The sequence below is a fragment of the Elaeis guineensis genome, chromosome 12 (assembly GCF_000442705.2).
Source record: "Elaeis guineensis isolate ETL-2024a chromosome 12, EG11, whole genome shotgun sequence".
In the NCBI taxonomy this organism is placed as follows: Eukaryota; Viridiplantae; Streptophyta; class Magnoliopsida; order Arecales; family Arecaceae; genus Elaeis; species Elaeis guineensis.
The window spans coordinates 86,824,293-86,896,381 of NC_026004.2; the positions used below are offsets into that span (position 1 = coordinate 86,824,293).

The following is a 72,089-nucleotide window of genomic DNA, read 5'->3' on the forward strand; positions in this document are numbered from 1 at the left end:
GCATAAGGCTGACAATACTAGTCGGATAAAGTGTCCATATAAGAGATGTGTCAATATGGTATATCATCATATAACACTTGTTGAGGAGCATCTGCTACAATATCGTATGGATAAGAAGTATTCTTGTTGGATATGACATAGAAAGGATAATCTGAATGAAGTGATGCACGATAATGATGATACTGAAGATGATAGTGATGCTGCTGGACCTGTCGAACATAGTAGTATTGAAAAATTATTTGATGATTTACATCAAGCTGCTTGTTCAAATGTATGCATGAATACTGCTGCATCTGAAAGCAATTCTGATCATAAACATAATATCCGACCTGAGGTAGAAGGGATTTCTGAATAGTTTGCAAAGCTTGTAAAAGATTCACGAGAGCCACTCTATCCAAATTATACAAAATTTTTTAAGTTAGAATTTTTGATAAAATTGCTTCATATTAAAATCATGAACCAATAGAGTCAGAAGTCATTGGATCAAATTTTAACATTGATTAAAGCAGCTTTGCCTGATGGAAAGAGACTTCCGAAATCATATTCTGAAGTAAAAATTACATGTGAGAAATAAGACTTGGCTATACTCCTATACATGCCTGCAAAAATGACTGCATATTATTTTATAAAGATAACGAACAAGCAATTGAATATTCGAAATGCAGTGAGCCTAGATTCAAAACCGACATTAGAAAAATAAAGAAGATACCTCAAAAGATTTTGAGATATTTTTTATTGATTTCAAGACTTCAAAGGTTGTACATGTCCATAAAGATAGCTGAAGAAATGAGATGGCATTATAAGCAGTGGGTTCCAGATGAGAACATACTTAGCCACCCGACCGACTCTTTAGTGTGGAAAGACTTCGATGCAAAGCATCCGCACTTTGCGAGTGACCCACACAATATCCGGCTTGGTCTAGCGACAGATGGATTTAATCCCTTTGGCAATCTGAATACCTCTTATAGCATGTGGCCGTGATGCTAGTTGTATGTAATGTGTCATCTTAGAATTATATGAAAGAACCATTTATTTTTATGTCACTATTGATTCTGGGTCCAAAAGCACCAGGTGATGAAATTGATGTATATCTATGACCTTTAATTGATGATCTGAAGGAGTTATGAGAAAACAGAGTACAGACATATGATTCTGTGAGTCGAAGTAATTTTAAGTTGCATGCTTCAATTCTATGGATCATAAATAATTTTTCAACATATGAAATTATCTGGATGGAGCACTAAAGGATATCTTGCATGTCCAATATGCAATAAGAATGCATCCTCCTTACATTTAAAGCACGGATGAAAAATATGTTTCATGGGTCATCGATGGTTTCTTCCTGCTAATCATTCTTGGAGGATCTGTTATAATCAATATTTTGATGGTAAGTCCGATCGATGTCCCCCACCTAAGGAGTTAAGTGGAGCAGAAATTTTAGAACAACTTGAAGTCATTGAAAATGTCTAATTTAGAAAAATATCGAGTACATGCAAGCAGAAGCGTACTGAAGCTGAGCTAAATTGGACGAAGTGAAGTATCTTTTTCGAACTACCGTATTGGAAGCAGCTACTACTTATCATAATCTGGATGTAATGCACATTGAAAGAATATTTATGATAATATCATCGGTACTATATTGAATATTTTAAGAAAAATAAAAGATGGTGCAAAAGCTCATCTTGATTTGTAGGAAATGAAAATTCGACATTTAGTTCGTCGAGGTGAGAGACTTTTTATGCCATCCGCATGTTATTCACTGTTTGGAGAGGAAAAGAAGAATTTTTGTGGATGGTTTAAAACTGTAAAATTTTTTGATGCACATGCTTTAAAAAGTATCACGGTGTGTTGGGAACAACAACGGCAATATCTCCAGTATGAAAAGTCATGACTCCCATGTGATGATGCAACGTTTACTTCGTGTGGTCATGCGTGGCTATTTGGGTGGTGATGGTCAAACTGCATTGATTGAGCTGGGAGTGTTCTTCCGAGAACTATGTTGTCAAAAATTAAAAATTAACTTGCTTGAGAGATCAGAGAAAGATATCATACTCATTCTTTGTAAGTTAGAAAAAAATTTTTCACTATCATTTTTTGATGTTATGATGCATCTGGCTATTCATCTTCCAAAGAAAGCTCTTTTGGTCAGACTGGTATATTATCGATGGATGTATCTATTGAAAGATAAAAAAATTATACATACTTTGTCATATCAATTATAAGATGTAAATATATTTCTAAAATTTAAATTTATTTTTATTTGTAGATTCTTGTGCATCTTAAAAAAGTATGTACGCAATAAAGTAAGGCCTAAAGGATCTATAGCAGAAGCATATGTAGCTACTGAATGTATCATATTCTGCTTGATGTATCTTGACGATATCAAAACAAGATTCAATCATGCAGATTATAACGTAGATCGTGAATGGGGTGATAATGAACCGACGTTGTCTATATTTAAACAAATGGTTCGATCTACTAATGTAAAGAGATATGAATTTATGGATGTGAACGAGCTATCTAAAGCACACCCTTATGTTCTAAATAATGGTGAAGAAATTAAAGATTTTATTGAGTAAGTATCATCTTACCATACTGTTTAATGATTAAAAAAAATTTTTATATCGATATAAAATTAAAAATTGTAACTTCTTGCAGTGAGCACAAGAGTATACTATGTAGAGAAAATAATACGGATACTGATGATCGACATAAGAGAGAATTTATAAAATAGTTTGGTGATCTGGTAAGTTACGTTAGTGATATATTATTTATTTACTAATAAATAATATTATTTAAACCAATATAATTTTTTATCTTATGATGTAGATGAAACATAAGTATTTCAATAAAGAAGTGGGTGCGATCGATAAGTTGCACGATTTAGCATGTAGTTCCGATCGAAGGATTAACCACTATACATCTTGTATCATTGGAGGAATGAGATTCACACAAGGGAGCTTGAGATGAAACGACGGACCCAGAATAGTAAAATTACCACAATAGGATATGAAAGAGAAGAAGAGATTGATTATTATGGTGTACTGGTAGATATCATAGAACTGAAGTATGGGTCCGGTAATTCTGTATTTTTGTTTTAGTGTGAATGGTGGGATATTAGTAATAAAAAGATTGATATTCATATCGATTTATAATTTATCAGTGTAAATCTTGCACGAATATGGTACCAAAATGAGCCGTATATATTAGCAACTCAAACGAAACAAGTAATATATTTGAAGGATCTAAAGTATCGAAGTTGTTGGTGCAAAAATCCGCTTGCGCCGGAGAAGCTGGAGTCGGGGAAGCCGCGGTCGCCGCCGGGACCTGCAAGGGAAGTCTAAACCGGAGGTGGGGTTGCTCCGACAAGACCCTCCGACGCTCAAGTCAGTTCTCTGCCTCAACAAGAATGGAGTGCTCGAACGAAGAATTTAGCAGAGTTTTGAGATAAGGCGAAAGAGCTTAAAAAATAACATATCTGAGTCCCCTCTTTTATAGGCGGGGGAGGCAACGGACTGATGGCGACGTTTATAACCGCCTGGTAGTGGGCCGCCTACGGTCAGGGGAATTGATTGCGAAAGATAATGGAGCAGACACGTGGGCATCACTTCGACTCGCCACGTGGAATCTGTTATGAGAGGTGGAGCAGCGTCCGTCGTCAGGAGAATCGCATGGTATCCGTCGCAGGAGGTGGAGCAGGTTCGTGGCCGTCACCATGGCCTGCCAGGGGATAGTGGAGCTGTGCGGAGTCCGCCACAGGAAGTGGAGCAGGGCGGCTATGGCTACTGCGGCTTGTCAGGGAATGATGATACTGCGCGGAGTCCGCCACGGGAGGTGGAGCAGGGTCGCGGCCGTCTTGAGGGTCTGTCAGAGGGCGTGGGTCTGTCGATTGAAGCTCGGTAACGGCCGGAGCCCAGTTTCTGTCGAGGTCCGGATGAGGCCCTCCGGGCGGTAGGGGTCGTGAGCGGAGCCCGGCCCCCGTGGGAGTCCGGGCGGCGCTGTTCTGATATTGGCGGCAAAGTCTGGCTCCCGTAGGAGTCCGAACGGAGCTGCGCTGATGTCGTTGGCGAAGTCCGGCTCCCGTAGGAGTCCGGACGGAGCTGCGCTGATGCCGTCGGTGGAGTCCGGCTCCCGTAGGAGTCCGGACGGAGCTGCGCTGATGTCGTCGGTGGAGCTCGGCTCCCGTAGGAGTCCGGGCGGAGCTGAGCTTGCTGATGGCGGTGGAGCCCGGCTCCCGTAGGAGTCCGGGCGGAGCTGCACTTGCTGATGGCGGTGGAGCCTGGCTCTCGTAGGAGTCCGGGCGGAGCTGCACTTGCTGATGGCGGTGGAGCCTGGCTCCCGTAGGAGTCCGGGCGGAGCTACACTGCATACAAAGTTAAGGGTGAAATTCGGCTCTGATAGGAGTCCGGATTGAGCTTACCAGTCGTTGATACTGAGAGCGGAGCCCGGCTCCCGTGGGAGTCCGGGCGGAGCTGCGTTGATGTCGACAGTGGAGCTCGGCTCCCGTAGGAGACCGGGCGGAGCTGTACTTGCTGATGGCGGTGGAGCTCGGCTCCCGTAGGAGTCCGGGCGGGGCTGCACTTGCTGACGGCGGTGGAGCCCGGCTCCCGTAGGAGTCCGGGCGGGGCTGCACTTGCTGATGGCGGTGGAGCCCGGCTCCCGTAGGAGTCCGGGCGGGGCTGTACTTGCTGACGGTGGTGGAGCCCGGCTCTCGTAGGAGTCCGGGCGGGGCTGCACTCGCTGACGGTGGTGGAGCCTGGCTCCCGTAGGAGTCCGGGCGGAGCTGCACTGCATACAAAGTTAAGGATGAAATCCGGCTCTGATAAGAGTCCGGATTGAGCTTACCAGCCGTTGATACTGAGAGCGGAGCCCGGCTCCCGTAGGAGTCCGGGCGGAGCTGTACTGATGTCGTCGGTGGAGCCCGGCTCCCGTAGGAGTCCGGGCGGAGCTGTACTGATGTCGTCAGTGGAGCCCGGCTCCCGTAGGAGTCCGGGCGGAGCTGCACTTGCTGATGGCAGTTCCGTCGTGGGTTCCGGCTGTGGGTATTTTATACCCAACACCAGTCCCCCTACATCCGAGTTTTAAATTTCAAACGAAGGAAGTACACCGAAGTACAGCCAGAACCGTCCCTTCGAATCTCGCGCCCCACCGCTCCCAGATATTTTGGCATTAAATGAGCACGTGCCGGAGTCTTTTCGAATTGGGGCGGTACGAGAGGACGCTTCGAAGACCCCGTAGGTACGCTGGCCTAGGTACGATGCAATTATGACCCTGCCAACCGCCAGCCGCCTTCAGCCGTCTGCCACGGGGAGTGGGACACGCGTAGAATGCGGACTGGCCTGGGGGGATTCGAGATCATTATGGCGCCGGATCCCAGGGCCTATTTAAACCCGTCCTCCCCCCTTCAGGCGCCCCACTCCGTCTCTGATTTCTTGCTGGCGTCTGTCATCTCCCCGAGAGTTTGCTCTAGCGAACGCCCTCTCGAGCCGTAGGCGCCTTCCGTTCCTCGCTCCCCAGGTCCCCAGAGCAAGATAGGTTAGTGCCCACCTTCTTCTTCTTACCGCCTAGGGTCCTCTCCTCTTTTTACTTCTTTTGTGTCTTCTCCTGGGTTGACCTCCGGCGTCTCCCTCCCTTCTCGGCTTGCTTTTCTAGGGCCCTTTAGGTTCTCCCCCAAAAAATGTCTTCCGATTCTTCTACCCCCGTAAGCTCTGGGAGTTCTTCTGCTTCGAACCCCCAGGTCCCTATCTCCGCGAACGAACCCGCGTTCGGGGCAGGGCCTCGCCCGGTTTTCGCTCCGGGCGCCATTCCTTGTTCGTCGACTCCGGACGAACTTCTCCTGATAAGGGCTCGGTACGGGGTCCCTTCAGAGTACGATCTGGAGCTTCCTGGCCCTTCTGATCGGGCCAGCGCTCCCCCTCCTGGTCGCTTTTGTTTGTACCAGGAGGCATTCCGTGCCGGACTCCGGCTTCCGCTTCCTGCTTTTGTTGCCGCCTTCTTTCGTTTCTTAGACATTTCTCTCGCCTCTGTCGCCCCGAATTCTTTTAGGTTTCTGATAGGGTTTCTCTCCCTCTGTCATATAGCCGAGGTCCAGCCTTCCCTCTCCCTGTTCAGACATTTCTACACCTTCAAACGCCATCCTTCAGCGAAGGATTGGTGGTACTTCTCCCCCCAGTTCGGCAAGAAGGGGTTGCTGAAGGGCGCCCCTTCTTCGATTCACAACTGGAAGGGAAAATTTCTCTTCATTTACTGCCCGACCCTGGAACTGGGCCTGCCCCCTTGGGGGTCTCTGAGGGATTCCGTCCGCCGGGCTCCCAGCCTGGGAGAGGACGACCTTCAGGCCGCCCAGAAGCTTCTGAGCTACCCCGCTCCTTCCCTTCTAAACCTACTGAGGGAGCAGCTTCTTTTCAACATCGGCCTGAGCCCTCAGGATCCAGCAAGTATATACCTTTCTTTTTCTTGTCTTCTTCTTCTCTTTCTTTCTTTCTCTCCTCTTTTCTCTTTCTCTTTTTCCTTTTTTCTTTTTTCTTTTTTCTTTCTCTTCTTTCTTTCTTTTTTTTTTTTTTTTTTTTTTTGACTCTGGGCTGATCGATGCCACTTTTTCCTTCTTCTTTTCTTTTCTCCTTTTTTTTTTTTTTTTTTTTTAGCAATGGACGCCGAAGCCACACGGATGCTCACCAAGGCCATGAGAGCCCAGAAAAGGAAGGGCGCGACGACTTCTGGCTCGGCAAAGAGGGCCAGGGTGGAGGAGACGAGCTTGGCCACGCCCGCCCAGGCGACCCCGGCAATCGACATTCCTTCGGATGCCGAGCCAGCGGCCCCCCGGGCTCCCCCAAGGAGCCCGCCGACCGGGGTCCCCATTCCGGAAGTCCGCCCTGCGGAGGCGCCCGTCGCGGGGAGGAGGAGAAAGTCGGTGGCCCACAGGCAGAGCAGCCACCGAGCCACCGCAGACGAGTCCATCTGCTCCGAGGGGGGATCGGAGAACCCCTTCAATGACAAGGCTCTGATCCGTCGGCTGCTTGATGGTTGCATTCTGTCTGATGTCGTGGAGAGGATCGACCGTGCCGATCCCGAGCAGCGGGCCTGGGACACCTTGGGGTCCTTTCTTGAGGTAAGCGGATTTTTACCGGCATAGTTGCTCGGTCTTCGTTGTGATTCTCTATCTGTCCTTGCAGATCGGGCACCAGCTCTTCGCCTATGTCGAGGCGTCGGGCCGCATGAGAAGGGATCTTCTGCGGGCGGAGGAGCGCTGTCAAGACGAGATTGCTCGTCTTCAAGCGAAGACGGCCGAGGTGGCCGCCCTCCGGGAGGCCCTGGAGAGGGAGAGACAAGATCGGGAAGAGGAAAGACGAGCCCGGGAGGAGGAGAGGCGAAGCCTGGAGGAGTTGGCAAGGAGGGCGGAGGCCGAGGTCGCCCATCTGGCCGAGCAAACTTCGGTTCTAGTCTCAGAGGCCAGAACCCTTGCGGTGGAGGAGTTCAAGGCCTCCGCGGAGATGAGGGAGCTGAACGTCCAGTTTGGCCTGGAGGCGTTCACTAAGGGGTTCGAGCTTTGCCAAGAGAGGGTGGCCAGCAGATACCCCGACCTTGAACTCGGCTTTCTGGAGGAGTCTGATGACGAGGCCGCCCCTTCGTCCGCTGCTACCGCAGTTGCACCCCTCGCGCCGAGCTCTCCACCCCCTGCCCCCGAGGTCTGAGACCTCCGATCTTGTATCTTTCTTTCGTCACCATATTTCCTTTCCGCTTGTCTTCAAAATTAATCAATAAAGTCGAATTTCTTATTGTGGATGGTCTTTCCTTCCCCCTGCTCCTTCTTTTCTGCCTTTCTTCTCGCAATGAGCTTGGTCTTTGACGTTTGTATCTTCCGATGGCAGCGTCCCACCGAAGCACTCCCCTTGCCCCTGGGGGTTCCGCTGAAGTCAACTATCCAACGGCTCAAAAAGGAGGTCCTCTACCTGACGAAGAAGTTGAAAAAGTCGGAGGACGAGCTCCGTATGTCGAAAAAATGCTATTCTGAGGCCGCCGCTGAGGCCGCCCACTTCAGGAGTCTCCAAGTGAAGGTAATCATGGACTACAGCCGGCGGAAGGCGAATTTCGCAAAGGAGCTCGAGGAATGCACGAAGAGCGCCAGCGACCGAACTTGGGCTCAAGAAGCCAGGATCAGCGCCCTTAAGGTGGAGCTGTCAGCTGCGAAGAGGAGGATCGGCCAGCTGGAAGGGAACTCATCCCGGCTCACAGCGCGGGATGAGCAGATATGGTCACAAAAAGTTTCTGACCTTCAGAAGCAGCTTCAAGATGCTGAGATGAGCCATGATGTGCAGCGTGCCAGCTGGCGCCGGCAGGTAGAAGAGTATAAAGGGAGATTCCGTCAAGCGGCGGACGAGGTCGTTCGTCTCCAGAGGCAGCTGGTTACTAGGGCGCAGCTTACTAACGCCCAAGATACCGAAGAGCTCCACGCCCTGAGAGGCACCGTCGAGGGGATTTCTGTCTCCCTTGGGGAGAAGACAGCCGAGCTGCAACAAGTAAAAATTCAACTAGGGCTTGAGCGGAAGGCCGTCGCGGACGCAGAGGCGGAGTCTGAAGTTTTGCGGAAGTGGCGTCGGGAGGCGGAGGCCGAGAGCCGGCGACTTCGTCAGGCGCTCCAGGATATACTGTAAAAGAAGGAAGAACTAGAGGAAACGATGGAGAGCCTGAGGCAGTCCTGGTTGGGGGATGGAGGTGATCACCCTAGGTTAGAGGGAGCAGGACCTCCTTAGAGTTCTTTTGTAGTCACCTCCTTTTTGCAGCTGCCCCCCCCTTTTTTTTTTTTTTTCTTATCGTTTTGTCCCTCTTTCTCTGGCCGTCCCGGCCCTGTAGTACGCATATCAGAAATGAGGAAAAGGCATTTTGTGTTACCTTGTCCGCGCGTAGTACCAATATTGTCGTTCGTTGACCCTCTCTCCTGTTTGGCTTAGAGGTCGTTGCGGGAAGGGGCTCTTCCCTTCCATCCGATCTCGTCATGTGGCCAAGCCTCGCCACCATTTTTAACCCTCGCTGGCGAAGTAGCGGATGGAGCCCGGCTTTCTTGGCGGTGGTGCCCAGCTCCCGTAGGAGCCCGGGCAAAGCTTTCCTTGGCGGCGGAACCCGGCTCCCGTAGGAGTCCGGGTGAAGCTTTTCTTGGCAGCGGAACCTGGCTCCCGTAGGAGTCTGGGTGAAGCTTTTCTGGGCGGTGGAACCCGGCTCCCGTAGGAGTCCGGGTGAAGTTTACCTTGGCGGCGGAACCCGGCTCCCGTAGGAGTCCGGGCGAAGTTTACCTTGGCGGCGGAACCCGACTCCCGTAGGAGTCCGGGCGAAGTTTACCTTGACGGCGGAACCCGGCTCCCATAGGAGTCCGGGCGAAGTTTACCTTGGCGGCAGAACCCGGCTCCCGTAGGAGTCCGAGCGAAGTTTACCTTGGCGGCGGAACCCGGCTCCCGTAGGAGTCCGGGCGGAGTTTACCTTGGCGGCGGAACCCGGCTCCCGTAGGAGTCCGGGCGAAGTTTACCTTGGCGGTGGAACCCGGCTCCCGTAGGAGTCCGGATCTTCCATTTTGCTTGAGCCGGCGCGAGGTTCTCGTTATCAGCCTGGCTCGTGGGGGCGCGTTAGGGCACTGTAAGGCCTCTCCCCCCTCCGGTCTAAAAGAACCGGGCCTTCGACTTTGCTCATGTCAGGACGAGGTTCTCCTCCTGTTCCTGACATGACTGTGGGGGCACATTAGGGCGTTGCAAGGCCTCTCCCCCCATCCGGTCTAAAAGAACCGGACCTTTGACTTTGCTCAAGTTAGGGCGAGGTTTTTCTCCTGTCCCTAACAGGGCTGTGGGGGCACATTAGGGCGTTGTAAGGCCTCTCCCCCCATCCGGTCTAAAAGAACCGGGCCTTTGACTTTGCTCAAGTTAGGGCGAGGTTTTCCTCCTGTCCCTAACAGGGCTGTGGGGGCACATTAGGGCGTTGTAAGGCCTCTCCCCCCATCCGGTCTAAAAGAACCGGGCCTTTGACTTTGCTCAAGTTAGGGCGAGGTTTTCCTCCTGTCCCTAACAGGGCTGTGGGGGCACATTAGGGCGTTGTAAGGCCTCTCCTCCCATCCGGTCTAAAAGAACCAGACTTTTGACTTTGCTCATGTCAGGACGAGGTTCTCCTCCTGTTCCTGACATGGCAGTGCTTTTGGAGGAATCATATCCGGTCATAATACATCCATGCTAGGTGGGAGGAGCATGTTAGCTAAAAGGAAAGGTAGATTCAAGACGAGATAGTAAGCGATACATTTACAGTATTCCCGCTCCTTCTTGAGGCCCTCCGGCGATGGAGTCGATGGTCCCGATAGGAGGCCGGTCCCCGGGCTGCTCCTCCCTTTTCTGCGGTTCGGGCGGTGGGAGGGCTCTTGGCCGGTCTCCTCTACCCTCAGGCCGGCGGCGGATGAATCTGTCGAGCCGACCTCGCCGGATGAGCTCCTCGATCTCGTCCTGGAGCTGGATGCACTCTTCGATGTCGTGGCCGTGGTCGCGGTGGTAGAGGCAGAACTTGTTGGGGTTGCGCTTCCCGGGGTGCATGCGCATCCTCTCCGACCTAGGGAGCAGCTCCCTGACCTCCATCAGTACCTGGGCCTTCGAGGCGTTGAGGGGGGCGTAGTTGCAGAATTTCTCTGGTGGGGAACCCCGTCGAAACCTGTTGTCCGGACTCCTCAGCCTGCGTGCCCGGGGGGGAGTATGGGCGCGCTTATGTCCAGGAGGGGATCGAGAGCGAGGTCGGGCTTCCTTTGGCCTCTTCTCAACTGCGGGCTTACCAGAATCTCCCGCCTGACGCTCTCTCGCAGTCTCTTCATCCTTCATTTTGAAGGCCTCTTCCGCTCGGGCGTATCCTTCAGCCCGAGCCAGCAGATCAGCAAAATCCCTGGGGTACTTCTTCTCCAGGGAGTATAAGAGATCATTCTTCTGAAGGCCACCTTTCAGGGCGGCCATGGCAACCGACTGGTCCAAGTTTCGGACCTCCAACGCCGTGATGTTGAAGCGGTTGACGTAGGCCCGTATGGACTCCCCCTCCCTCTGCTTGATGTTGATGAGGGACTCCGAACCTTTTCGGGGACGTCGGCTGCTGACAAAATGGGCCACGAATTGGTGGCTCATTTGATCAAAGGAGAATATGGTACCCGACTTCAGAGCTGAGTACCAGTTTCTTGCTGCTCCCTTCAAGGTAGACGGGAAAGCCCGGCACAAGATGGCGTCAGGAGCACCGTGGAGCAGCATCATCGTTCGAAAGGCCTCCAGATGATCGACTGGGTCCGACGTCCCGTCGTAGCTTTCAAACTGAGGAAGCTTGAAATTCGGCGGGATCGGTTCCTGCATAATCATTTGGGAGAAGGGAGGGTCAGTGCAGATATCCTCACCGTAAGCGGGAGGCGCATGGTGGAGTTCTTCGATCCGTCGGTTCATCTCCTGGAGCCTCCGGTCCAGGAAATCCTCTCAACTTCGAGTCTCAAGGGTCCTTTGGCAGAACGGGGGCAGGGATCTCCCAGGGGTGGAGTCGTGGTCCGATTGAGGGCTCTCTACCCTCGGATTCGCCTTCTCGGGAGGGATGGGGCGGCTGGCCCAGGTGGCCCGCCCCACCGCCGGGTTCTGGCATTCCGGAGATGCCCCTTCCGGATGCGTCGACGCCTGCGGCGGCTGCTGCTGCATTGCCTGTACGGCCTCGATGAGGCCCTTGACCTGCTGCGCCAGCAAGTCAAACTGCTCCGCACCGACCGCCGTCGCCGGAGGGGGAGGAGGAGCTGGCTGAGAAACGGGAGGGGAGGCCGGAGCCTGAGATCTGGCCGCAGAGGCCGTGGACCGCCGGGTGGACGCCCTGCGCGGAGGCATCGGGTGTCGATCTCACGGGGGAGGATTAGGAGTAGATGATGGAGAGATGGCCGGAGGCGGCTCCGTTGAGCGCTCCTTCAAGAACAAGGGTGCTGCGAAGACACAGGCCCCTTCCTCTAGCGCCAATCCTGTTGGTGCAAAAATCCGCTTGCGTCGGAGAAGCTGGAGTCGGGGAAGCCGCGGTCGCCACCGGGACCTGCAAGGGAAGTCTAAACCGGAGGTGGGGTTGCTCCGGCAAGACCCTCCGACGCTCAAGTCAGTTCTCTGCCTCAACAAGAATGGAGTGCTCGAACGGAGAATTTAGCAGAGTTTTGAGATAAGGCGAAAGAGCTTAAAAAATAACGTATCTGAGTCCCCCCTTTTATAGGCGGGGGAGGCAACGGACTGATGGCGACGTTTGTAACCGCCTGGTAGTGGGCCGCCTACGGTCAGGAGAATTGATTGCGAAAGATAATGGAGCAGACACGTGGGCATCACTTCGACTCGCCACGTGGAATCTGTTATGAGAGGTGGAGCAGCGTCCGTCGTCAGGAGAATCGCATGGTATCCGTCGCAGGAGGTGGAGCAGGTTCGTGGCCGTCACCGTGGCCTGCCAGGGGATAGTGGAGCTGTGCGGAGTCCGCCACAGGAAGTGGAGCAGGGCGGCTATGGCTACTGCGGCTTGTCAGGGAATGATGATACTGCGCGGAGTCCGCCATGGGAGGTGGAGCAGGGTCGCGGCCGTCTTGAGGGCCTGTCAGAGGGCGTGGGTCTGTCGATTGAAGCTCGGTAACGGCCGGAGCCCAGTTTCTGTCGAGGTCCGGATGAGGCCCTCCGGGCGGTAGGGGTCGTGAGCGGAGCCCGGCCCCCGTGGGAGTCCGGGCGGCGCTGTTCTGATATTGGCGGCGAAGTCTGGCTCCCGTAGGAGTCCGGACGGAGCTGCGCTGATGTCGTTGGCGAAGTCCGGCTCCCGTAGGAGTCCGGACGGAGCTGCGCTGATGCCGTCGGTGGAGTCCGGCTCCCGTAGGAGTCCGGACGGAGCTGCGCTGATGTCGTCGGTGGAGCTCGGCTCCCGTAGGAGTCCGGGCGGAGCTGAGCTTGCTGATGGCGGTGGAGCCCGGCTCCCGTAGGAGTCCGGGCGGAGCTGCACTTGCTGATGGCGGTGGAGCCCGGCTCTCGTAGGAGTCCGGGCGGAGCTGCACTTGCTGATGGCGGTGGAGCCCGGCTCCCGTAGGAGTCCGGGCGGAGCTACACTGCATACAAAGTTAAGGGTGAAATCCGACTCTGATAGGAGTCCGGATTGAGCTTACCAGCCGTTGATACTGAGAGCGGAGCCCGGCTCCCGTGGGAGTCCGGGCGGAGCTACGTTGATGTCGACAGTGGAGCTCGGCTCCCGTAGGAGACCGGGCGGAGCTGTACTTGCTGATGGCGGTGGAGCCCGACTCCCGTAGGAGTCCGGGCGGGGCTGCACTTGCTGACGGCGGTGGAGCCCGGCTCCCGTAGGAGTCCGGGCGGGGCTGCACTTGCTGATGGCGGTGGAGCCCGGCTCCCGTAGGAGTCCGGGCGGGGCTGCACTTGCTGACGGCGGTGGAGCCCGGCTCCCGTAGGAGTCCGGGCGGGGCTGCACTCGCTGACGGCGGTGGAGCCCGGCTCCCGTAGGAGTCCGGGCGGAGCTGCACTGCATACAAAGTTAAGGGTGAAATCCGGCTCTGATAAGAGTCCGGATTGAGCTTACCAGCCATTGATACTGAGAGCGGAGCCCGGCTCCAGTGGGAGTCCGGGCGGAACTGCGTTGATGTCGTCGGTGGAGCCCGACTCCCGTAGGAGTCCGGGCGGAGCTGTACTGATGTCGTCGGTGGAGCCCGGCTCCCGTAGGAGTCCGGGCGGAGCTGTACTGATGTCGTCGGTGGAGCCCGGCTCCCGTAGGAGTCCGGGCGGAGCTGCACTTGCTGATGGCGGTTCCGTCGTGGGTTCCGGCTGTGAGTATTTTATACCCAACAGAGATAATTGACATGTTATTAAAAAAATAACACCTAGAGGCATATATGACATACCAACTCGATTAGAGATGGATGAAAATTTAGATTTACATGAAGAGGAAGCTTTTCAGCAAGAAGAACAAACATTAGCCGAGCTTTTGGTTGATGAAGAACTTGTAACGGTATTTTTGAATAGGACTGATCTCCCGTCCAACAAAGTAGAAACTGATTTTGTATTTAATCTTGATGAGTCAGAGGATGATGATCAGTTCATAAATGATGATGAGATAGAAGATGACACATATATCGATTACTGTAATTTGGATGAGAATCTATACATCGAAGAAGATACGAATATTGATCAGTAGATTTATATTCTTCATTCAACTTTGTCTTTCAATAATGGTATGCGATATAATTATATTCATTAAAATATTATTTAATTTTTATTATTATCATTTAATATTATATTTATTTATATCTCAATTCCTACAGATATGGCATCAGGAGACAGACGATGACGTTCGCATTCACAACTCACTATAGATATCTTCGAGGTTGAGGCACCTCCACCGATCTCCGTTGCCGCATCGGCTCTACTGTCAGAGGTCCTGCACCGGCAGGTCCCAGTGAGTCAGATCCTAGTGAGGCGGGTCCTAGTGGTATTAATTATTACATTTTATATATAATAAAATTTGATTCTTTTATTTGGATCATACTAGTGATTTATTTATTATTGTTTCAGGTGAGTCCTCATCGATGGTGAGGTGAGGGTGAGGTCCATCGAAGAACCTCGCTTTGGAGCATTGAAGACACGAGCATCTGAGATAGCATCTTCGGATCGAGATATCGACCGACTACACCAGACCCATTAGGGGATGGTGTGAGCCATGGCAGACTGAGCTGGACATCATATGCCACAATTATGTCCCCGTGACGTTCTTTGATTAGCATCACATTCTATCAGCTTAGAAAGAGATTTTTTACACCCACTTACAGATAAAATAAATTATATTATGAATATTTAATTTATACAGTATTTTTCTAATATTTATTATTGGCAGGGTGTATTTGACATCGCTGATTTTGAGGAGGATCGTGTGAGGCGAGCCATCGACACTCAGTTATCGTTGCGTTTCAAGGACTATCGCCATCACATGCATCAGTATTGGTATCGAGTGGTGCAGGATCATGGGGAGGAGGCAACGCAGCAGCAGCCCTATGACAGCGTCATTATGGACGATCAGACTATCATATGTCGGTATTACGAGGATCCGACATATCAGGTTACACATCTAAACTATTTTTTTTAGAATTTAATAACTTAATTATTTATTCTTAAATTAAATTTTTTATCTACTAATTTTATTGATAATTTTACAGAGATGATGTGTCCAAAATACGGTGAATCGGATGAGACAGACCGTGCCGCATTGTAGGGGTTCGAGATCGTTTGCTCGTCACATGGAGCATATGGTAGGTAATTTTTAATTTCTAATTAGTATATAATTCTCTAGTTATTTAAAATTTTTTAATTAATTCTCAAATTATAGAGGGATGCTGAGAGTGGCGAGATTCCTGATAGGATCGATATCTACCAGCAGACCCATCAGCGACAGTCGGAGGAGTGGACGACGGAGAGCCAGGAGCTCTTTGTAAGTTTTTTTAATTATTTTTTATTCACAATCTAATTTTTATTATAAAATTAAAATAACTATGATTTTAATTTTCAAGATCGTATGACAGATATGAGATCCCAACCTACCTTTGAGGGTTCGATCGCACCCACAGATGATGAGATCTGTGATCGGATGCTCGGTACAAGATCCTGTTATATTAGGAGTCTAGGATATGGGATCATTGCTCCCTCATTCTCACGCTCATCTAGGACGAACATTCATTCTACGTGTGAGGCTCGACTGACGGAGGTGTAGAGGTAGGCTATCGAGGATTGACAGTAGGCTGTCAAGGATCGACAGCGAGCTCAAGAGTTGGCTGCATGCATCGATGACTATCAGTGCTTTCAGATCTAGATGATGGAGTGCATGGCACAGATGGAGCAGACAATACAGCTGATGAGGTAGCAGTAGGCCGATCCGAGCTCCATCACTGATCCGAGCTCCATCGATCACTCTCCGTCCTTAGCTCATTCTCCAGATGCTGATATTTGATAGCTTATTGATGTATTTTTTTATTTTAAATATTTTATAATTTTAATTTAATATAATAAAATAATAAATTTATTTATCAATTTATTATGTAAATTTTTTATTTTTATTTTTTTAATTTATAAAAAATATTATACACATAAATTTAAAATATATATTCATAAATTTTTTAAAAAAATATGATTAAATTATTAGTGATAGAATTATTTCTAACGAAATATTCATCGCCAAAAAAATTTTACTAACATAATTTAATTTATTAATAAATATATAATTAATAGTGATAAAAAATTATTCATCATAAATAATTATTAGTGGCGTAAATATTCATAAAAAATTATCATATTTGTGATGAAATTTTTTATCACTAATATTATTCAATTTTATTAATTTTTATTAAATTAATAGAGATGAATATTTTCATTGTAAAAAATATTTTTTGTGATGTAAATTTTTTATCGCTAAAACTTTTGATAATAATAGTGATAAAAATATTTTTATCACTATTAATTTTTTATTTATCATCGATGGTTTCTTTCATCGTACATATCTTTTTTTAGATTAAATTTTTTTCATCCTTTTTTTTAATGATGAAAAATATTCATCGTAAATATCTTTTATTAGCGATAAAATTTTTTATTTCATCGTAAAATATTATCAATGATAAAATTATTTACGATGAAAAATTAGAAACTAAAATTTCATCGCTAATATCAACGACGGAATTATTTGCGATGAAAAATTAGCGACCAAAATTTTGTTGCTAATACACATTAGCGACGAAAATCAATTATTAGCGACGAAAAGTTTTCATCACTAATAACTAGTTTTGTTGTAGTGCTTGTCGGTACAGGGATACATAGACTCAGACTTTGTGTCTTATATTAATGATAGAAAGTCTACATAATCAGATTTTGTATTTTTATGTAACGGTAGTGCAGTTAGCTAGAAAAGTTAAGCAATCAATTATTACAGATTGCACCATACATGGAGGTAGAGTATATTACCGCATCAGAGGCTGCTAAGGAAAGTTCTGGTTTAAGAAGTTTGTTGCGAAATTGGGTGTGATGCCATTAGATGCTGTTTCACTCTTCTGCGATAACAATGGTGCCATAGCACTCGCTAAGGAATCGAGATTTCATCAGAAGTTTAAGCACATCGAGCGATGATTTTATTTGATTCACAAATATCTCGAGAAGAAGTTTATCGAGGTGCAGAGAGTCGACTCCATAGAGAATATGACTGACCCACTAACCAAGCTACTGAGCCAACAGAAGATTAAAGCTTACCTTGAGAAGATGGAGTTTAGGTTTATGACTAATTGACTTTAGATCAAGTGGGAGTTTGTTAAATGTATGCCCTAGAAGCTAGATTGGCTGACACGTGGACTTTCTAGGGGCATAACTTTGTAATTAAAATTTTAAAATAAATAAAATTTAGATTATTTTTTATTCATATTGTGTTTAAATTGTGTCCATAAATCGTTCGAGGAATTAATGGATGATGACATATATTCTCAAGAGTTAAAAATTTGGGGTACGTGCCATTAGTGGTTAGTTCCTAAATGCTCTCGATTGATAGATTGTCATGGAGACGGTGACGATCCGGATAGATCAGTGCATGAATTATTTTTTTTTGTGGGTAGACGAGTCTCGAGTCGACAGTGTGAGGATACTGGAGTGAGAGTGTAGGTACTTGATAGAGATTAAGGATACTGAGCGTAACTATACCTAGAGGTTCAATATTTTATTCTATTGAGTTGCCACTATATATTGTTAGGTATCACTGTTAGATCATAAGACTCATCGAGCATCATCTTAATGATCGATGACCCTTGATGGAAAGAGTTGGAATCATTCTAATCCATCGAAAAGAATTTCGATGATATTATGATGAAAATTATAGTATATCTTACTATCAGACAGAATAGAATCTATAGCTAGGGTTACATATAAAAGAGATCATTGTCTGATCAAATGATTGATTAACAATTATGAATTACTATTGGATCTAATCGTCAATATGATGGATGATTAATCCAGTACAAGAGTTGCAATAAAGTAATTTACTAAGAGTTAGTAAGTTGTAGGAGGATTTGTTAGAAATTAAATTACTAATTGGCTCAATTTGATTGAGCAATGGGGCTAGGATCAAGTCTAATTGAATTAGATTCAATTTAACTTAGTTTGGATTTGATGAGATCAAGCCTAATTGAGTAATAAGATAACCCAATTGTAAGAGAAAACAAAAATCTGATTTGATCAAGACTTAGGTTCAATTAATTCTTAATTGGATTAGGATTTTATTAAAGAGATTGGGTTCCTAATTAGATTAGGTTCTCTTCTCTATTTGGGTCTAACCAAATTAGATTTGGATTGGGACAAAATTGGATCAACTTGGAGTCCAAACTAGATTGGACTTCTTCCTTAGGGCCACCTCTTGCACATGCCCTTAAGAAAGCCATGGACTCTCCATGCAAAATCTGATTTTTGCATGAAGAATGTTCATGCCAATAAGGTTTGTCGCCCACTCTCTTTCACACCAAGGATATGGATCAAGATTGGTTTGAATTTGAATTCAAATTTGATTTGAATTCAAGTTTGAAACCTAGTCCCTATCTTGATAGAGTTTGATGTCAACCAAACTCTTTTGGATGCCTCCTACTAAAGCTCTTTATTTTGTGCGACAAAAAAAAGGGGGATTCATGGTGAGAATCAGATTTTTACTTGTGGGATATTTGAGAGGGGGCATGGGTTCCAAGGGAGGCGCACATCTCTTGTTGCATGGGAAAAAAGGGAGAGGCATCTCCTCTCTAGGGTTTCATCCTATTGTGGCATTGGATTTTAAGAGAAGAAAACAAAATAGAGACAAAAGATTTTTCTTATTCTTCTTATTCTTCTTCCTCCTTTACATCTTTCATCCTTCTCCTATTCCTCTTCAGAGATCTAAGAGAGTCTGAGAAATCTGAAGAAGAAAGTAGAATCAACTGTCAGGAGGTATCTTCTATAAGGAAGTAAGCATCTCGGTGAAGATGTAGGCCTTTGATTAGATCGAGAGCTTCGTGTGGATATCCATAGAGACTGGATGCATCTATAGCTTGTCAAGGACCTCATCAGATTATCATGATCATCAAATTATGGTGAAAGGCTACCCGTGCAAAGGTATGGAGATCTGATCTCCAATTTTTATTTTTGATTTAAATCTAATTTTAATTTCCACATCTTAAAAGCTCAATCTTATTACATGCAGATTAGATCTACTTCATATATGTTAAATAGATTAAAATATTTAATCTAGATCAGAGTTATATTCTGCTGCGTTCATATTTTTAAAAGTTAAAAATCTGCATATTTTAATTTCTGCATGCATGTTCTCGGATGTGCAACATCCTTCATTCGATTGCATCAGAAAGGTGCAATCACTCTATTAGTATTAGATGCTCCGAGATAGAGATGGAGTTAAGCCCAATAATTATTAGGTGATGGATCCAATGATGACTTTACATCTGCTGGTGAACGATGGGTCTAACTTAACTAAGAAATATATCAATAATTATTAGGTGAGGCCACAAGACTTAGAGATCGATGTCGCTGCATCTTGCTTAGTAAATCAATGAAAAAAGAGTTATCCACTCATTGGTCTATATATCACCAATAACTGTTAGGTAAGATGCGTGTAGATCAGTGAAAGTGTAGTACCTACTTGAAATCCTAATCATATAGAGATTTTTATTTCTCGATCCGAGAAGTGTGAGAGACTCGAAGAAATAGTAGTGGTAGTTTTTACTTTTAAAATTTCTAAAATAAATCAAAATTAAGTACAAATATCTAATTAGAAAATTTTATTTTCTATAGTTAGTCATATCAACTTCCAACCCACTAGCTTGTATCCTAGAACCAACAGGTTGATTGGAACCAATTATAAGGATTGGCTCAGGAACTTGAGCACAGTTCTCAATTATGAGAAATTGACCCATGTTCTTGATCAGAAAATTTCTATGTTATTGATTCATCCTTCCCCTGATCAACGAACTGCACTTGAGAAGTGGATGGATGATGATAATCGGATTAGGTGCTGCATCTTGGCATCCATGTCTAACGATATTCAATGTCAACATAAAGATATCAAGATTGTCAAGGATATACTGACTCACTTGCAAGAGTTGTGTGGTGATCAAAGTCGCATAGCTTACTTTGAAGTCTTCAAAAGACTCTTTAGAGTGAAGATGCATGATGAGCAGTTGATCCATGATCATTATTTGAAAATGATCGAGGACATCGAAGAGTTTCAGAAGCTCAGTATGACTATGGATAAGGATTTATTGATGAATTTGATCCTGCAATCTCTTTCCAATTCATATAGGTAGTTTATTGTAAACTACCATATGAATAAGATTGATAGTACCCTGTCCGAATTACTTAACATGTTGGTGATAGTTAAAGGGACCTTGAAGAGTTCAAGGGGCTCTATTCTGACAAGTCTGAAGGACAAGGAGAAGGACATATGTTTTGAAGGTATGTCTAACTCGCTCATTATAGAAACTAATATTATCGGTTCCTCTTCTTCCATTTGGATTTTAGATTCTGATTCTAGTGCGCATTTGTGCACTTCAATACAGGATCTCAAAAAAAGTAGAGGGGTGAGGGAAGGTGAAGTCACTCTTAGAGTTGTCGGACCGTTGTGGTCATAGGCATCTATCCTCTGTGATTACTGTTAGAATTTAGTTTAATTTTAAGAGTATATTTTTATGTACTTGTAGCTAGTAGAGATTTGATTTCTATGTCTATACTAGTATAGGATGATTACATATTCAATTTTAATAAGGATCAGTGCTCAATTTCTTTTAAAAATAAAATTATTGTACATGCCTTTATGATTGACGGTCTCTACTATTTGTATGTTGATGCATTGGTGAATGTTAATGAGCAAGTAGTGAATGCTATAGGGTCTAAGAGATTAAGAAATAGACTAAACTAAAGATATCTATGGCATCTTAGGCGAGGCTATATAGGAGAGGACAGAATTAATAAATTGAAGAAAGATGGCCTTCTCGGGCCATTGACTTTCGAATCTTATCCAATTTATGAGTCTTGTATTTAAGGAAAGATGGCCAAGTTGCTCTTTATGGGATATGGGGAAACGACCATTGAGATATTAACTATGGTATACATTGATGTGTGTGGCCCATTAGATATACAGGCCTAAGATGGCTATCTCTACTTCATAATCTTTACTGATGATTATTCATGATATAGATTTGTGTACTTGATGTGACATAAGTCTGAAGTCTTTAAAATATTCAAAGAGTTCAGATGTGAAGTGGAGAAGCAAATAGGAAAACCTATAAGGATTCTTTGATCAGATCTAGGAGTTGAATATCTTAGTGGAGAATTTTGAAGCTATCTCAAGGATAATGGCATAGTCTCATAGTGGACACCTCCTGAAATATCTCAGCTTAATAGGATATTCGAGAGGAGAAATAGGATCCTATTGGATATAGTCCGATCCATGATGAGCTTTACAGATCTTTCAATATTTCTTTAGGAACATATGTTACTTTCTACAATTTATCTCCTAAATAGAGTTCTCTCTAAATCCATTCCTACCATACCATATGAGTTATGGCATGGTAAGAAATCAAATCTTAGTTACCTTAAGATTTGAGGATATTCGGTCCATATCAAGCAATAGTAGGCGGACAAGTTAGAGGCTAGGTCAATTAGGACTCGTTTCATAGGATATCCTAAGGAATCTATGGGATATTATTTTTATCTTTCAGAGGATCACAATGAGATTGTGAGCTGTCATACTATCTTCTTAGAAAAATAGTTAATCTATGATAGAAATAGTGAGAGAAAAATTAAGCTCAAAGAGAAGGTCTTTGAAGAGCCAGGAGTCCTAGAGCTTGAACCTATTTATAGTGAGCCAGTAGATGTGGTACCTCCTCCACCTCATAGATCTAGCAGGATCTTCTGTCCTCTTAAAAGATATTTAGATATACTTATGGGAGATGTAGAGAAAGCATTCCTTATAGAAGATAGGGACCATAGAGATGATCCTAAAACTTATAATAAGACGATGTTAGATATTGACTCTAAGAAATAGAAAAAAATAATGAAGTCAAAAATTGACTCCATGCATTCCAACCATATCTAGACTTTAGTAGATCCATCTAAAGATATAGTACCTATTGGGTGTAAATAGATTTACAAAAGAAAAATAAGTTCAGATGGTAAGATAGAGTCCTATAAGGCAAGACTGGTAGCGAAAGATTATAGTTAACGTGAAGGCATTGACTATCAAAAAATCTTCTTATCGATAGCCATGCTGAAATGCATCCGGATACTGCTCACTATTACAGTATACTACGATTATGAAATCTAATAGATGGATATGAAAATTACTTTTCTAAATGGATATCATCAGAAAGATATCTATATGGAGTAGCCTATAAGTTCACCTTCAGTGATAGTGATCACAAAGTTTGCAAGCTGCAAAGGTCCATCTACAAACTTAAGCAAGCATCTCAAAGTTGGAACACTCGCTTTAATGATGTGATCGAATTATTTGATTTCATCAAAAATGAGGAGGAGCCATGTGTGTACAAAAATATTAGTAGAAGTGCTGTCACATTTCTCATATGGTACATGGATGACATCCTTCTCCTGATTGAGAATGACATTCTCATGCTAACCTCGATCAAGGTATGGTTGTCAAAAGAATTCTCTATAAAAGATTTAAGAGAAGCATCCTACATTCTTGAAATTAAGATCTATAGGGATAGATCTAAAAAAATATTAGGCCTCTCATGGAAAATATATGTAGAGGAGGTATTGAAAAGATTCAGCATGAAAAACTCTAAGAAGAAACTTTTATCCCTTAAGCATGGGATTTATATCTCCAAGAAGATGTGCCCTAATACATCTGAGGAGATCCAATGCATGAGCAAAATCTCTTATGGTTCGGCTATAAGGAGCCTCATGTATCTCATACTATGTACTCGATCAGATATAGCCCTTGCTGTGAGTATCATAAACAAATATCAGTCAAATCTAAATGAAGAGCACTAGATAGCTATAAAAAATATCTTTAAGTACTTGAGAAGGACTAAGGATTTGTTCTTGATCTTTCAAGGAGGATCTGAGCTGAAAGTGAAAGGATACACCAATTCAGACTTCATATCTGATGTCGATGATAGAAGATTTACATCGAGGTGTGTATTCCTATATAATGGAGGTTCGATTAGTTGGAAGAATTTCAAAAAATCGATCATCGTGGATTCAACCATGGAAGCTGAATATATTGCCACCTCTGAAGCTGTTAAGAAAGTATTCTAGTTTAAGAAGTTCGTTGCAGAGTTGGGTATCATGATATCGAATGTCATTACACTACACTGCAACAACAATGGCGCTATAGCCCTAGCTTAGGAGCCAAGATCTCATCAAAAATCCAAACATATAGAGCGATGATTCCACATCATACATGAATACTTCGAAAAGAAGTTCATCGAGATCCAGAGAGTTGACTCTACAGAGAATATGATGGACCCACTGATGAAGTCTCTTAGCCAGCAGAAGATCAAAGCTCACCTTGAGAAGATGGCACTTAGGTTTATGGCCAATTGGCTTTAGTAAAAGTGAGAGTTTGTTAGATGTGTGCCCTAAAAGTCAATTATTGGCTGACATATATTATAAATTCCTAAGAAAAAATTTATACTTATAAATTTTATTTATTAATAAAAAAATAATTTTTATTCCAATCATATTTTATGTATCCATGATTCGTCCAAGGGAATAACAAATGATAATATGTATTTTAAAGATGTTGAGAATTTGGGATATATATTGTTAATGGTTAATTTTTAAAAGCTCCCAATCGAGGGATCATCACGTAAGATGGTGATGATCTAATTAGATTGACGCACAGATCGTTTTCTTTCCAGACAGATGAGTCTCAAATCTGAAGTGTGAAGATACTGGGATGAGAGTATAGGTGGTTGTTAGAGAACAACTTGCATTGAGTATGACCAATATGAGAAATCATTTAGATGTCTACTCACTCATCAATAATTTTTTTGATGCTATAGTGGTGTAAGTGGTTCTTTGATCTGCGGTGCCTCGACTATTCGAAGTGAGGCTACTATAATTTGATTGTACATAAACTTGAACTTTTAACCATTTGAGTCCTTGTGGTGCATGTTAGCTATAGTGAGTTCAGGTTTACTATTAGGAATAGGATGCACCTAGATAGAATCTATCAATCTTAGTAGAAAAGGAGTAATCCTATGCGATTCGCAGGACTGAGTTTAGAAAGTCTTTGACCAAAACAAATATGAATACTGAAAAAATTTTTTCACAAGATTCATAAATGAACTCAAGTCGAGCCAATCATGCATATGACTGATGTTGGAGTTTAACGAGTTTTTTATGACTTCCATCAAGTCGGAACTCACGATAGAAGGACTGAATCATACGATAACTACATCTAGAGATTCAATACTTCTATGCTGCTGGGTTGCCACTACATACTGCTAGATGTCATTGGTGGATTGTGAAATTCATCGAGAATCATCTTGATGATTGATGACTCTTTATAGGCAGAGTTAGAATCATTCCAATCTATTGAAAGGAGTTTCAATGATATCGTGATAGAGATTATAATATATCTCACTACTAGACAGAATAGAACCTATGGGATCATACATAATAGAGGTTCTGGACTGATTAGATAGTTGATTTACGATTATGAATTGCAATTAGGTCTAATATGATTGATGATTGATCCAATACAAAAGTTATAAAATAAAATAATTTATTAAGAGTTAGTGAGTTGTAAGAGGATTAATTAGCAATTGGATTGCTATTTAGCTCTATCTAATTAAGCAATGGTGTTAAGATCAAGTCTAATTGAATTAGATTCAATTTAGCTAAGTTTGGATTTAATTAGATCAGGCCTAATTGAGTTATGAGATAACCCAAGTGCAAGAGAGACTAATTCCTGATTTGATTAGAAAATGGGTTCAACTAATTTCTTAATTAGATTAGGATCTTATTGGGGAGATTGAATTTTTAATTGGATTAGAATTTTTTCTTTCTTGAGTGCAATCAAATTTCTAATTAGTTAGGAATTAATTAACCACCTAAAATGAGAGTCCCGATGGACTGGCATCTCATGACCATGCCAAAGTTTCTCATGCAAACTTTGTTTTTGCGTGAGAAAATTTGCGCCCAACCCTCTCCACGCCCTCTTTTCTCTACGCCCACGAGGGATAAGGTTTGGTTCATTTGAATCCTTATCTTGGATAAGGATAAGGTTTCATTTGAACTTCAAAGTTTTATTTTGAATTTGGAAACCTTATCAAAATATGTTTTGATCCTATTTATCCATCTATGGAGGCCAATTAAAAGGAGAGAAATAAAAGGGCGCCACAAATGAAAAAAATCAAATATTCTACCGCAAAAAATAGGAGAGAAAGGGGTTAAGGCATGAGCTTTCTGTGTGGTGCCTCTCCTCTCTCGATGTTGGGGTTTTAGGGAGAGTGAAAAGAAAAAGGTTTTCTTCCTCCTCTTTCTAATCATCTTCCTCCTATTTTTCTTTATCTTTGAGAGGGTCTGAGAGATAGGGAGAAAGACCTACATCAACTATCAGAAAGTGGTCCCTGCAAGGGAGCTAGCACCCCAGGGAGATCAAGGAGCCTTTGATCAGATCAAAATCTTATGTAGATACCTATAGAGACTGGATGCGTATGTGGCTTAAAGAATCAAGACATCCACGATCATCGATTGCGGTGTAGATCGATCATGTAAAGGTATGGAGATCGAATCTCCTCTTCGTAGATTAAATGTTAGATCAAATTTTAAATACATGATTATATTTGTATCATAGATCCGTTATTAAATAGTTTATAGATCAGATCTAATGTATGTTTAGATTAAAATATTTAATCTATATTTACTTTCGCTACTTAATTCAGAAATAATTTGAAATTACATATATGAAACCACCTAATTCAATAAGAAGTACCTCTTAGGAATTGGATAAAAAAATACAAGAACGTATTATCAAGTCGGGTTTAATCCAACATGAATAATGGTTGAAAATGATGGGGCCAAAATTGATCAAGGAGCCTTTGATCAGATCAAAATCTTATGTAGATACCTATAGAGAGTAGATGCGTATGTGGCTTAAGGAACCAAGACATCCACGATCATCGGTTGTGGTGTAGATCGATCATGCAAAGGTATGGAGATCGGATCTTCTCTTCGTAGATTAAATGTTATATCAAATTTTAAATATATAATTATATTTATATCATAGATCCGTTATTAAATAGTTTATAGATCAGATCTAATGCATGTTTAGATTAAAATATTTAATCTATATTTACTTTCGCTACTTAATTTAAAAATAATTTGAAATTACATATATGAAACCATCTAATTCAATAAGAAGTACCTCTTAGGAATTGGATAAAAAATACAAGAATGTATTATCAAGTCAAGTTTAATCCAACGTGAATAATGGTTGAAAATGATGGGGCCAAAATTGAATAATGCCTGAAACTTCTACACCACAAGATCTACAAATCTAAGTCTATCTTGAATTGACCAAGTCCAAACTCCTTGATTCTAGAATTGACTTCAATTGAAGTCCTCTTCCTTGCAAAAGAACAAGGGACATTTATTATTATTAGCCTTATCGTTGTTATTGTTGTTAATTATTCCAAGAGAACCATGGAATTAAACTGCGAGGAAGGAAAGCACTAATCAGTAATTTTGGAAAGGAAAGAGGGGTTTATGTGTCAGTTTGTCAATAAATAGGTTAATGGAAGATTTTGTGTGGGAACGCTAGCCTGCGTGTGAGGAAAACGGGAAGAGGAATCGGCGAGCTTGTCCATTTTCTCTTTTTTTTCTAATTATAATTATTATTACTACTGTTGCTATTATTATTATTATTATTATTATTATTATTATTATTATTATTATTATTATTATTATTATATTTTTAAACAAGCGGCACGAGCTCGTCCTCCGTTCCGCTTTCCCTCCTATCTCTCCCCGCCGCTGGAAACTCTTTTTGCTGGCCGGAGTACTGGCGGTTCGCGGACGGTATGGACCATTCTCCGGTGTCCTCCGGCCGTGGTTCGGTTTCTTCATGGGAGGAATCTCGGACGTCTCGTTTGGATTCGGAGGGGGAGCTCCGAATCTTGGCTTGATTCGTTGTTGAATGGGGAATGTGGCCTTCCTCTCTCTCCCAGAAGAGCGACCATTGCTTCGCCTCTGAAGGTAGGAATCGATTTCTAGGGTTCTTTTGCTTCGCCGGAGGGCTCAGTTTTGGAACTGGGCGGGTGGAGCGGCACGAGATCGGCGATCGGCACGGGATGGTACGCGCTTGAGGTCTCCAATGAATTTGTTAACCGTTATAAATTTTTCCTTTTTCCTTTTAGATTACTCAAAAAGGAAGGAAATTTTCTTCTTTCCTTTTTTTCATAAAATTTCTACTTTGCAACGATTTATATTTTAAGTAGGAGAGGCACGTATCCTTGTTCGAGTGGGAGTGTGTCAAGGAGGGGCTCTATAAAGGACGCAGTTCAGAGATCTTAATGGCTGCAAGAGAGTTTTGAGTTAAGAAGGTTTTGAGTCTTAGGTCTGCCTAGATTGTGTGTGTACGTGATCTGGATTGAGGCCTAAGGCATAAAGAGCTGCAAGAACTTCCTCTGGTTGAGAACATTATGACCACAGGGAGGATGCGGACCAGACGTCAATCGAGAGAGGTGAGCTTTGTCAATCCAACTGAAATATCAGTCATTGCATGATTATTTCTTCTGGTCAGAGGATATCATTCCATGATTGCAATGGTTTTTCTTTCGCTGGAAGATGGTTGGTTGAGCGATGTTCATGATGAACATTGAAGGAAGGGGGGATTGATGAATTCTATGAGAGGTTGCTACCAAAAAGATCTTATACATGTGCTATATCTGGATCTCCATCCTCTTACACAATTTGTTTCAAGTGTTGATCAAGTCAAAAGCAGGCTCTGTCCTTGCTAATTCTTGAAAAATCTTAAATTCTGGCCGGTTATGTTGATAAAAGAATTCAATGTGAAAGTGATGAACATTAATGTAATTATTTATTAGGGAAAGGTAAGATCAAACGGTAATTGCCATCAATTACCTGTTTCCGTGCAAGAACTCCAATTTAGGACTGACCTTTATCTTTCTTCCTTCTGGTGTGAGAGATTGGTGCTGCGGCTATTCCAATTTTGTATTACAAGCCTTATGTTGATGGACTTCTCCAGGATAAGCACACAACCTACTGCATAGGAACGGTGGTACACCTTAAAAAGACCAGGGTTCCCCACTTAATGATTTTCAGCAATCATCACATGCAAAACAAGATGTCTAATATGAGCCATGTGATAGGTCTCACCAAGATTCCAATTAAGATCAACTTTCTGTTTGATAAATTTAATGGGTTATTTTAAAGATGGATCTTGTGTTTGAACCATGCAATTACTAGGTCCAGGTCAATGATGATGATGATGATGATGATCGTAAACTGCCTTACAAACTTATGATTGACTCTTAGTCAAGTCTTTTAGTTTGATGGTGCTCTATAACTTCTTAGATACCCATGAATCGCATTTTTGGCCTGTGTCTTTCTTGCACCACTTTGTGCTAATCTTTAGGTAGAGCATCTGTATCATGTTCTCTTCTAGGACTGTTTTATAAATTAATGATGCGTAAACTTTTGTTATACCATCACAGTGTTTCATTGGAGAAGCTCTTGTGCGATATGTTGGATACTTTACCAAGCCCTAAAATTCTACTGCACTAAGAAAATTATTGATGTGGATTTTCCTATAAATTATTTGCCAAAGACTGGATATTGCACCATTTGCAATTCTCCTCAAGACTTGGGAATGTAATTGGACTGGACCTCTTGTACTATCATGCTGCGGCTAAAAGTTTTGGTGATGACATTACACCTCAAGATTGGCACTAAACTAGCTTTTGTGCATCATTTTTGGCTATTGTCCCTCATCACCTGGGGCTGTATATGTGAAAGGATTGGTAGTTATTGACATGTGAAAGCGTATCTCTTAGAAAGCAAGCAATCTATAGGTGAAAGTTCTAGATCCCATCGAGTGAAGATCTTCCCCCTTCCTGACCTTCAGGTGTTAGAGCCACATATGCTTGATTTCCCCTCATCAGAAGCTGCATTTGTTTTGTTACTTTATGCCAATATAGTTCATATAAGTGGAACCACAAAAGCTGCAAAATTTTAATTCAATTATTCATTTTCATGAATTGTTCTTACAGAAGAAACATAAGGTGATATTGGTAATTTATTTGACTCATTTGACTTTGATCTCATTTAGTCCCTCCTTTTTTGACAGGTTGAAGGAAGGGCTTGTTTGTCGAGAGAGTTTAAAAATGGATTAGAAATTCTGAAATGCAAACAGCTCCAGCGTTTGAAGTTGTCTATAGCCCCTAAAGGGGAAAATGTCACTACTATGGTGACTAGAAGTACAGCGGATGCTTTGAAAACCTCCACATCATGTTGTACAAGAATGCAAAGAAATGCTGATGAATTTTCTCATTTAGGTGCTCCTTTGAAGGATGCTTTTTCGAAGCATAAGGTAGAAAATTTTGGCATGTCAAATTTTGACTGGATTGATGATATTCCGGAATGTCCTGCGTTCTATCCTACGAAGGAGGAGTTTGAGGATCCCTTAATTTATCTCCAGAAGATAGCTCCTGTAGCATCTAAATTCGGTATGTCATATGTTTTCTGTTTCTCTTGTTTGTAATTATGTGCTGAGCTGACGCTGTGCTTACTAGTGGTATATAATCACATTCCAGTTTCCATTTAGCCTTATGTGATAAAATTATTATCATTATGAAGTGATTGGAAAATATGTAGTAGAAACCATCTTTGATATTTATTTTATTAAATATATTGTTCTTTCTTCCTAATCAGACATGATGGCATATGGGTTGACTTCTCACGTCATGTTTCCTTGACAAAAACCTCACTTCTATTTAAAAGTTTATCATTTTTAAATAAGGCCATTTTCTTGCCCTTATGATTATTGAGATGGGCGCATTTGTGCAATATTTCCTTACTATATTACTGATAATATCAGCAGAGACCCAAATCATTTTATTTATTTTTTATTTGTTTATTTATTATTGAATTGAATGATACACGGTGCTATCATTGCCGAAAATGCTGCATACCAGTTACAAGTAATGGAAGCTCACGCATTTGATATTAAAGACAACCCTTTTCTTGAAATAGTATAACACTTTTGGTGTTTTCTTAAAGAGATCAACTATTTGACTGATGTTGTTGGTCCGAAATGGTGGCCTATTGCACTAGACTCCCACCACTATACGATCTGGGGAGGGTCAGGTTGTATGCAGCTTTACCCTCTGCATGCGGACAGGCTGCTTCCATGTTTCGCACCCATGATATTTAGGTCACAATGGAGCAACCTTAGCAATATGCCAAGGCTCACTCTCATTGATATCATTGGTCTCAACTACAAAATTAAATGTGCATAATTTATGGCTAACAAAAATGAAGATACCCATGCATTTATAGTGAAATTTGATTCATAATATTTAGATGATTAAACAAAAGATAAGCCTCGTCAACTTACAAGGTTGCCCTTAGTAAATTTTGAAATATGCATAGGAAGGTTAACCAAAAACTCCAAATTTGGTCTAATCTTGTAGTAATTCAACCTTCTGATATGACTTTAAGTAGTTTAATCATTGTCAAGTTAGAGTTATGACAGCTGGTGGAGAATAGTTCGGTAAATTGTCACCTGTTTCTTCTTCCCTCTGCTCCTTTAAGTTCACATAATGATTGTTTTTCCTTTATCTGTTTGGAAACTCCAGGAGCTGATATAATGCTATCATGTTTCAGGCATATGCAAGATCATTTCCCCATTAAATGCTTCTGTGCCTGCTGGTGTTGTGTTGATGAAGGAAAATGCTGGATTTAAGTTCACTACTAGAGTACAACCTCTGCGCCTCGCTAAGTGGGATGAAAAGGACAAAGTCACCTTTTCCATGAGTGGAATGTAAGTAGCTAAGTGTAAGCATGATTGTTGATCTTCTAATGTTTACATTGTATGACTTCTTGCATTTCCTTCAGAAATTATACATTCAGGGAGTTTGAGAAGATGGCAAACAATGTGTTTGCTCGACGTTATTTTAGTGCTGGAGGCCTACCAGCGAAGTACTTGGAAGAGGACTTCTGGCATGAAATTGCTAATGGCAAGACACAGTCTGTGGAGTATGCATGCGACATAGATGGTAGCGCCTTCTCATCTTCTCCAAGCGACCAACTTGGAAAAAGCAAGTGGAACTTGAAGGTGTTGATTTTCTTCTTTTCTTAAGAGTCTTGTATTTCATGGGGAATAATTTGGGTTCTTGTTTGACTAATGGTGAGTTGAAATGGATATATGTCAACCTTCACCGGATATGACAAAATGGGAAAGCTGAAATGGGTATATACTCATTTTGCTTTGTTCTAGCATGTTGTGCTGGAAATCAAAGCGCTCTAATCTGAGACACATTATGTCATCTAAAAATTGTTTAGATAGACAGTGAAGCTTTGAAAACCAATTTGCTATAAATTGCCTTAGCTATAGTTATTCGCTGATCATGATAAAGTACTTTGTCTTTTGTTTGTTTTTCAATAAGATGAATTGTGATGCATTTAATCGAAACACTAATTTATGATGTTTATAGAGTGTAGACTATACATGTGGTGTACACCTTAAAATATTGTTATTTTCTTTCCAAATTTGTCTGGTTTGATATTTTAAATTTTTTCTGCATTATTGAACGTTGAGATCATGATTCATAGTGCCAGGCTGCAAACAGAATATTTCATGGCAAGGTTTGCATCGATGCCTTTCGGGTACACGAGTGCATTACTGATTGTTTGCTAGCGCTTGGCACGCAGCCATGCCAGTACATACCAAGAAATGTTTGGCAAGATATGGAATGCACCATTGAGTGATATTCCATCAAGCTACTGGGCATGTGATACCTCAATCCATGATTAAGACAAGCATTTCTGTTTCAGCTGAAATAAAATGGAACAAAGTACCAACAAACTGTGGCCTAATTTCTGAGTAGATTGTTTCAGGATGTCCCAACATGGTAGTTTTTTGCACATTGACAAAGAGGTTGTTTTGCTACTTAATGATTATTATTTTTTATTATTGTTTTCAGAGGTTCTCTCGACTTCCCAACTCTGTATTGCGACTGCTGGGGGAAGCTATCCCGGTAGGCATATGATCATTTTAACTTTTTGAAGACAGACTCGATGAAAATAATCACTCCATGTTCTAAGTCTCTTCTTTAATTTTTGTGATTCATTACAGGGTGTAACAGATCCCATGTTGTACATTGGCATGCTCTTTAGTATGTTTGCTTGGCATGTGGAAGATCACTACCTGTATAGGTATGAAGAATTACCTATAGAATCTTTGTCATCATTTCTTATCTGCCCTTTATGTTGTGAGATGAATGACTTTTTTTTTAACCATTCTTTGGCAGCATCAGCTACCACCATTGTGGAGCATCTAAAACTTGGTATGGGGTTCCAGGTCATGCTGCTTCTAACTTTGAAAAAGTGGTTCAGGAACATGTATATGCTCGTGAGATCTTATCTACTAATGGAGATGTTGCAGTATTTGACACACTTTTTGGAAAGACAACCATGTTTCCACCCAATATATTGTTAAAGCATCATGTTCCTGTTTATAGAGCTGTACAGAGACCTGGAGAGTTTATTATAACCTTTCCTCGAGCATATCATGCTGGTTTTAGTCATGGTGGGATGTTATTTTCATCTTCATTATTGTTTCATGCAACAAATCAAAGTTATGCAAATGCATCAAGCGATCATATCAGTACTTGCAAATTGTTCTAACTTACTATTCTTTTGGTTAAACTTTAGGCTTCAATTGCGCGGAGGCAGTGAACTTTGCTGTTGGTGATTGGTTTCCATTTGGGTCTGTGGCTAGCCAGCGATATGCACTTCTTAACAGGACACCATTACTTCCATATGAGGAGCTCCTATGCAAGGAAGCAATGCTTCTTTATAAGAGATCGTCCAATCTTGATGCCCCAAATCCTGCTCCATTAGTTAAAGATTTTCCCTCTCAACACTGTGTCAAGGTTTCCTTTGTGCAATTAATGCGAACCCAGCACTTTGCTCACTGGTTGCTGATGAAATTAGGAGCTTGCATACGCTATTCTCCAGATGTTCCTGGGACAGTACCCTGCAGTCTTTGCCAACGTGACTGCTATGTATCTTATGTCAAGTGCAACTGTAATTCACAGCCTATCTGCATTCATCATGGTATAGATTAGAATAATCCTCTTTTTTGGAGTTCTGTTTGTATGTAAATGATTTTATGAGTGATTTGATTATTTCATATTTTTAAATGACAGAGAAAGAGATAAAAAGCTGTTCTTGCGGTCACAATCGTGTTGTCTTTTTGAGGATGGACCTTTTGGAATTGGAGACTGTATCTCAGAAGTTTGAGCAGGAAGATGGAATATTAGGAGAGTTTCAGAAACAACTAAAAGATGACCAGTGTGTGCGACCAAACTTTTTCCTTTCTACTGAAGGAGATGGATATGAGCCATATTGCAACATAAAATTCAAAGCAAGTAATGTAAATAAGGAACAACCAGAGATCCATTCACAAGGTTTAGATTGTTCTTTACAAAGGGAATGCCTCAATTATGATGCAGTGGATTCTATGCCTTCCTCTGCAGTATCAAACTTGTCATCATCTCAAGAAGTACTTCATGGCTCCCTGCACAATAATGTAAGAAGATGGTAGTTGATCGTTCATTTGCATTTTCTTCAGTTTTTTTTACAAGATATTAGACTTTTTTATTCTTTTGGAGAAACGATATGTTAATATCTTGATAATCTTGATTTTTCTGAAACATAATTTTTCATCTTTATGCAGGGATGCACTAATTCTAACAGAGATAAGTTAGTCCCAACTAAGCGTTCCAGAGATGTCTCACACAGTGCTTCTGGACCCATCCAACTAATTCCACCTCCCAATAAATGTAGAGCTGCCTATCAGTCTGATTCCAGTGTTACTTTAGTCCATCATGACAGTGATGATTCTGATTCGGAAATCTTCCGAGTCAAACGTAGGTCAACTGTGAGCTTAGTGAGGAAAACAGAAAGTGACGTGATGAGCCCAAGACTTCCTGAAAAGCAGGTATATTATAGTCACTATGTATTTTGGCTGATTAGTGCAATTATGTGCTTATAATATTCCCTAGCATTGCCTTCTTCTGGACTGCTTTCACACCTTATGGTTATTTTTACATGGTAAACAAGAGCTGGTAAGCAGCATTACAATTTACAAGGGCAATAATTCTCAATATCTGAATAACAATGATAAGGTCACATGGTTGTAACTATCATACTATACAAGATTGTGAAAGAATTCTGGGGAAATCTTAAGTACAATTTTTCTGAGCACTTATGCTATCACAAAATATCTTCCTCTCACCAAATTATGTTTTCTAGGAAAAGCTAAATCTTGATAGCTCATGACTTGAGGAAACAAGCAACTTAAAAACTAAGGGAAACATATGACAGAGGGAGCATCTTGGCGAAATAATGATGTTGAATTAGTATAGATTGACCTTGTTGTATGCTTAGCAAGCACATGGGATATTTCACATGACCATCTAAAATAAGGTTTGTAGTCTCAATATCAGACTCCATATCCATACCATCCTATTACTGTGTCGGTACATGGTTCAGTACGGTACAAGATAGTATATCAAGTATTAGTACGATATGAGATAGCATATGGGTACAAGACCAATACGATACACCCCATATAGAGCAGTACGGGTGGTACAACAAACAAGTCTAAAATTTTGACTGTTCTGATATATGGGGGCAACTGTAGCTTCTATTTGCAGTGGATATTCACTGACACCACAGAAAAGTATATGAATGTTGTGTGGGTAAGTAATGCATCCTTTCCATAATGAGAGTGGTAGTCCAATTGTACATGTGCATGGTGGGTTCTGTCACCTTGGTGATGTGTACACAATTCTGCATAGTGCGATGTTAGGTTCAAATTTTCTTTTTATATTTCTATTTAGGTGAAGTACAACTAATCTAATAGATCATATGTTCTGGAGCAGATGACTGACTTGTTACCATCAGCTGGATTTGATTTAGATTTTACTTTATTGAAAAACAGAGCATGTTGCATAGCTATTGTGTTTGAGTTTTGCATAGCTATTGTTTCTCAAGTTGTAGCTTGTTAAGTTTATTATAGTTCTTTATCTTATGCTGATCCTCAAGTTCTTACTTTCACTAATTTAACCAAAGTTTCTTTAGACGTTGTAAATAGCTGGGTGAATTGTGTCAGTAGCTTCATGCGGGATTTATGATTGCGAAATTAACATGGGTCATTAGAAAGACATAGATTGAGGTCATTGTTTAGATCTTATGTTTCAGTGTTTTTTCCTGCACCTCCAGTTCTCTATATCAGCCTACTTTTATGGTGAGTTCTCAAGAGTTACAAGCTATTCTTGGATATATCCTAGTTTGTGCAAATGTTCTATTTATAGGAATTCTTTACAGATTGGAGATCAGTTGTTTGGGGTAATAAATGATGCATTGAAGGAGGCTAACATCGACACTTTCTCTTTGTTTTAGGCAAGGTTTTAAACCCCATGGGATGGAGCTATCCCGATTTACCTATGAAATGGGATGCACCATTGTCCTGCCCTGTCCCAGCACTTGGGACATAGGGTCTCCCAGGATGTGCCAACTGGGATGCTAGGATTATAGCGAGACAGTCTTGTTACGACACTTGAGACAGTAGCTCATTTAGGTGTCCTATGAGATGTCCCACTGGGATTTCAGACCATGGTTTTAGGTGTTGTTTGTGTAAATCAAAGATTGAATTTTGGACTTGAAAGATTGTTTGTTTGTTTTAGATACCTGAAGTTCCCCAGTCTTCTCTCTTGTTCGTCTGCCCCACATTTTCACCCTCAACTATATGCGCGTCTGACTATTTTTGCCCAGCCAACCTTTATCCCTATACCTGCATTTTGCAGGCTGTCATTTACCCCTTCACCAGTCCCTAGTTCCAATTGGCATGCGACTACTTCTAAGAGTTAACCTAGAGTGGTGTCAGCAGCAGGAGTGAGGACTGCAGAAGGTTAGGAAGAAAGGTTCATGGGATTAAGAGGGGTGATCGATCCATGGTTCAGATTGCAAGCACAAGATAAAGCTGAACACTTATGGAATGGTTATGTAGGTGGTTGCCAAGGAGGGTTGGTTGTATGGGTGGAACAGATGGGGGTGTGGCAATGACAGCGAAGGACAAGGTGTGCAGGTTGAATGAGCGGCTTGTATGGGAGTGCTTGTGTATGTAGGTGTGTGTGTGCTTGTGTTTATGCATCTTTGTCAGTATACAGTGCAATCTATATTGTTTTTTCAACCATCGTGTTTTGTGGTGTTGATTGATATTGCAGTTATCCCTTTTCTTTTTAGAGTAAACTGAAGACATGATTATCAACTTGGTTTTTCTTCTCTTGCTATGAAATTAAAACATGCCTTACTACTTCCAGGTGTTTAAACAATTGCGAAGGCACCATTCAGATGAAACAACTATGCATTTGCCATCATTAAACGATAGGCGACCTCCACGGGATGCAAAGCTGGTAATGGATGATGATGCCATGAAATTGAAACTGAAAGTGCAAAACAGAGAAGTTCACCATTCTAACCTGGGTGACACCATCAGGGAATCAGCATTAACAGATTCTGGACCAAAAGTTCTCAAGGTTACAGGTAGTGTTGAGCCAGGCAGATTCTCAGAATGTGAAGGGTCTTAAAAGCATGAGCCAGGCTGCTGCTAAACTAGAACTTCCAACTGTGTTCTAACTACAGAAATTAGAAAAGCATGGACTTAGGGTGGCCAATCAGTTAACAGAGATCTAGGGCTGAGAAATCAGTAATTGATTCTTTGTGCAGAGGCCTCTAATAGAGGTGCTGGCAAGACTGAATTGTCTGGGTTCTCGGCCATAGTAAATTTTTTTTTTTTGTGAGTCAGGGGACCTTGCCAAAGATGATAGCGGAGTTCTGATAATTCAATCTTATATTTTTGATTGATCAATTTTGAAGGTGGGAATTCCACTTTGTTGGAGGTCAGTCTACCCTTTAGATTCCTTCAATTCTTTAACACGATTGTTCTTATCCCTTGAATACTGAATAAAATACGATATCATTTACTGTTTCTGCTTTTTCTGCATAGTTTTTTTTAAAAAAAAAAAAATTAAACATTTCTTATGCTTTAGAACTCAAATGGAATGCAAAAGATTGCTGCAGTTCATTTGCATTTTGACCCTGAAATAATATCCTGAAAGGAGGGATGTCATACTCCTGAGTCTTGCTCTCTTATCGTGAATATTTCAGATATCATGTTTGACAGGATGTGCATGTGATCAACTGTTTGTGTGGACAATGAGGAAGATGCTACCTATTAGTCTTTTCTTTTTCTCCCAGATATAATGTTTTTAATCCTGTGCAAAAATGGTGCAACAATCTTCCCAGTTTATCCAGGCAGAAGACTGAGAAAGAGATTGTTGTATGACCATCTTAATTATTAGGTTGAGGCTTAGGGTCCTTGGTGTATCTGCTATTGTGTAGAATTTTCAGTCCCAGCACTTCTACCAATGTTGAAAACATCTTCACCATCTAGTTCATGTGCAGCTGGTTTTGCAGTCAATGCCAATCTCATGTTACAGAATACGAAGAAGATTTTTATTTTAAAAGATTGTGTGCAAGGTTTACAGCGGTTCATTCTATGATGATTCAAATTGAGTGGTATATATGCTGATTTCCCTTTCAGTTAAGATTAATTAAATGTGATTTGCTGTTCTTCATGTATGATCGATTTGGCAAACTCGATTGTCAATCAGCGGTTGAGCCCTCCTCTGTCCATGGGAGGTTTTGTGTTTGAATCTTTGCAGGTGTTATGCCAAGTGCTTTTTTTGATGTAGGGTATGCCAAATGCTTGACATGGGTATTCCTGCCACTTCCATGAATCACCGGTGGCTCGCCCACTGTTATTCTCGCTGGTGCATTTGGACTTTGATACATTTGTTAGGTTGGCATGTAGGTTTTGATGCGAATAACTAGTTTACTCAAGGGCCATTTTTTGGGCAGAAAAAAAAAAAAAACTTATCCAAAAATTTATTTTTTTTAATAAATATTTTCCTAACATCATTTATATAGAAAAATATTTTATGCACGTTCGTTTATGCTATTAAAAATAGCATCAAAATTTGTTATCCATATTTTTTTATATTAATATTTTCCTGCATAAATTGCTAAAAACTATTCATATTTTATGCAATAATATTATGATATATGACATTATATTATATTAATATTATAATATATATTAGATTATTATTATATTATTGGAGTGGTTTTCTTAGAAATAAAATTAAAATGTTATTTTATTGACTAATAGAAAAATAATTTATCTATCTCTCAGGTGGGTAAGTCTGTCCCTCATCTCATTGATAATTTAGGAAAATAAGTTAGCAATGCAGAAAAGCACAAAAATATGGGGAAGTTTGCTCCATGAGAAAGTTGACGAACCTGGACCAACTTTCCCATCATATTAACCCACTAAAAAACAGGCACAGAGGGTTTCAATAATATAAAAGATGCAGGCTTCTAATTATTTCCTGTTGAAGTAAATTGGTATACTATTTATTAGGTGTCTTGGTTTGCCAACATAAGCACTCGAAGACTGGAATCATGGTTTCTGCAACCTTTCTATTTGTCCACTCAAAGACTGTTGTACCCCACAGGAATACGGGTTTATGTCATTCTCTTATCAAGTAGAATCACATTTTTAATTGATCTGTTCGTGAATTCAATACTCATAGGACATAACTAACACAGTTTCTGTAGTCTTAAAAAGCATGGTTGCTCATGCTTCTATCCACTCTGATACACTCCATTATGATGTTTGGTTGCTTGACATGAATGCTGATTATTGTTTCTGGTTTGCTGGCGGTGGCTGAGAGTGATGTGGCTCACGAGCCAATCCACAACTGCAAACCTATCGTCGATGTTCTGAACTAACTAGGATGTGAAAACCAAGACTAAAACCCCAAATTTATGTGGCCGCTACCGTGCTTCCTAGTTCACTAATCTGTGATCAATGCCAATTTAAGGTGATCGGGAGAAAGAATTTTTACCATCCTTCGGTGATTGGAAAACCAAGGAACAACCGATGGGGAATGGAAACTGATCTTTGTTGTTTAATGCTAAAAGGCTAGAAGTGACTTATTTTGTGGATGAAAACCATCACTCCCTAATTAGAGATCGCGAGCCAAGGGACATGACAACTGCCGCATATCCATAAAGGACTCTCTCTACAAGTATACAAAGCATCTCATCATGATATTATTAAGCCACAATAGAATGGATGTTCCACAAGATTACATTCAAATTTGATTTAAATATCTGTATCAAATATCTTACAAATAATATTTCATAGTCTTACATTAAACTTCAATGAATCCTCATTTAAAATAAAGATTTCTAATTCTGCTAATCGCTCTCCCATTATAAATTTCTAATGCTATTTTTTTGAAATCTGTAAAAATAATAAAATATAGAGTAATAAGCTAGACAGTCCAATAAGTGAGTAAATATTCGTTGCAATGGTGATACCATGTCAAACTTCTAACAACCAATCAAAAATCGGAAATCGGTGGGGCAGTGTGGGGTATTATTACAGGAATCGGTGAAATAAGCGGCAATCGATGAAATGCAAGCATTTTTATTAGCTTGTTACAAGTTTGATCTGGTATCAATGTTGCAATGATTTACTCTCAATAAGCAATGAACATTTTAACTAAATAAATTCAATAATAATAATTACTAAAAACAAGTATGTAAGGTGTATCAATTCAAAATATACAGTAAGATCTATGCAAATTCAATTTTATTAAAATTCTTTTTCGTTTATAAATCGATTTATTTAAAACATTATGATTGTCTCAATAGCATTAAACTTAATCAAAGTGTCACTGCATAATCCTCAATGGCAGGATATTAAAGTATCAGCGTACAGCTCTCACTGATACAGTATCGAGGTACCAGCACACAATCCCTACTAGCAAGATATCAAAATACCAATGAGCAATCCCCACTAATAGGAAATCAAAATATTAGCGAATAGTCCCCACTGTAGAGTATCAAAATACGAGCACATAATCTCCACTGACAGGATATCAAAATATCAGTACATAATCCCACTATCAAGGTATCAAAGTACCACTGAACAACCCCCATGGAAGGATATCAAAAATAGAGTCCGACTACAAGTCAAAATCTATCTAAAATCAAAATATCTTTCTCGAAAACATATTTTATATTCTGAATCGAAAAATTCATAAACCATACGATATTGAAATCAATCGGACAATTCATATCAAATTCAATATATTCGATAATAAATCATTTAATATTTTGAAAAAGGACATATTCGGTAAGTCAAACTATGCATCAAATCCATAAATAATGAATAATTTAGTATAAAAAATATTTAATAATTTATTGATAAATTTAAAAAAATGAAGCATTACTTATCTCATATGTACTCCCATAAATCCAAATAATTTTAATTTTTTTTTTTAAATTTTTTATTAATAAATCATGTCACAGTATCTCCAATGCTAGAATCTTGGTATGAAAAGATAAGATTTTTGAGTTACCATATCTAACGGTCTGGATCGATTTGGTCATCTAATTTCATTCGATCAAAATCAAATTAGAATATAGATGGTTCGAAGTCTCTCTACCAGGTCAACTTAGATTCATAATAGTAGGGCTTAGAATACTTCATTGGATTCATAAATCAAGTGAAGCAAATGTCAAAGAAGAGAAATTAATAAGGTGGGACAAGACTGATCAAGCAATATTGCCCAACATCCCGATCAATCCGATCAAAATAATTTCATCCAATTATGATTAAACTAGTATACAAATAGCCCAATAAAAATGATAGATGATCGAATCTACTAGTATCCGATTTAATCAAAGTGGGTGCTAGCATGCTACCCACCGACCATGGATTAGGACTCTCTTCACTAATATCAAATTAAAATCATTGAAAAAAAATCTCTTTATTGGATTAGTCTCAAAGAAAAAAAACTTCATAGAGAAAGTAGAGAGAGAAATAATTCTAGAGAGAGAAAATAGGAGAAGCAAGTGAAGAGAGAGAAGGGAGAGAAGGAAGAGAGAGACTCTCTCCTATTTTTTTCTTCTTCTTTTCTTTCTTTCTCTCTCTTTTTTTTTCTTTTAGCAAAATAGGGGACTCATGTTCCTCTGTTTTTCCAAACTATAAGACCTCCCATCAATCATGGCTATGGCCGATGCTGGTTAGGCCATGGTGGTGTGGTTGAAGTCTCCCTAATTGATGGTCGATGGTGACAATTGATATCAAAAAAATCAACAAAAGTTGATGAAGAAAAGGAGAAAATGAAGTTGGAACAGGGCCTTTCTTTCCAACCCAAAATCTGGTGATAGCCAGCTGAAATCGAAGCTTTAAGTGTTGAGGAAGATGGGATAAAAGTTCTACTAAAAGATCTTGGCCTTCTACTGGCTTCCTGATAGTGCTTGAGTGCAATTTTAGATGAGCATGGTCTTAATTAAGGTTCTACAAAAAAAAAAAGAGAGAAGGGAAAGTTGTCGATGATCTCCAGCATCATAGGTATGATATCCAAGGGTGGAGGGCGAGAGCTCATTAAATAGAGTGGACAGAGACTGATTCCCATTTAAAATCGGCTTTCCTTTGATGAAATTGAGAGGGAGAAGGAGACTCCCAATAGGAGTCTTCTTCTTCTTTGTTTTGTTTCTTTTTTTTGCCTACTTTAAAATTCATGTGAAGTTTCTTTGGGCTCCTTTCTAGCAGCCAAGCTGGCTGAATGGATCGAGCCCAATTCCAATTTAGCCCAATTGCGGCTAGGATATTACATTCTTTCCTCTAAAAAAAATTTTTTTCTTAAATTTTTTCTTACCGAAGTCTTTAAAAATTTAGAATTACTTCTACCTTAAGTCATCCTCTAATTCTAAAAATAAGTCTTTCATCGTAATACTTTTCAAATGAAATTATTATTTTGATCAGTTGAAAAATAATTCAGACCACAATACTTTCACTGTGTACTCTAATTCAAATCTATTAACATATTGATATCAAATTTAGGTTTTTAAGTCATATCACAATCAACATAAGTTACTATCCAAATATCTCTAGTATCTACCCACCTACACTCATCATATATCTAATTCTATATGTAATTATTCATCCAGTTATGCTGTGATACTATATTAATAGTCACGCTCCCAACCTGAGATTGCGAGCCAGGGGTCATAGTAACCACCATATATTCATGGAGAACTATCCCCAAAAACATACAAAACATCTCATCATGATATCATAAAGTTATAGTAGGATGAATAATCAATAAGCTAATGTTCAAACTTAATTTAAATGACTATATCAAATATCTTACAAATGATATTTTATAGTCTTACATCAAACTTTCATGAATCTTAATATAAAATAAAGATTTTTAATTTTGTTTCTAATCACTCTTCTATTATAAATCTCCAAATCATGCTAGATCTCTAAATCTATAAAAATAGTAAAATATGAAGTAATAAGCTAGACAGCCCAGTAGGTAATAAATACTTTAGTTAAATAAGTTTGTAATAATAATATACCAAAAATTAGCATACAAGATGTATCAATTCAAAATATACTATAAGATCCATATGAATTTAGTTTATCAAATTTTTTTTGCTTATAAATCGATTTTTCAAAATATCACAATCATCTCAATGGCAATGAACTCAATCGAAGTACCACTATATAATCTCCAATGACAAGATATAAAATATCAGCACACAACCATCAGTGGCAGAGTATTGAAATATCAGCCCAAAATCTCCATTGACAACATATCAAAGTACCAACAAATAATCTTTACTAGCAGGGTATAAAAATATCAGTGCATAATTTTTACTAATAGGATATCAAAGTACTAATGCATAACCCTTATTAGCAAGATATTAAAATACTAGTGCACAACTTTCGTAGCAAAATATCAAAGTATCAACACATAATCTTCACCGACAGAGTATCAAAAATAAAGTCCAATTGTGAGTCAATCCATCTCAAATCAAAACACCTTAATTTCTTAAAAATATATTTCATATTTTAAAAATCAATAGATTCATAAATCATACGATATTAAAATCAATCGAACAATTTATATCAAACATTCACTAATAGATCATTTAATATTATGTAAAATGATATATTCGATAATTCAAAATACCATGCATCAAATCATAAATCATGAATAACTCAATATAAAAAATATTTTATAATATACTGATAAATCTAAAAAAAAGTGAAGCATTTCTTACCTCATACATATTATGATAAATTTAAATAATTCTAGAATTTCTTTTCAACATCTTAAGTTAATAGATCATGTCGCATTATTACATTATTAAATATCTTCTTATCGAGATGACAACACCACTACATAAAATTGAATCTAATAATTAGAAATGGTATGGATAATTATGGAAAGATAGAATTTATAGGTTGTTGCATCTAATAGTTCAGGTTGATCTGGTCATCTAAATTCATCCGATCAAGATCTGACTAAAATATAGATGGTTTAAAGTCTTTCTACTAAGTCCATTTAGATTCAAAGTAATAGGGCTCAAAATATTTCATTGGATTTATAAATCAAGTAGAAAGAGGATGCTAGAGAAGAAAGAAATTAACAAGATAGAACAAGGTTGATCAAGCAATACTATCCCATATCTCGATTGATCTGATCAATATGATTTTATCAAATTGTTAAACATATGCCCTAAAAGCCAATTAAGCCGGTACTTGTAAACATTCTAGGGATATATTTTTGTAATTATACTTTTAAAATTAATAAAATTAGATTATTTTTTCATTCATATTGTAATTTTATGTCCATAAATCATCTAAAGAATTAACAGGATAATAACACATATATTCTCAAGAGTTGAAAATTTGATGCATGTATCATTGATAATTAATTCTTAAATATTTTCGATCAAAAGATAATCATGAGAGCGGTGATTGATCTGATCACTATACTAATTACTTTTTTTAGGATAGATGAGTCTCAAGTCTATAGTATCGAGACACTGAAGAGAGTATAGGTATTTGTTAGAGAACAAAGATATCGAGCATGACCATTACAAGAAGCTATTTGAATGACTACCCACTCGTCAAAAACTTATTCGATACTACAATAGTGTGACTAGTCCTTAGACCTGAGATACCTCGACTGTTCATAGTGAGATTGCTATAGTTTGACTGCATATAAACTCGATCCCTATCTATATAGATCCATACACTGTATGTTGGCTATAGTAGGTTCAATATAGCAGTAGGTATGCATCAAGATGAAATCTATCATCCTTGGTAGATAAGAAAGATGGTCCTTTGTAGTTTGTGAGATTGACTTCAGAAGATCTTGTTTAGGATAGAGTGAATAATGAAAAAAAATTTCACATACTTCACATCGAGAACTCACGTCAAGTAAATTTTACATATGATAGATATTATAGTTTGACAAGTTATTTATAACCTCTATGTAGTCAAAACCCTGATAAAAGGACTGTATCGCACAATAACTATACCTAGAGGTTCTTCCTATTTCATTTTGCTAGCTTATCACCATATACTATCAGTGTTAGTAGTGGATTGTGGGGCCCATAAAGAATCAGATAGATGATCGAATGATTCTTAAATGGAAAGAATTAGAAGGATTTTAATCCATTGAAAAGAGTTTCAATAATATTGTGATAGAGATCATAATATGACTCATTACCAGACAGAATAAAACTTATGGGATCATACACATAAGAAGTATGATACTGATCAGATGGTTGAAATCTAAATTATCAATGTTATTGATAATTGGACTAACTTGTAATTATTACAAAAAGTAATGACTTAATTGCTAAAGATTAGCAAAAGAATTAAGGACTAATGTGCAAATATTACATATCTTAATTTGATTGGATCAAATTAATTATGGCTAAATTCAAGTTAAATTCAAATAGAGATTCAGTTTAATTGAATTTGGATCAAGGCTTAGATCAAATTAGGCTTAGGTCACATGCAACCAAGTGGGTTTGGATGCATCTAGCGTGTGACATCTGGGCCTAGCCTAATTGATTTTTGACTTAGTCTTTGACCAGTCTATATGATCCATACCCTAGGATTTCTTGAATGAAATCCTAGGCACCACACTATAGAGCAACTAAAGCAGGTTATGGGTGCAACCTCTAGGGTTTGTGAAACCCTAGCCACCCAAGCCAATTTTGGCAAATTGTTGGCTGATTTAGGTGGGACAGTAAGAATGATTTATTTCTAAAGTTTCTTGGATGTCTTCTTAGGGTTTTATGCCTATAAATAAGTGGCTAAACCCCTTAATCTCATAGAGTTCCACGCCCCACAGGGTCTCCTTGCTTCTAGGTGCCACCCCCCTCCTCTTCCTCCTCTCTTCTTCAGGCCCTGGGAGTCTCTCTCTTCCTAGTTATTGCTAAAATTAGATTTCAACAAAAAGAGATCTCAAAGAAGCCCAAGTCCTACTGCTATTCTCAAGGTGTTGAAAAGATTCTTCCATCAAGCAAAGATTCTGCAAAAAAGCTAGCACCCCGAGGAATCAAGAAGGTTGCTGATCAGCCCTTATCTTCATGTGGATGCCTGTAGAGGTCAGACACTTGTGTGGCTGTAAAAAAAAGAACAAATCCATGATTATCAGTTGTGGTATTCTTCTACCCATGCAAAGGTATCAAAGAAAATCATTTTCTTTTCATTCTATTTCTTTTCTCATATGTACATAAAGATCTTGATTTTTTTTTTCACATGAAGGTTAGGTAGATTATTTTATTCTGCTATGCTTACATGATTAGATCAGATCTTTTCATCTCTACCTTTGCTATTAATATAATTAATTAGATCATATAAAATAGATTTTAATCAATGAGATTAATTAAAATACATGTGAAGAATCTAAGAGATCCTTCAAGTGATATCAAAGTCAGGTTGAAGATTTAGGGTTAGTCTTTAATTATCCTGATATAAGATTGCTCTAGCATAATGGATGTTATGCTAAAAGGTTATCTTAGGATGAGAAAAGATGAGACCCTCATATCAAGATTTTCTTTGTGCATGAAAAAAAAAGTTGATTTTAGATTTCATAAGTTGATTAATTAATCAAGTCATTAATTAAAATGATCAATCTAGACACCTAAATCATAAAGGAGCTTAATTTTTCATATGAGATGTGAAATAAAAACCCCTAATAAATAAAAATTATTTTAGTTGAATATGAGATATATATGGAACCTAATAAAATTTATTTTATCAAAATCTAGATTAATCTAAAATCATTCGGACATAAGATTGTCCTGGTATAATGGATATTATGCTGAAAGGTTGTCCTAGGATGAGAAGCGATGAGACCCTCAAATCAAAAGATTATGAGATAATCATGTGGTATTTTCATTGATACATGTGATGACCACCATCGATTATCACAGCCCTTTATGTAGGGTTGTATCATGAATACACATGAAGATGGTTGCAATCTTACTATTTGTTGTAAAGGAAATCCATAGTCAAGCCAATTTAGAATACATTGACCAATTAGTATCTAAGACAAGTGTTTTAAAGAAAGGAGGTCACTTAATTAGGACTGTTGCTCATATACGGAATGCCTCCCATCAATCTTGTACTTATCTGACCAATCTGGTTGATCAAATTCTATTTTGGTGAGCTTTGTGTTAGGTTCACTACATTTGCACTGCACCATAAGTCCAATCTTGGTCAACCAAGCAAGGATCTCTAAAGTAGATCCATTAATTGTGGATTTACATTGGATGTAAATAAATAATTAAAATAAAAAAAATTAAATTAAATCTCTTCATAGATATTAAGTCGAGCAGTCTTCCATCGTTGTAGATGTGCAAGTCTTTTCTGGTATTGATTGATCTCGACTGGATACAGTGGTTCGGTTGCATTGAAAAAATACAACCACTCTATTAACATGAGATGTTGTGGAGTGAAGTATTGAAATTCGAGGTTTGGGGCATGCATGTGTGTTTCAAAATTTTATTTTCTAAATACCATAGCGGAATACAAGATTAAAATACTTTTAATCTGAATCATGTATGCATAAAAATATAAAACCACAAGGATCTAGTTTATATGCTGAAATTGACATATGCTAAAATTCAGGTTGTGATCAAATCGCATACATGTTTCATAATCTTTTTCTTCAAATCTAGATCTGGAAGAGAAGAGATTTTTTTTTAACCGCATAAATGTCCGACCTCTACAGGTATCCACTCGGGATCAGCCTGAAATAGCCCTCTTCAAGTTAAATTTTTTTTTCTAAAAAAATTTAGCCTGTTGAATCTGAATGAAGCCTGGATCACGATCAACACTTGACTCCCATATTAATGTGTCAGTCAAACTTCAGCAGCCTCACTGCGAGCAGTCATACCATCTCAGATCAAAGGACCAGTCACACAACTACAGCATCGAGACAATCACTGACGATCGAATAAAAATTCAAGTGATCTCTCATATGGTCACGCTCAGTACTAGTTATTCTCTAACAACTATCTACACTCATCGTCCAGTGTCTCTATACTGTAGATCAGAGACTCATCTATTCCGAAAGAAGTGATCTATGCGTCAGTCTATCCGGATCGATCACCGTCCTCATGATGATTCTATGATTGAGAGCATTTAAGAATTAAATACATGTCTCTAATTCTCAACTCTTTGAGAATTTATATCAAAAATTAATTCCATGGGTGATTCAAGGATACATCACACTTGAATGAAAAATAAACTTGCCTTTTTATTGATCATATCAATGTATTAAGTACAAAATTATGTTCTAAATTTACTACAATGTGTCAGCCATATTGACTTTCAGGACATATATCTAACAATCCCTCACTTGGACTAAAGCCAATTGACTACATATCTATATCCCATCTTCTCAAAGTAGACTTCCATTTTTGGTTGGGTCAACTGCTTTATTAGTAGGTCAACCACGTTATCCATGGAGTTTACTCTTCGTACCTCGACATGAGTAGTCACGTATGTTGGTGCTCTATGTGTTTCGACTTCTGGTGATAATCTTGGCTCTTTAGCAAGGACTATGGTACCATTATCTTTACAGTACTATGTCATAGCATCTAATGGTATAACATTCAATTCCACAACTAACATTATAACCAAAATTCATCCTACACATTTACAGCATATTCAGCCTCCATTGATCTATTACTGAGAATCCTTCCAATATATCGAACAAGAATACATCCTGATGTAGATATTCTATCATCAGCATCAGATATGAAGTCTGAATCAATATACCCCTCGATTTGTAACTCAGAACCTCCTCCAAAGATCAAGAATAGATCCTTAGTTCTTCTCAAGTACTTAAGGATATTCTTCACAGCTATTCAGTGTTTCTTGCCTAGATTCGATTGAAACTTGCTCGTGACACTCACAGCAAGGATAATATCAGGTCAAGTATACAGCATAGTATACATGAGATTTTTTATAGCCGAGGCATAAGAAATCCTACTCATGCGCTGAACTTCCTCAGATGTAGTCGGACACATTATCTTGGAAAGATTAATACCATGCCTAAGAGGTAAAAGTCCTATTTTAGAGTTTTTCATGCTGAACCTCTTCAGCACCTTCTCTATGTACAGCTTTTGTGATGGGCCTAGCATCCATTTAGGTCTATCCCTAAAGATTTTTATTTCGAGAATATAGGATGCTTTCTCTAGGTCTTTCATGAAGAATTTCTTAGACAACCATCTTTTGACCGTGGTCAACATGGAAATATCATTCCCAATGAATATCATCCACATACAATACGAGAAATATTATAGCTCTCTCACTGATCCTTTTATATACACATGGTTCTTCTTCATTTTTGATGAAATCAAATGATTTGATTATCTCATCAAAATGATAATTCTAACTCCGAGAAGCTTGCTTTAATCCGTATATAAATTTATGCAGCTTGCAGACTCTGTGATCACCATCACTAGATGTGAAACTCATAGGCTGCTTCATATAGATATCTTCTTCAAGATATCCATTCAGAAAAGCAATTTTTACATCCATCTGTCAGATTTCATGATCATAGTAAGTTGCAATAGCAAGCAGAGTATGGATGGATTTTAGTATGGCTATGGACGAGAAGATTTTTTGATAGTCAATACCCTCGCGCTGACTATAACCTTTAGCCACAAGCTTAACTTTATAAGTCTCTACCTTATCATCGGCATCTATTTTTTTTTTGTAGATCTATGTACACCCAATAGGTACAATACCCTCAGGTGGATCCACTAAGGTCCATACTTAGTTCGAGTGTATTGAGTCAATTTTTGACTTCATAGCATCTAACTATTTCTCGAAATCGATGTCAGATATCATCTCGTCAAAGGTATTAGAATCATCACTATGACCCCTATCTCCCATAAGGAATATTTTCTTTACTTCTTCCGTAAGCATATCCATATATCTTTCAAGAGGTCAGGAGACCCTGCTAGATCTACGAGATGGTAGAGGAACGTCAACTACTAACTCATGGATAACGAGTTTTTGAGAATCTATACCTCTTGGCTCTTTAGAGACCTTCTCTTCGAGCTCAACAAACCTCCCACTGCCACCATCCTAGATAAACTATTTTTCTAAGATATGATGTTCTGACTCACAATCACATTGTGATCTTGTGGAAAGTAGAAGTAGTATCCCATGGATTCTTTAGGATATCCTATAAAATGAGCTATAATAGATCTATCCTCTAGTTTATCAGCCATCTGTCTCTTTAAATAAACCAGATATCCCCAAGTCTTAAGATAACCTAGACTCGACTTCTTATCAGACCATATCTCATACGGCATGGTAGGAACAGACTTTGATGGAACCCTATTCAATTAGTGAATGATGGTTAATAAGGCATGTCTCTAAAGATATAAGGATAGATCAATGAAGTTTATCATAGACTTGACCATATCCAATAGAATCATATTCCTCCTTTCGGATACTCCGTTGAACTGAGATGTTCCGGGAGGAGTCCATTGAGAGACTATGCCGCTGTCCTTAAGATATCTCAAAAATTTTCGACTAAGATATTTATCTCCTCGATCAGATCGAAAAACCTTAATAGGCTTGCCTATTTATTTTTCTACTTTACTTCTGAATTTTTTGAACTTTTCAAAGGCTTCAGACTTGTGTTTCATCAGATACACATATCCGTATCTCGACAGATCATCGATAAAGGTAATGAAGTAGCTGTAACTATCTCTGACCTGCACATCAAATGGCCCATACACGTTGGTGTGTACCAAAGTAAGTAACTCAGTGGCCCTTTTCCCATGTCCTATAAAGGATAATTTGGTTATTTTTCTTCGAAGGAAAGATTCACAAGCTGGACACGACTCTGGATTAAGAGAGCCAAGAATCCCATCCTTTTCTTGTTTGTTTATTTTATCTTCTTCAATATGGCCTAGTCTATGGTGCCACAAGTACTTCTGGTTAATTTCATTTCTGAGTCTCTTTTGGCCTACGATACTCACTATTTGCTCGTTTAAATTCACATTCGCATCAATATGCAAGTGATAAAGACTGTCAATTAAAAAATCTCATGCAATCAATTTATTTCATAAATAAATAAAATAAAAATTTTTATTGAAACTAATTTCAAAATCTTTCTGTGCTAGTACATACACGAAAATCAAATTCCGACTAGTTACAGAAACATAATAATAGTTTTTTAAATCTAATCTAAAACTAGATGATAATCGAAGAGGATAAGTACTAACGGCCTCTATAGTAATTTTTGCTCTATTACCGACCTTCAAGATCATGTCACCTTTCCTTAACCTCCTACTTTCTATTAGACCCTGTATTGATGTACATATATGAGCACTCAAGTCAGAGTCCAACACCTAACTAGAAGTAGAAGAAATTGTAAGGTTAGATTCAATTACAAGCATACCTTTCGAAGATTTATCATCCTTTTTGGTCTTTAGACTCTCTAGATAAAGTGGACAGTGAGGTGAAATTTCAGTACAGGGATAAAATGATAATTTTAAAATTTTTTCAAAATTATAATTTTACAGTGAAAATTATTAATTAATCTAATTAATTAACATATATTAACCCAACACAAGGATCTAAATATGATATATATAGCATGTATTTAAATTTAAAATTTTAAATTCTCTACAGTAAATATTTTACTGTTATGTGTTCAGAACACATTACCTTCGTGCAGGTAGTCGATCATTGCAGTCTGATCACCGTCGAAAAGATCTGATCATTGTAATGTAGCCACACAGTATGTCTAGCCTCTGTAGATCATCCACACGAAGCTTCCGATCTGATCGGCTCCTCACGAATGCTAGTTCATCGCAGAACCCTTTCAACGGCCGATGTTGATCGAACTCCTTCGATCGATGTCTGCCGACTCCTCAGATACTCTGAATCTTTAACAAAGGTGCTTGAGAGGTTGATGAAGCTCTCTCTAAATTTTGGTGGGCTCACAATACTCGTAGCTCACCTTCTCACTTCTCGAACCCCAGGCAGAAACCCTAGGGTACTCACTGAAAACCCTGTGCCCACTTTTGTTTCTTTTCTTTTCTTTTCTCTTGAAAGTTTTTGAACTTCTAACTCATGCACAAGGCTTCCTCATGCCCTCTATTCTCTCTCAGAAAATTTTACGCATGCTCCACTTTCTCTTCTCTTTTAAAACAGTGCAAGACGCATCTTATCCGTGTGAGAGGATAAAGATAGGTGGTTGCTCACTTGAATTCAAATCAAATTTGAATTCAAATGCAAACCAACCCATCCTTATCCACTCTGGGTGAGAGAAGAGAGGAGGTGTGGGTTTTTTGTACATGGAGAATTTACATGAGAAACTTTTTCTCATGTAGATTAAATGGCGCACAAGATAAGGTGGGTGGCACATGGATTAGTTGCCCATTCAAATTCAAACATCCTTTGAATTTGAATGGCCAACAAACCAATCTTTATCCAGATAATTGATGCACAAGGAAGGGCATGGGAAGGCTTCTATGTGGGAGAAAATTTATGAGAAATTATTTCTCATGAATTCAAATGGGCGCAGATAAGTAAGGTGGCACAGGGAGATGAGGTCAAAGTGGTTTCAACCTAATTGAGCCAACCTAATCAAAATAGGTTAGGCACAATTAGACTAAGTTAAATCTAACTTAATTAAGTTTAATTAGGCTCAATAAAATTCTAATCAAATCAGAAATTGACTAAGCCCAACTCCTGATCAGATCAGAGACCAAACCACCTTGGCGATTAGGTCAATACTTAACCTAATCGGGTCAAACCCAACTGAATCCAATTCAATTGGACTTGATCCAAAAATAATTACTCAATCAAATTGAGTTAATTAGCAATCAAATCACTAATTAAACCTTTCATAAATACTAAGTATAAATCTGATGGGTAATCGGGCATCAGAGTCCATCGATATGAAACTCTGATCAAAAAGTCCCAAACCAGTGGGACTCTTGACCCCAGTACCCAAAATGTATGGAACTCATGATTAGAGAATCCTGATTCTCGATCACAGAATTTCAGACATGTAGGACTCAAAGTCCACGAGCATTAGGACTCTTCACCCGCCATCAGATCAGATAAGAACCTTTAATGTGTGTGACCCCACAGGTTCGAACCTATGTCGGTAGCACAGGAACCAATTCCTGTACTAATCGAAGTGACAATCTAGCAATGGTACCCGACGTTCGGATAGATCAAATAGTCACAATCGCAACACTCAGAATGAACGTGAATATGGTTATTGTATAATTCATCCTTTTGACCCCTGTGTTTAGGATGACTCAGGATTAAACTGTCAACCCTGATTAGATTATCCGAATCATGCTCAACTCAAACAGTCCTGTTACTAGGACTACCCTGGTCAAGATTTTGCTAAATTGAAACATGACTATACACAGTTCCTGAACTGAAGTGGTCAATCCCATCTTGACACACGCACCGACAAGTCAAGTACTTGACTATACCTAACAGCCTTCCGTCACTGAATTAGAAATTCAGGTAGTCCAGTGCCTAAGTGCAGTGAGTTGCTTGCAAGTCACCGTGGCAGACTCAGGTCGGAGGGACAGTTATACCCATATCCCATCGGAGCAAATCTTGACAGTAGAAAAAGCTCCGGAGTCGGTCACATTCAGTGCAGATGTACCCTTATATCTCACCTATATGCCATACCAGTGTCTCCACACTTCTTGGTTAAGAGGACAACTAACCCATATGGCACACAATGACCTGTACTTGATAAACGTTGTTGTTCTTGGTAACAACATATCATTTGGTTGCGAACAGGTTTAAGGACTAAACGACAAATCCTCCTTTGTCGAGTCTAAATAGTCCTAAGGACTTTACCACAATACAGGAGTTCATTAGAAGATGAAATAATTTATGATGAAAAATATCAAAATAACTTTTATTTATTTATAATTCATATACTAATACAAGAAAGAGCACAATCGTCAACAGGCTGACGATTGGCTTTGGGACACTATTCCCAACAATCTCCCACTTGACCTAAAGCCAATCGGTGCAGTATCTAATACCCATATTCGACTTGAAGTCATCGAACTCCTTCATCGTAATGGCTTTAGTGAATGGGTCGGCTAGGTTCTCCTTTCCGTTGATCTTCTAAAGATCGACGTCACCTCGATCCATGATTTTTCAGATGAGATGGTAGCGGTGCAAAATATGCTTCGTCCGCTGGTGTGCCTTCGGTTCCTTCGCTTGAGCAATGGCTCCAGAGCTGTCACAGTAAAGCAGAACTGGACCAACAAGGGAGGGTGCTACTCCGAGCTCGGTGATGAATTTTCTCAGCCACACCACTTCTTTGACAGCATCTGATGCAGCGACATTGTTGCCCATTGGATTGATTTTGATGATTACAAAGCATTTGAAGGGGTACTAATGATTTTTGCTTGAAAAAGACTTATTGCTCTTCAGGGGCAAAATCATAATTTTACCAAAACTCTGATTTGAAAGCATCAAATGATAGAACAAAAGATTTATGATCCATTGATGAAAATTTTATTATTTTTGGACTTGTATTTTAAAAGATATTCATGTTTGAAAAATATGAGTCGACCCATGAGTCGACTCATGGCATATGAGATGATTGGCACGCTGAATTTTTGGATGGCACAGACTTGGCACACCCTGTGAGTCGACCCATGAGTCGACCCCCAAGGCATGAGTCGACCCATGAGTCGACCTCTGCGGGTTTTAGGCCAATTTTACAGAACATTGCTTCCCGTTTGATTTTCTGGTGTTCTTCCACAGAGGTCGACCCATGAGTCGACCCCCAGGCATGAGTCGACCCATGAGTCGACCCCTGTGACGGGATTGTTCTGCAACGGCTAATTTTTAACCCATTTTAAGTACTTTTAATGCTCATTTAATGTGGTCTAACGGCTCTATTTCAGCCCAGAATATTTTTCACCATTTTTTAAAGCTATAAAAGGGACAAAAAGGTGGGAATCAAAAAGAAGAATTAAAAAGAGAGATTTTGAAAAAAGAATTTCAAGCAAACTTTTTAGCCCTAAGCAAGAGCTCACTCAAAGCATTCAAGAAGCCTTTAATCCAAGCTCACCAACTCCTCAAGTGCACATTCAAGTCACCAACCACCTTGAGGAAATCAAAAAGAGTCTTCTCTTTGAGTAAAGTGTATTTAAAGTCTCATTCGCTCATTAAAGGAGCTTTCTTTGTACTTACTTGTGCTATTCGTTGTTATACTTTGTTTAAGTTATTGTTTTTATTTTGGAAGGGTTTCAAAATAAGGGAAGGTTGATCCGAACCTTGAATCAGAGTGTATTGGGTTGGCTTGTACCCGAAAAATAAGTGAACTAGCTTGGGATAGCTAGAGTCGGAGTTTTCGACGTTTGTATTCAGGTTGAATACAAGTTAGTGGATTGAAATTCTCAAGTAGGAGCTTGAGAAGTGGATGTAGGTGCAAGGTTGGCACCGAACCACTATAAATCTTTTTGTTTGTAGTGTGCCTAATTGCTCTTCTTTAACTCTTCATTATTCTCTTGCATTCTTGCTTTTAGCCTTTAACCGTGAATTAACTTTACTCTCCCTATTTATTTAGCTTTTATCAAATATTTTTCATAAGTCATAAGTTAAGCTTAAATTTTTTAAAAACCCAATTCACCCCTCCTCTTGGGTTGCATAGCTAGGCAACAAGTGGTATCAAAGCCCGGTGCTCTAGTCCTACTTTGATCTAACCAATCAAAGAGCTAAAGATCTATGGCAACTCAAGTCGGCACTTCTCTAGCCAAGGGGCAGTCCACTAACCGTCCTCCTCTTTTCAATGGGTCTAATTACACCTATTGGAAAGCTCGGATGAAAATATTCATTCAAGCACTAGACTATGATATGTGGAGTATCATAATGAACGGCCCTCACACACCCACTAAGATTATTGATGGTATGGAATCAGCCAAACCCGAAAAAGAGTGGGATGAGGTTGAAAAGAAAATGGCCCAATTAAATGCTAAAGCTATGAATGTTCTATATTGTGCTCTTGATGCTAACGAATTTAATCGCATTTCTATTTGCTTGTCTGCTAAAGAAATATGGGATAGGTTAGAAGTAACCCATGAAGGAACCAATCAAGTAAAGGAGTCCAAAATCAACATGCTTGTGCATAGATATGAATTGTTTAAAATGGAGCATGATGAGTCCATAACTGATATGTTTACTCACTTTACTAATATTATAAATGGTTTAAAGAGTCTTGGTAAGTCCTATACTAACAGTGAGCTTATAAGAAAGATTCTCAGGTCTTTACCAAGAACTTGGGAAGCCAAAGTGACCGCCATCCAAGAAGCCAAGGACTTGAACATTCTACCCTTGGAAGAGCTTCTTGGATCATTGATGACTCATGAGCTGAGCATGAAGCAACATCAAGAGGAAGAAGTCAAAAAGAAGAGAACAATCGCCCTCAAATCCACAGCTCCACCAGATGAAGAAACTGATGACACCGAAAATGAAGAGCAGGATGAAGAGATGGCACTCATTACCCGAAGATTCAAAAAATTTTTGAGAAAAAGGAAACAAAGGATGAGGAAGAGGCCATTCACAAAAAGAAAACAGAGCAAAGAAAAGGATAAAGACCAACCCCTTATCTGCTATGAGTGTAAGAAATCGAGACACTTCAAGTTCGAATGCCCACAACTGAAGAAGAGTCCCAAGAAGTACAAGAAGAAGGCCATGATGGCCACTGGAAGTGCGAGTGATGACTCAAGCTCCGAAGAAGAAGACTCGACTGAACAAGCCAACTTGTGCCTTATGGCACATGAAAATGAGGTAATTTTTGAAACTCCTAGTGACTTTATATTTGAAGAACTGTATGAAGCTTTTTGTGATTTAGTTGATGAACTAAAGAAACTAGGGATAAAGAACAAAGATCTAAAATCAAAAAATCAATCTTTATTAAAACAAAATGAAAGCATTTCAATTGAAAAATCCATCCTGCTTCAAGAAAATCAAAGTTTAAAGAATAAAATTGCCAAGTTAAAATCATTAGTTGAAAAATTCACCTTGAGTTCAAATAAACTTAATATGATTCTTGAAAATCAAAAGGCCGTGTATGATAAGGCTGGACTTGGCTATAACCCCTTGAAGAAACAAAAGTATCTGAAAAATATCTATGTAAACTCTTTAAGTAACAAGTCTTCTAATATTACTTGTTTCAAATATGGTAGAGTAGGACATAAGTCATACACTTGCTTCTCTAACAAATCTGCAAACTCAAATATAAAGAAAATATGGGTTCCAAAAGGAACCATTATGACTAACCAAAAAGGATCCAAGAAAGCTTGGGTACCTAAAACAAAAACTTGACTTTTGCTTGCAGGTGTGTCTAGCATCCCAAGAAAAAATAGAAAATGGTATTTTGACAGCGGATGCTCGAGACACATGACTGGTGATGAATCCCAATTCATCACTCTTGATGCTAAGAATGGAGGGATGGTCACCTTTGGAGACAATGGCAAAGGAAAGATCATCGGTATAGGTAACATTGGTATCACTCGCTCCAAATACATTGAAAATATTTTGTTAGTAGATGGTTTAAAGCATAATTTACTAAGTATTAGTCAATTTTGTGATAAAGGATATAAAGTTATTTTTGAATCTTCTGTTTGCATTGTAACTAGTCCTATTAATGATGGCATTAAATTTATGGGACATAGACATGGTAATGTTTATATGGTAGATTTAAATGATCTATCCAAAATAAACATGCAATACCTAGTATCCTTGAATGCCAAAATTAATGAGACTAGTTGGCTTTGGCATCGTAGGCTTGCACATATTAGCATGCATTCACTTTCAAAATTAATTAAGAAAGAATTGATTCTTGATTTGCCAAAATTGAATTTTGAAAAGGATAGAATTTGTGATGCATGCCAACTAGGTAAACAAACAAGAGTTTCATTTAAATCCAAAAATATTGTTTCAACCTCTAGACCTTTAGAGTTTTTGTATATGGACTTATTTGGACCTACTAGAACTACTAGTCTAGGAGGAAAATGATATAGTTTTGTAATTATAGATGATTACTCTCATTTTACTTGGATTTTCTTTCTGGCACACAAGGATGAAACTTTTCAAGTTTTCACTAAATTTTATCGAAAAGTCACTAATGAGAAAGGATTTTCAATTCAAAATATTCGAAGTGATCATGAAACTGAATTTAAAAATCAAGACTTTGAAAAATTTTATGATGAAAAAGGAATAGGTCATAATTTTTCTGCACCTAGGACACCTCAACAAAATGGGATAGTAGAAAAGAAAAATAGAATCTTAGAAGAAATGGCCCGTACCATGCTATGTGAAAGCAACCTTCCAAGATATTTTTGGGCAGAAGCAATTAACACAGTATGTTACATCTTAAATCATACTTTGATTAGACAAATTTTAAAGAAAACCCCCTATGAGCTTTGGAAAGGAAGAAAACCTAATATTACTTATTTTCATATTTTTGATTGCCGATGTTTTGTATTAAATAATGGTAAAGAAAGACTTGAAAAATTTGATGCAAAATCAGATTAAGCAATTTTTCTTGGTTACTCCTCCACTAGTAAAGCTTTTAGAGTTTTTAACAAAAGAAGCTTAGTAGTAGAGGAGTCTATACATATTGTCTTTGATGAATCTAACGATTTTCCTTCAAGGAAGAATGAAGGTGTTGATGATGCAGATCCTCTTATAGAAGGAATGAAGGAGATCACTCTGAAGGATTCAATAATTCAAGATGATGAGGAACATGAAGACAAACAGGATGAGGAAGGTGAGGAACATCAAGAATAACCTCGAGGTACAAATGATCTACCTAAAGAATGGAGGTATGTTCACAATTACCCTGAGGAGCTAATTATAAGTGATCCTGAGCATGGGGTAAGAACTCGTTCTTCACTTAAAGATATATTTAATCATTGTGCTTTTATCTCTCATCTTGAACCTAAAACTATTAAAGTAGCTGGAAATGATTATAATTGGATTAATGCAATGCAAGAGGAACTTAATCAATTTGAAAGAAATAACGTATGGACTTTAGTATCAAGACCTAAAAATTATTCAATAATTGGCACAAAATGGGTCTTTAGGAATAAATTAGATGAACATAGAAATGTAATAAGAAATAAAGCAAGATTGGTTGCTAAAAGTTATAATCAAGAAGAAGAAATTAATTTTGATGAGACCTTTGCACCTGTTGCTAGATTAGAGGCCATTAGACTTCTACTTGCATATGCTTGCTTTATGAAATTTAAATTATTTCAGATGGATGTCAAAAGTATATTTTTGAATGGATATATTGCTGAAGAAGTCTACGTAGAACAACCTTCAGGTTTTGAAAATCATGCTTTTCCTAATCATGTTTTTAAATTAAATAAAGCTCTATATGGTTTGAAACAAGCACTCAGGGCTTGGTATGATAGGCTAAGCAAATTTTTACTAAATAATAGTTTTTCAAGAGGTAATGTAGACACAACCTTTTTCATTAAAAGAAATCAAAATGATATATTAATTATACAAATATATGTTGATGACATTATTTTTGGATCTACTAATGAATCTCTTTGTCAAGACTTTGCTAAGCTCATGCAGGGGGAGTTCGAGATGAGCATGATGGGAGAACTTACATTCTTCCTCGGACTCCAAATCAAACAAACAAAGGAAGAAATCTCCATCATCCAAAGCAAGTACACCAAGGAATTACTCAAAAGATTGGGAATGGAGAACTCCAAAGCAATTGGCACACCCATGAGCCCTTCATGTAAGCTTGACAAGGATGAAGAAGGTAAAAGTGTAGACTTAAAATATTATAGAGGTATGATTGGCTCTCTATTATATTTAACTGCAAGTAGGCCTGATATCATATTTAGTGTTTGTCTGTGTGCTAGATTTCAATCTAATCCTAAAGAATCTCACTTGAATGCTGTTAAAAGAATCTTTAGATATTTAAATGGTACTCAAACTCTAGGATTATGGTACTCTAAGGACTCACTAATTGATTTATTAGGATATTCAAATGCTGATTTTGCTGGATGTAGATTAGATAGAAAAAGCACTAGTGAAACTTGCCAATTTCTTGGAGTTAACCTAATCTTCTGGTTTAGCAAGAAATAAAATTCTGTAGCACTGTCTACGGCCGAGGTCGAATACATTGCAGTCGGAAGTTGTTGTGCTCAAATCTTATGGATTAAGCAACAACTCGAAGATTTTGATATCAAACTTAATGAAACATCCATAAGATGTGATAACACTAGTGCCATAAATCTTACTAAAAATCCAATTCAACATTCTAGATCTAAACATATTGAAATCAGACATCATTTTATAAGAGAACATGTTCAAAACAAAGATATAATTCTTGATTATGTTTGTACTGAAAAATAATTAGTCGATATCTTTACAAAGGTCCTAAGTGAAGATAGATTCTGTGAAATTAGGAGAGATCTAGGAATTCTTGATCCATCTGCTTAAATATCTCTCTAATTCCAAGGAATCAATGTCAAAATTTCTTTGAGCTCAATTTTTATCATTTTTCTTGGACCTAAAAGCTCAAGATTATCATTCTCACAACTTTTCATAGAGCAAAAATTCTTCTCCCAGAGTTCTGAATTTTTTTTTTAGAATTTATTCATGATTTTCTTGAAATTTTGTGAATCATGAGTCGACCCCCTAGGGTCGACCCAATGGCATACTTATAATTTTCGGCCAAAATCCCATGGATTCCTCTCTTTTTTTGGTTAAAACCCCGTTCATGAGCCGACCCTCTCCATCTTCGTCTTCCTTCCTCCAAAACCCATAGTCCTCTTCTTCTTTCTCTCCAAATCCAAGGTCTAAGCCTAAGATTCTTCTCCCATCACCTCTCCACCTCAAATCGCCCCTTGGGAAAGGAGTTATTCCCATTTTTCTCCTTTGATTGGAGCGGTTGGAGCGTGCTCTAGCTTCCACCATTCTCCTCCAAATCGGGGTTTCTCTCCTCCAAAAATCTTTTTTCCATCCCCTAATAACCCTCTATCTCCTCACACATTTGATCTTCCAAGTCTCCTTGCTTGTTCTGGTGGTGAGTATGGCTCCAAAAATGAAACTCCCTCAAAGAAGAAAATCGGTCCGTGAGTTGGAAGAGGGTGTGCGCAGGAAAAGACAAGCTTCTCAGACCTCTTCTGCTTCTATTCCTACTTCAGCATCTGCTCCAGGTTCCTCTCAGTCTCCTCTAAGCCCTAGTAAAATTTCTCTATCTGTCAGAAAGGTAGAACCTGGGAAAAATGTTGACTTCAGATTTTTTGAAAAAGAGGGGTTCTCCATTGGTTCAAAGATCAAAAACCAAGGTTGAAAATTTTACTGTTCACTTAAAGAAGTTACATATGTAGATTTGGTTAGAGAGTTTTATCTGAATCTGTGCTATGGCAATGGAACAGTAACATCCACTGTTAAGGGTATTGATATCTGTTTAGATCCTGTTATTTTGGAAGAGATTCTTCATTTGCCCTGTGAGGGATATTCAAACATGGAACTCCCAGTGAAGGAAGAAGAAATTAATGTGATTTTAGAAGGAACCTACTCGGGAAGCCTAAATAAATTAGAAGCCAAGATCCTGTCCATTGAAATGAGGATTCTATATCAATTGGTAACAAAGCTTTTCTTCCAAAGAAGTGGTAGACATGACCTCCTTTCAGGCCGAGACATCTGCATCATGTTTCATGTGATTACCCAAACCCCCCTAAACCTCCCAGCATTAATGATAGAAGCTATGAGAGAAACCCTGAATAGATCCAAGGCACATCTGCCTTTCGGTATGGCCCTCACATTGGTATTCAGGAGGTTTGGAGTTAGTGTTGAGGGGGAGGCATCAGCTAGGCTCTCTCACTCTGACACCATCAACCAACATACTTTGCACCGCATGAGATTTACTAGGACTGATGGTGGTTGGATTAAAGGTGTAGAAGAAAGAGTTGAGGACAGAGCTGAGGAAGAAGGTCCTTCATCACCTCTCCATGACATCAGGGCAGCATCTCCAGACATCCAGTTTGTTTTAGATCCAGAGGCTGGTCCTTCAGAGTCTACCAGGAGGCACACTCCAGTTCAGCAGCCAGACAGCAGAGCACCTCCCTCAGAGATCAGATTGGCTGATGACCAGATTAAGATGATCTCTCAGCGTGTGGCTTCCTTGCTTTCTCGATAGTGGGGTACTTCAGCTTTTGCACCGGGATCCACATCATTAGATGCATCTGATCAGACTTTGATCCCCCACATCATCACTGTATTTCAGATGATCTCAGATCAGTCTGTTCGGATTCAGCAGCTCGAGGGTTACATTTTGAGACTGACTGGGAGGGTACTTGACTTGCAGGGGCAAGTGTTAGCTCTGGCACATCCACAGCCACAGGAATGCACTACTGAGGTCTCAGACCTATCTATGGAGGCAGCCAGACTTAGAGGAGTATTGGAGAGTGGATTTGATTTCCTGAGGAGAGAGATCAGAGGCTCTAGTGAGCATGCATCCACCCAGTTCACTGCACTGCTACAGTCTGTTTAGAGAGCTCTGAACCTTTTAGACACTATTAGGCTCTCTCTTGCAGTTCAGTCTATTGCTTCTCAGCCTTCAGGATCATCTCGCCCACCTACTCGTGCCAGCACCTCCACTCGTGGCAGAGGCAGACGGGGTAGAGGATGAGTCCTTGGTCGTGATCCTTCATCTCCCCACCCCATCTCTGATACATCTGACTCTGATCCATCCAGTCATGAGCTCTACTAGATCCGTGTTGTTAGTCTTGACTTTTATTTCTTTCTAGGATCTATCTTTTGGGCCATGTAATGATGTTGACTAATTGACTTTTATATTTTGGTATATGTATTGGAATAACTATGGTATCAGTCACTTTTTGATTATATATCTACTCCTTGACTTTTCATGTATGACCTTCAAATTGAGTTACTTTCAATTTTGTGCATGCTTAAAATACTATGAATTGCTATTTCATATCTATGATATCCAATGGTATGTTTGTTTTATGATTGCTGTATTCAGGGGGAGTAAACATTAATGTTAGTAAAATTAATGTTAATACAAGAAGCTCAAGAAGTAACATTAGCAAAATTATTTCCATCAAAAGAAAGAAAAAGAGAAAATGTATTCAAAGAAAAAGGGGGAGTAAACAATTTTTGTTGATGATGTCAAAAAGGGGGAGAAAAATTAAAGAATCAAAAGCAAATTGATAAAAGAATCAAAAGCAAATTAAGTAAATTGTTAAGTAAAAGCAAATGAACAAACTTTAAAATTAATTCTTAGACATGCTCTGGTACCAAAATTAAATAATCAAATGAGAATGAGCAAATTTTCAAGATGCTAAGCAATTTGAAAAACAAGCAAATGAGCAAATGAGATATTTTCAAATGAGCAATTTTCAAAATCCTTAGGTAAATTCTGTTTTGCTCTGATAACAAAAATAAATTTTACTCTGATACCAAAATCACATAATCAAATGAGTAAATTTTTAAATTATTAAGTAATAGACAAATTATTTATGCAAATGAACAACACAAGCAAATGGGCACATGTATCACATGCCAAAAGAATCAATCTTCTTTTCAAGCAAATACATTTATAAGTAATTTTCAAGTTGGTAGTAAATTTTCTATTTATCTTCAAACTACCTATAATGCATTTCATTCCTTTGAAATTCATGCTCATTGTTTCATATATATGCTTTTGCTCAAGTATTTTATCATCATCAAAAAGAGAGAGATTGTTGCCCCTTGGATTGATTTTGATGATTACAAAGCATTTGAAGGGGTACTAATGATTTTCGCTTGAAAAAGACTTATTGCTCTTCAGGGGCAAAATCATAATTTTACCAAAACCCTGATTTGAAAGCATCAAATGATAGAACAAAAGATTTATGATCCATTGATAAAAATTTTATTATTTTTAGACATATATTTTAAAAGATATTCATGTTTGAAAAATATGAGTCGACCCATGAGTCGACTCATGGCATATGAGATGATTGGTACGCTGAATTTTTGGATGGCACAGACTTGGCACACCCTGTGAGTCGACCCATGAGTCGACCCCCAAGGCATGAGTCGACCCATGAGTCGACCTCGTGGGTTTTAGGCCAATTTTACAGAACCTTGCTTCCCGTTTGATTTTCTGGTGTTCTTCCACAGAGGTCGACCCATGAGTCGACCCCCAGGCATGAGTCGACCCATGAGTCGACCCTTGTGATGGGATTGTTCCATAACGGCTAGTTTTTAATCCATTTTAAGTACTTTTAATGCTCATTTAATGTGGTCTAACGGCTCTATTTCAGCCCAAAATATTTTTCACCATTTCTTAAAGCTATAAAAGGGACAAAAAGGTGGGAATCAAAAAGAAGAATCAAGAAGAGAGATTTTGAAAAAGGAATTTCAAGCAAACTTTTCAGCCCTAAGCAAGAGCTCACTCAAAGCATTCAAGAAGCCTTTAATCCAAGCTCACCAACTCCTCAAGTGCACATTCAAGTCACAAACCACCTTGAGAAAATCAAAAAGAGTCTTCTTCTCTTTGAGTAAAGTGTATTTAAAGCCTCATTCACTCATTAAAGGAGCTTTCTTTGTACTTACTTGTGCTATTCATTGTTATACTTTGTTTAAGTTATTATTTTTGTTTTGGAAGGGTTCCAAAATAAGGGAAGGTTGATCCAAACTTTGAATCGAAGTGTATTGGATTGGCTTGTACCCGAAAAATAAGTGGACTAGCTTGGGATAGCTAGAGTCAGAGTTTTCGACGTTTGTATTCGGGTTGAATACAAGTTAGTGGATTGAAATTCTCAAGTAGGAGCTTGGAGAGTGGATGTAGGTGTAAGGTTGGCACCGAACCACTATAAATCTTTTTGTTTGTGGTGTGCCTAATTGCTCTTCTTTAACTCTTCATTATTCTCTTGCATTCTTGCTTTTAGCCTTTAGCCATGAATTAACTTTACTCTCCCTATTTATTTAGCTTTTGTCAAACATTTTTCATAAGTCATAAGTTAAGCTTAAATTTTTTAGAAACCCAATTCACCCCCCCTCTTGGGTTGCATAGCTGGGAAACAGACATACTCTGCCTCGCAAACTGAATCAGCCACTGTGTGCTTCTTGGAACTCTTCCAGCAGACAGCCCCACCATTAAGGGTAAAAATAAATCCCGACACACTCTTGCTGTCATCATGATCAGACTGGAAACTAGAGTCTGTAAACCCTATAAGTCTCAAGTTCGATTCACCATAAACAAGCCACTGGTCCTTAGTATTTCTCAAATACTTCAGGATGGTTTTAACAATCTTCCAGTGATTCTCCCTTGGATCAGATTGGTATCTACTCACTATCCCTAGTAAGTATGCCATATCTGCTCATGTACATGTCATGACGTACATGATAGATCCCACTGCTGAAGTATATGAAATTCTACCCATACGCTCTCTCTCTTGAGGTGTTGTCGGATAATCCCTCTTCGAGAGAGAAATTTTATGGTCTATCGGTAGATAGCCTTTCTTGGAATTCTCCATGCTGAACCTCTTCAGCATAGTATCAATGTATGTGGACTGGGATAAGCCAAGCAACTTTTTAGATCTATCTTTATAAATCTTCATCCCTAGGATGTAGGAAGCTTCTCCCAGATCCTTCATGGAGAATTGTGACGATAGCCAAATCTTTATTCCCTGTAATGCAGGGACATCATTTTCGATTAAGAGAATATCATTCACATACAATACAAGAAATACCACTACTGGACCATTAGCTCACTTATAAATGCAGGGCTCTTCTCCATTCTTAACGAAGCCATATGTCTTGATCATCCTATCAAAACGTATATTCCAACTCGGGGATGCCTGCTTAAGTCCATAAATGGACCTCTGTAGCCTGCATACCTTAGACTCATCTGTGGATGTGAACCCTTCAGGTTATATTATATACACCTCTTCGTCCAGCTCTCCGTTTAGGAAAGCAGTCTTCACATCCATTTGTCAGATTTTATAATCCAGATGGGCAGCTATCGCAAGCATAATCTGAATGGATTTGAGCATTGCCACAGGAGAAATTATCTTGTCATAGTCTATACCATAACGTTGACAATATCCCTTGGCAACCAGACGGGCTTTATAGGTCTCCACCTTTTCGTCTGCACCTCTTTTCCTCTTGAAGACCCACTTACACCCTATGGGTTTTACTCCTTCGGGTAGGTCAACCAATGTCCACACATCGTTGACCTTCATGGACTCTATTTCAGATTTCATGATCTCTAGCCATTTCTCAGAGTCAGGTCTCTGCATTGCATCCATGTAGGTGATCGGATCCTCATCATTTTTATCAAGTTCGATAGGATCGCCATCCCGGATCAAGAAACCATAGTATCTGTCCGGTTGACGTGGTACTCTACCAGATCACCTTAAGGATGTAGGAACAATAGGCTCCGGATCTGATCTAACCAAATTTGATTCAGGTTCAGCAACTTGTGTCTGTTTTTTCACCTATCGAACATCCTCAAGTTCAACCTTAGAGGCAACAGTCCCTTCACCAAGGAACTCCTTTTTCAAAAAAATTGCCTTAAGGCTGACAAACACCTTTTGCTCATCAGCTAGGTAAAAATAATACCCTTTGGTCTCTTTTGGGTACCCTATGAAATAACACTTGTCAGACCTAGGTCCAAGCTTATCCATAATTAAATGTTTAACATAAGCCGGACTCCCCCAAACCCTAAGGTGCTAGAGTACTGGCTTACGTCCTATCCATATCTCATATGGCATTTTGGTTACAGACTTACTCGAAACCCTATTTAGAAGGTAACAAGTCAATTCGAGTGCATATCCCCAAAGGAAGATCGGCAGATCAGTAAACCCCATCATGGATCGAACCATATCCAACAAGGTCTGATTCCTTCTTTTAGACACACTATTATACTGTGGTGTTCCAGGAGGAGTTCACTGAGAGAGAATCTCATTCTTTCCAAGATATGTCAGAAACTCATTAGAAAGGTATTCACCTCCTCGATCAGATCGAAGAGTTTTAATACACTTCTCAGTTTATTTTTCTACCTCATTTTGAAATAGTTTGAATATTTCAAATGACTCCGACTTATGCTTCATTAGGTAGACATACCCAAACCTCGATAGGTCGTCTGTGAAGGTTATGAAGTAGAAATATCCACCTCTTGCACTTGAGCTCATGGGTCCACATACATCAGAATGTATCAGACCCAAGAGTTCACTGGCTCGCTCATCTTTTCCCATAAAAGGTGACTTGGTCATCTTCCTGAGAAGACAGGACTCACAGGTTGGAAGTAATTCACAATCACCAACTTCAAAAATTCCTTCTTGAGCCAACCTGTTTATCTTGTTCTTATTGATATGACCTAGCCTACAGTGCCAAAGATAGACTTCTGACATATTATCCATTCTAGGGCATTTACCGGAGGTTTGAACCACATTAACAGGCTGTGACAGTAAGTAAATTTTATTATTTAGTTGTCCAACAAATATTGTAACACCATTCAAAATGATATTGCAAATATTTTTTTTTATTAAAAATTGATAACCGTTCATGGCCAAAAAGCCTATAGAAATAATATTTAATAAAAAGCTTGGACAATAGTGACATTCACTCAGAATTATATTTCGAGAATTGATTACAAGGTTCATGATTCCTAATGCTAGAATTGGAACTTTGCTTCCATCTCCAACGTTCAGGAATCTATCGCCTTCATCAAATCTCCTACTGACCTGCAGACCCTGCATCGAATTCCAAATATGATAAGGGCTTCCGATATCCAATACCCAGGCAGTAGTATCATAAATGAAAAAGTTGCAAGGTGTTATCATATAAGTACCTTGCTTCTTCTTCGGCCTGTTCGGGTCCAGGGAGGCAATGTATAGAAGACAGTTCCTCTTCCAGTGCCCCTGCTTCTTGCAAAAGAAATACTCCACCTGGCTCTGATCGGGCTTGCGCTTCTTGGTCTGACCCTGTACAGACGTCCTAGCATGCGACTGCACCTTCTTATTCTTCTTCTTCTTGTTCTTCTTCCCTTTCTCAAAAGGTCGATGAGCAGAAGAAGATCCTCCCACAATATTCACCGACTCCTTATAGAGCTGGTAATCCTTCTCAAAGTTTTGCAGCAACCCCAACAAGTCGTGGTAGTTCACTGCAGGCTTTGTCCTTCGAAAATGAGTAAGGAAGGGGAGGTAGGACTTGGGCAAAGAATTAAGGATCGCATCCTTATCGAGCTGCTCGTGCAAGGAAAAACCCAGTTTACTTAGGCACTCAATCATTTCGATCATGTACAGTACATGATCAGTGACTGAGGCCAAATCCCTTACCCGACATTGAAAATGGCACAACTAGTTTTGTGCCTTTCAACGTCGTCAGGCATGCCAAAGGAGTCGTTCAACATTTGAAGTATCTCCTGCGGCTGGGCGTTCTCAAACCTGCAACTGAACTCATCATTCATTGCCGCCAGCATTATGCATCGAACGGTGGTGCGGTCATTGAGCCACTTCTGATAAGTATCTCAGACCATCCCTCTAGCGTTCGGGGCTGGCTCCTCAAGTGCCGGATCCATTACTACATAAAGGATCCGTTCATGCTCAAGGATGATTTTCAATTTTCAATACCAGCTATCAAAATTAGGTCCCATGTGTTGGAAATAGTATCCTAAAGCCAATCGTCAGTCTATTGATGGTTGTGCTTATTTTTGTATTTATACATAAATTATGAATTAATAAAAATTATTTTGATATTTTTCATCACAAAATGTTTCATCTTCTAATGAACTCCTATGTTGTGGTGAAGTCCTTAGGACTATTTAGACTCGACAAAGGAGAATTTATTGTTTAGTCCCTAAATCTGTTCGTGACCAAATGATACATTGTTACCAAGGACGACAACGTTTATCAAGCATAGGTCGTTGTGTGCCATATAGATTGGTTGTCCTCTTAACCAATGAGTGTGGAGATACTGGTACGGCATACAGGTGAGATGTAAGGATACATCTGCACTGAACATGACCGACTCCGGAGCTATTTCTGCTGTCAAGATTTGCTCCGATGGAATATGGGTATAAATATCCCTCCGACCTGAGACCGCCACGGTGACTTGCAAGCAACTCACTGCATTTAGACACTGGACTATCAGAATTTTTAATTCAGTGATGGAAGGCTGCTGGGTGTAGTCAAGTACTTGACTTGTCGGTGCGTGTGTCAAGATGGGATTGACCACTCCAATTTACAAGCTGTGTATAGTCGTATTTCAATTCAGCAAAATCTTGACCAGGATAGTCCTTGTGAGGAGTCACAGGACTGTTTGAGTTTAGCACAATTCGGATGATCTGATCAGGGTTGACAGTTTAACCCTGAGTTGTCCTAAACGCAGGGGTCAAAAGGATGAATTATACAGTAACCATATTCATGTAGGTTCTGAGTGTTGCGATTAAGACTCTTCTATCTATCCGGATATCGGGTACTATTGCTAGATGGTCACTTCGATTAGTACAGGAATTGGTTCCTGTGCTACCGGCTTAGGTTCGAACCTGCGGGGTCACACACATTAGAGGTTCCTATCTGATCTGATGGCTGATGTAGAATCCTACATGTTTGGGACTCAGTGATCAAGAATCAAGATTCTCTGATCATGAGTTCCACACATTATAGGTACCGGGGTCAAGAGTCCCACTGGTTGAGACTTTTCGATCAGGATTACATATCGATGAATTCTGATGTCCGATTGCCCATCGAATTTAGACTCAGTATTTATGAGAGATTTAATTAGTGATTTGATCGCTAATTAATTCAATTTGATTGAGTAATTATTTTTGGATCAACTCCAATTGAATTGGATTCAGTAGGGTTTGACCTGATTAAGTTAAGAGTTGACCTAATCGTCAAGATGGTTGGTCCCTGATTTGATCAGGGGTTGGGCTTAGTCAATTTCTGATTTGATTAAGATTTTATTGAGCCTAATTAAGCCTAATTAAGCCGGGTTTAAATTAGTCTAATTGGACCTAACTTATTTGGTTCAATTAGGTTGGTTTAAATAATTAAACCACCTTGACCCAATCTCCAGCACCACCTCACTTTCATTGCACCCATTTGAATTCATGAGAAGGAACTTCTCATGAATTTTTTCCTCACGCCAAGCCCTCTCCATGCCCCACTTTAATGTGCCAAATGAATGGATAAGGATGATTGGTTGGCCATTCAAATTCAAAATAAAGTTTGAATTTGAATGGGCAATCAATCTTTGTACCTTATCCCTTTTTTTACGCTCCATTTATTACATAAAAAAAGATTTCCCGTGAAATCACTCCATGCACAATTTAAGCCACGCCTCACGCCTTTAGTGGATAAGGGATGAGTTGGTGTCCATTTGAATTCAAAATTTAATTTGAATTCAAATATGCAATTACTCATCTTTATCCTTTCTTTTGGATAAGACGTTTGACGTTGTTATAAAAGGAGGAGAAGAGTGGGGCATGCAAGAAGAAGATTTTTTGGAGAAAAATTCTGGGGCGTGAGAAGTCTTGTGCGTGAGAAGGAAGTCCATATCCTTCCAAGAGAAAAAGAAAGAAAAAAAGAAAAGTAGGTGCAAGATTTTTGGTGAGTTCCCTAGAGTTTTAGCCTGGGGTTCGGGAAGTGAGAAAGTGAGCTACGAGTGTCGTGAGCCCACAAAATCTTAGAAAAATCTTCAACATCATCTCAAGCATGTCTGTTGATGATTCAGAGCATCTAAAGTGTTGGAGCATGATTCCGGCTCCTCCCACAAACCTTGGGTGCAGAGGAACCATCAACGAACAAATTTGAAGACTTCTGGATTCGATCGAAGGCCCTTGACGAAATCAGCCTTGTTGCTGTTTTCTTCATCAGCCTTTCGTTCCAGATGAAGAACGCCTCTAAGATCACCTTTAAAAAATCCAAGATCTGGTACCCAATCAGATCAGGCCTGGATCGAGGTCTTCCAATTCATAGATCTTGAATCGGGGAGTTTTAGATAGGGAAGAAGGTAGATAGAACCAGACCTTGCAGATCTGTCCTGCTGCAGCCTTTCCTGTAGATCTGTTGATGGAGATCTCACCCGCACCTCAAACGATATCAGATCAACTCCAGATCTGAGAGAAACTTGTACCAACCTCATAAAAAGAGATTTCAAATCTTGGACCTGATATTTGGATGGCTTCAAGAGAGGGAGAGACAATATGGTTGGCGGCACAAAGGGGGAGGGGCTCAAAACCCTAGCACCTCCCCTGCTTTTCCTGCCTTCTATGGATCTGGCGGCAAGAAACCCTAGGGTTTCTTGCTCTTGGGGCATGGAGAATAGCTGAAGAGAGAGGGAGAAGAGAGAGAGAGAGACTTGGAAGAAAGGATTTTCATATTTCTTGGCTTAATCAAACCTATACAGTGCATGTATATATAAACACAGGGTCAAGTGACCCAAACCCAAAACTCGCTTGACCAACTCTATGAGAGATTAGGTTAACCCAAGCCTATGTACACCCATGACTCATCCTAATCTCATCTATCCTGGGTCCAGACCTGGCCCATAAAGAGTTGGTCCCTTGAGGCCCACATAATCTAGACCTCAAGAACCCGAAAGGCCCATAGCCTTTCAACCTAGGGCCCAACTAGCCCTAGAGTCTCCATGAAGCCCTCATGAATGATGGACCTTGGCCTTAGCCTTGGTCCCCTGGGCCTTGGGCACACCACCTGAATCACAACAATCTCCACCTTGGTGTCCCAAGGCCTCAACCAGCTCCACTCTGTCCATCAGCCGAATCAGCTCAACACATCTCTGAAAGCTGTTCGGTGGAAGTACCTTCGTAAGTGCATCAGCTGGGTTCTCCTTGGTGTGTACCTTTACCAGCTCCACCTTGCCATCCTCCACAAGCTCCCTGATCCGATGATACCGAATGTCGATATGCTTTATCCTTGTATGATAGACTGAGTTCTGTGCTAATAGAAGTGCACTCTGACTGTCACAGTGTACTCTAATGGCCTCCTGAGTAAGGCCCATCTCTGTCAACAAACCCTTCAGCCAAATTGCCTCCTTAGCTACTTCTGTCAGCCCGATATACTCTGCCTCTGTAGTGGATAGGGCCGTGATAGGCTGCAGACTCGATCTCCAAGAAATAGGACCTCCATACAGGCTAAAGATGAAGCCTATCGTAAACCTCCGGATATCCACATCTCCACCGAAGTCTGCATCTACATAACCGCCAATCAGCCCCTGAGCTTTCCTTAACATGTCAGAGTATCCCACTGCACCTCCTCGCTGTT

At 39.6% G+C, this 72,089-nt stretch overlaps 1 protein-coding gene across 1 annotated transcript; it reads left to right on the top strand.

The window, feature by feature from the left end:
- Positions 1–26,878: 26,878 nt before the first annotated feature.
- On the top strand, positions 26,879–37,284 carry LOC105061180 (lysine-specific demethylase JMJ13-like). Its single transcript, XM_073246752.1, has 11 exons — positions 26,879–27,370; positions 29,386–29,764; positions 30,924–31,080; positions 31,155–31,374; positions 32,243–32,296; positions 32,395–32,474; positions 32,570–32,847; positions 32,973–33,377; positions 33,470–33,852; positions 34,000–34,263; positions 36,650–37,284. Exons 1-11 carry the CDS (start codon positions 27,221–27,223, stop codon positions 36,914–36,916), a joined length of 2,637 nt encoding a protein of 878 aa, XP_073102853.1. The 5' UTR covers positions 26,879–27,220; the 3' UTR covers positions 36,917–37,284.
- The last annotated feature ends 34,805 nt before the right edge of the window (positions 37,285–72,089 follow it).

Bases quoted from the DNA above. Each gene is read 5' to 3' on its own strand.
- LOC105061180 (XM_073246752.1), top strand. From the start codon at position 27,221: ATGTGGCCTTCCTCTCTCTCCCAGAAGAGCGACCATTGCTTCGCCTCT. The intron at 31,081-31,154 runs GTAAGTAGCTAA...CATTTCCTTCAG, and splicing joins ACCTTTTCCATGAGTGGAAT to AAATTATACATTCAGGGAGT. The intron at 34,264-36,649 runs GTATATTATAGT...TACTACTTCCAG, and splicing joins CAAGACTTCCTGAAAAGCAG to GTGTTTAAACAATTGCGAAG.